The sequence below is a fragment of the Mya arenaria genome, chromosome 3 (genome assembly GCF_026914265.1).
Source record: "Mya arenaria isolate MELC-2E11 chromosome 3, ASM2691426v1".
NCBI lineage: Eukaryota > Metazoa > Mollusca > Bivalvia > Myida > Myidae > Mya > Mya arenaria.
In genome coordinates, this window is record NC_069124.1 from 62,107,477 (window position 1) to 62,179,565 (window position 72,089).

Genomic DNA, 72,089 nt, shown 5'->3' on the forward strand with positions numbered 1-72,089 from the left:
GTAATCAAAAATGCCATTGTATGAGGATTGACCTGCAATGCATGGAAATCATCTAACACAACTGCAACGCCTACCTTGGAAAAATGAGTGCAAGATGGAAACAAAGCGTTCAGTGGAACATCTTGTCATCTCAAATATTTGATGACTTACATACTGATGTGAAGTTGAAGATAAAAGTCATCTGTTGGTCCGTGATTATTAAATAAATCCGAACATATATTTTAAAAGGGTAATATGGTAAAGGATATATCTACGCTTAAAGTGGTTTTCCTATATTATGGAGGGAAGATAACTACAAAAACAGAAACAGATGGCATCGGCAGACCAAATAAAGGAGAACTATTTTGTTCAGTTCAATTTTTATGCCCCCTTTTGAAAAAAGTGGGGTATATTGTTTTGCACATGTCGGTCGGTCTGTCTGTCTGTCTGTCTGTCTGTCTGTCGGTCGGTCGGAATACCAAATGGTTTCCGATCAATAACTTGAGAACGCTTTGACCGAGGGACCTCATACTTGGTATGTGTATTGGTCATCACCAGCAGATGAACCCTATTGATTTTGAGGTCAGTGGGTCAAAGGTCAAGGTCAGTGTGACCTTTACATGAAAAACGGTTTCCGATCAATAACTTGAGAACGCTTTGACCCAGGGACCTCATACTTGGTAGGTGTATTGGTCATGACCAGCAGATGAACCCTATTGATTTTGAGGTCAGTGGGTCAAAGGTCAAGGTCAGTGTGACCTTAACATGAAAAACGGTTTCCGATCAATAACTTGAGAACGCTTTGACCCAGGGACCTCATACTAGGTAGGCTTATTGGTCATGACCAGCAGATGAACCCTATTGATTTTGAGGTCAGTGGGTCAAAGGTCAAGGTCAGTGTGACCTTTACATGAAAAACGGTTTCCGATCAATAACTTGAGAACGCTTTGACCCAGGGACCTCATACTTGGTAGGTGTATTGGTCATGACCAGCAGATGAACCCTATTGATTTTGAGGTCAGTGGGTCAAAGGTCAAGGTCAGTGTGACCTTAACATGAAAAACGGTTTCCGATCAATAACTTGAGAACGCTTTGACCCAGGGACCTCATACTAGGTAGGCTTATTGGTCATGACCAGCAGATGAACCCTATTGATTTTGAGGTCAGTGGGTCAAAGGTCAAGGTCAGTGTGACTGTAAGCTGAAAAAAGGTTTTCTGATTGTCCATATTTTTTTAATGCATGCACAGATGATTGGGATTGATGTATAAATGTTTGTATAGAAATGATTTTCTTTTATGTTACTATTTTAGTTGGGCATTTATTTGCCTTCTTAAGTTATCATAAGTAAAGTGCATCTTATGCAATTTTGGAGAAAATTTGCCTCAAGCTCCTCTATCCACTAAGTGCCATGTTTGTTTCAAACTAAGATAGATGATCATCAAGGATATATTTTCTTCAGTAAAGTTTTAAAGTAAGAGTATTGTTCTGATATTTGTCTTATATAGTAGACAGTAGAAATTTATATGTCACTAAATGCATGAGTTGAAGTATCAGTTTTCAGTGAACATCTAGTTTAATTATGCCCCCCTTCGAAGCAGAGGGGTTATATAATTGCTTTGCACATGTCGGTCGGTCTGTTGGAAGACCAAAGCTTGTCCGAGTGATAACTCAACAATTCCCGGACCTATGGTCATCAAACTTGACATGAAGATTAGGTATGACCAGTAGATGACCTGCCTCATATGCATCCAATGACAAATCAGCTGTCATTTCAGTCCATGCATATTTCATTCAATTGTCCAAATATTTCTGGCAACTTGGCGCTCAGGGGGCATAATGTTTGACAAACATCTCTTGTTAAGACTTCAGAAAATCTGTTAATAGGGCACATCCTTGCAAATGCCATATTGTAAACTGGGCTCTTTTAAAAGTGAAAAGGTGAAAGTGGTCTAGAGGATAAGCCTCAAATTCAAGGTTGTGAGTTCAAGACCTCCAAGATGCTTTCTCTTGACCTCAGGAAAAGGATGTCCATACTTGTTTCTACTTAGGCAACAGACTTAAGAGTGATTTTGTAAGCTTCCAGCTTGCATAGCAATCTGATAAGGCATAAAATAAGATACTAGCTGACTTGCAAACAGTTTTTCCATTTGTGTTGATTTATTTTTCAGTCTGTTGGAATGTTTATTAGAAGTGATGCGCATTGCTTACTGCAACCACAATTTATTTTCTTTATTAAGTTAAATTTAACGAACACATAACATGACTTGTGATTTTACAGATGCATGTTTATTTCGTTGATTGTATGAGTTTATTTTCTCAAATGATGTAATAAAAGTTATTCTGAATGACTGTCCTTTTTTGTTTGAAGAAAATGTGTTGAGGTTTTGGCATAGCATAGTGTCATCATCATCATCATCATTGTTGTGTACAAATAAAACATTCAAAACAATGTAATTAAAACCAAACTGTCAAGCCAAGTACTCAAAGAGGCACAAGGATATTGCTAAAGAGACCGGTAATACATTTAGACAAATAAAATGCAAAGAAAGATCTATAATTCTGACACATGGTAATGCTTTAAATAGTCCTCTCATGGTGTGTTTATGGTTAAAGTGGAGACATACAGTATTTTTATAATGAAGACTTAAATTTGTATGGCAACTTAAAGCCATATATGGGGATTAAACGCCAGAAATATTGTGAAGTCTCCCAAAAGACTCAATGCACTTAAAAGGGCTTGGCACAGAAATGAAAGTAAAAATGGGAGCAAAACCTAATTTATCATTAATTTTACATTGGATTGCATACAGATGGCTCTGTTATTACTTGACTAATATTAAAAATAAAATTACGAGACATGTTGATCCAAACTGTAAATATTCTTGTTTGCATTCTATGGAGTTGGACATAAAAGAGTCATTTGGTGAAGAGTGATCTAAAGGCTAATTATTCAAAATAGATTAAGTATTATTGAAAAAAAGTCTGGTATACATTGCTGAAAAGCTTAGTAACCTGGCAAAATATTTTTTTAAGGCTTTTATTTACAAAAAAATAAATCAGTTGAGTATCTTATCAGTTACTCTTTTGGTGTTGTTGTTTTTAATAAAAAATGACAATTTACTCAAAGATATTGAGACTAATAATTATAGATTAAGACAAATATAATGTGTAAGGAAACTTCTAATGAGTGGGTTTATCCACAGCTTAGGAGGTAAAGTGAAGCATGATCTGCCTTGAACAAATACAATTTTAAGACAAGTTCTGTCAACTTAGTGCACCAGTCAATTGTACCCCCCCCCCCCACCCCAGGTCCGGGGGAATACTGGGGTTAACCCGGGGAAATGGGCCGTGTTTTTACCTATCAGGTGGCCCTGCAGTGCTGGGTGAATGCGGTGGTTTTATCTTCGCTTAAAATATAGAGGGGAATGGACCTTACCTAGAGTCCCTGGGGTGTGGGGGCATTTGGCAGGGATTTTGCCATTGGATCGTCCGCGCAGGGTGGGGATTTTAGCCGGGGTTGGCTGTATTGAAAGTCAAAGTCCCCACTATTACCCAGACCTGGGGGGGCCGTGGTTACAATTGTCTGGTGCATATCCACATGAACGTTGTACTGGTACTCTAACAATTGAGCTTACTGCGTGGATAGTCACCGCCCCACCCCAACCCCACAGAACTGTTTACACAAAAAAAATCTGCAGCCCAAACCCAACAATGCTGAAGTAAAGGCATGCATAGATTTCAGCTGGTAAAGCTGACTGGGTGCCAAGCTCACACCCATCCTACCACAACCCACAAAACTCTGCACAAGGCAATCAATGATTTTACAGAATAGTAATGTTGTTTTAATGACAAGGCATGGTGGGAAAAATAACACGGCAAAGTATGACTTAAAACTTACATTTCATAGGGTATTCCTATAACTGTTGAGAAAATGTTGACATTTAGTCCATGCATGCATTTAATCCGATGTAATGATTCATGCATGCCATGAACCGTATCGTATGATCATTTCAATGACTGTCAAGTACATTTTCTGTGTGCTCACGATTTTTCTAGAGGAAATAGAGTGCTTCAACTATAAGGAAACATCTAAATATTCATAAAACGAACATTCTTTGAGGTTACAATAAATATTTTCTCTTAAACAAGCACATTTAATTTAACACAATCCATTTCCTTGTTGTTACAATGGGCCTTCTTTACGCGGATTGGAAACGGTGTTAATCGCCGGCAGCCGCATCGCACTTTCGTATATCCTTACTACTATTTACGAGGTCTATCTCGAAGCTTGCCGGAGATGGCCGAGTTGTTACGATTGGTATCTTCAAGTCTTGCAAGAGAAGTTTTGCCATAATATTTGCAAACGTGCAACTTTGTCTCGCCGTGATTGTTGCACCTATAAAAAGACATGTACTGTCACAAGTTCGCGAGAATTGCTGGCAATGTCAGTACTTGAATATAATTTATAAAAAAACACTATATTACTGCCACGCAATGAGTGTTTGATCGTGTAATCAGCATCATAAAACTAAACGACCCTGTCCACTGAAACACGGACCACATTATTATGTGAAAAACGCAACCCATAAAAAACGTTGAAAACACAGTCAGACGACGGCAAATCTTAACCTCTACACGAGGGGAGTCATAATAAAAGTATAACTGTTAGTATATTCTCATTTCTCTGCGAAAAAATAAAGCTAAAAACTAACCTGTGTCTGTGTAAACACTTCCCCGCAAAAACGATGGCAATTGACCAGAATGCCTTCTATCGTGGTCTACTAGATGTTGTTTTTTTATTTTGAAATGCTATTCCGCATTCTTTGCATAAAGTCGGAGTCTTCATATTCTGAAATAAAACAAATGTCACAAAACCATAAGTCTATCAAATCAGCTAGCAATCGAAAACATTAAAAGTACAAGAACACTTTTCTTTCTCAAAATTGACAAAATGAAGGGTTATTAAGCAGAAATGTGTTACTGTTTACCATGTATAATGAATACAAACACGTTTTACATATACGTTACGAAAAAGAAGTGGAACACCCTTTACAAAAACTTCAAGCCCTTTATATGCCAATTGCGAATATATTGTTAAAATACGGGACTGAATTTTAGTGTGATAACACATGTTTCCATGATTCATGAAAATGAGCCCATCATTTAGGCGACTCCGTCGGTCTAACTGTTAAAACGCGTTCATTTTTCCATTGCCACTCCATTACAATGGGTCTTTTCAAACATGGAGCAATGTTCAATAATGAATTTGAAGAATATAAATAATAAATAAATGTATAATAACTCGTTTTAGCACCCGTCAGTGAAATAATGAGTATATACACTGAAGGTTGTAAACGACCGTGTACTTTATCAAACCTAAAATGTCCGTGTACTTTATCGATTTGGTTTTAGTTCATTTCGCCTTTGAAATAGCTATAAGAAGTTCAACAATACACGCTGAAAACTTTAAAATACATAAAATTTGCTTAAAATAAGAATTGTGTATGAATTATTTACGGCTAACATGAAGTAAAGCGATAGATTTGTCAAAAGCCGTGTACTTTGCCTTAGATTTCAACTCTGAGAAACCAGTTGGTCAAGATTTTCAGGAAAACTTTAGAATATTAGAGAAAGTTCTTTATTACCGTGAATAGAGCTCTTAATGCACCTATCAATATTTTGCCCCAGGGGGGGGGGGCGGCGGGCATACACGGGACTTTAGACAGAAGACAATTCCCGACAGGCGGGAATTTGACACGCCGAATAATTCCGGGTCCCGGGTTTTAGACATAAGACGGATTTTACATCTCGGTACCCGGAGTTGTATAGACAACCGTATTTCGTATCCCGGTACCCGGAGTTTAGACAAAAGTATTGGCTCCAGGGTGGGGAATTAGACACCCAAAAGGAAAACTTGTCTAATTCCCCTGGGTCTGCCCGCCGCCCCCCCCCTGGGGCAAAATATTGATAGGTGCATAAATGCGGGGTTTATGGTCTTTATTTCACAAAAATTCTCCAAATATTAAGAAAGTTATGTTTAAAAACCTTACCTTGATCGAGACTTGTTGACATTTGTTGCCGTGCACTTTACCAAATAAGTCACGTGGGTTCTCCACCGTGATGGGCAGTCCAGTATTTTTTGCTTACATGATACATTGGCGGATCCTGGATTTAAAGTTAGAGGGGGTGTAGCTTCGGGGCGTAACCTTTTTACTTGCGCCCCTCCCTCCAGACCGTTATTCATGTGGTTTAAAGTGTTTGCAGGGGATGCTCCTCTCCGAAATTTTTAACAATTTTAGTCCGAAATTGTGCATTTTTGGTGTATTTTATTACTTTTCCCTCCTTTTTTAAATTAAAAGTAAACATGGACGATTTTAGGGAAGGGGTGGGGCTGGTGCACCCCCTGTATCCGCTAGTGTAATAAATTCTCAAACAAGACATACCAGTTGTGTCATAACAAGTAGACAGATAATCACAACGTTATCTTGATATTCGATATTAGTTAGTATAACATAGCACGAAAAAGTGCTACTCTGAGAAATATCATGAAGAACACATTTACAGAATTGGTCATTGTTTCAAAGCTGCACTCTCACAGATTGACCGTTTTAACAACTCTCTTTGATTTTTTGTTGTCTTGGAATGAGCTGATTTTTGCGTTGATGTCTTTAAACAAGTGATATAAGACTGCTGATAAAAGATCATATCGCAGATTTAGATGTTTACGCTCGAAAATTGATGTTACATGGCGTAAAACGTTACTAACGCTTTAACAATAATGAGTTTATCGGCAGTTTTCCAAACAATTTAGATCTGTTCTTTTGTGTATTGTCTAATAATATGCCTGAAGTGAAGGCACTGATGACAAAATCAGCTGAATCTAGGATAAAAATAAAAATAACAGTCAAAACTGTCAGTCTGTGAGAGGGCAGCTTTAATTGTAATGTATCCAATTTGCTTGAATAGAAGATCACAAGGTATTTTTTTAAAGATTTATATATATGTTCGTTTACAGTAGTGTCTTAATTTAATGTGTCACTTTCTCTTAATAAAAATATCATTATTAATATCATTATTATTATTATTATTATTATTATTATTATTATTATTATTATTATTATTATTATTATTATTATTATTATTGTCACGGACCTATAAACTGGTTTATAGGTCCGTGACATTATTATTATTAACTAACGATAGACCGGTACTGTAGAGGCCGCATTTTATTATCATTCGTATCGCATAGTGATACGCTTGTTTTGGTAAGCGTTGAGTGACCCAGATTGCTTCAAAATGGCTGACAAGGACCCAGATCATCAAAAACCTCAGGAAAATAGCCCTCATGGAATGGAACCATATGATCTTGGTGGAAATGGTGATCTTGGAGCGTTGAGCAAAGAGCAACAAGAAAAACTTAATAAGTATAAGGTAATTTGAAACAATACTGTTGAAAATAATTGAAAAAAGATATGGCTAAAACATATCGATATAATTATATGCCACATTTTCATCATAACAAAATTAATATATGTTAAGTCGGGAAAGTTATATATTTACACAACATATCAGTAAAATTAAGAACCACTCGTTGAAGGACTTGGCAGTTGTGTACTATTTCTCAAATAGTGACAGTAATAGTGTTAATTTTGACTCATACATAAACAAAACTGTAAACAAAATGAATAGCCTTATAGGTCTTGTCAGGAGGAAATTGGACGAAAACACTTTCTGATGTACATTTTACATCATATTGACTATGGTGATCTGCAGTGAGTTTGGGAACCAGAGCGTTTACAAAACGCTAGCAAATGTTTTTGTTTTGTATCCCTGTTGCAACGCAGGGCATACACTACAAGGGGGAACCAAACTGCAAATGTTGGACGCAAACATGTTTACTCAATGCATGGCTGATATATGACCCTTGGCTTAAGAAACATAACCGAATATTGAAAACTGTCAAAGACGATCAACAAAATTAGTTCTGGGAAATTTCATCTTCCATATGAGCAGTATTTTACTGAGCTGAACTTGCCATATCTAGAATACAGAAGGTGCGAGCTGATCTCATACATGTATTCAAAACGATATATTACTTGATGATGTTAGACTTAACTACCTTGTTTACCTTATAAACCTACACATCAATCCGTGGACATAAAGATACAGAAATCAAGAACATACTTCTATACTAGTTCGACTACACAAGGCCTAACCAGTCTGCTTGTTCTCACCCATACACATTAGTTTACACAGTATTGCTATGAGCTAACCAGACTGCTGGTTCTTACCCATACACACTAGTCTATGCTATGAGCTAACCAAGCTGTTGGTTCTGATGCATACACAATAGTCTAGCTCTGAGCTAACCAGACTGCTGGTTCTTACCCATACACATTAGTCTATGCTGTGAGCTTACCAAGCTGCTGGTCCTTACCCATACACAATAGTCTTTGCTATGAGCTTAACAAGCTGCTGGTTCTTGCCCATACACAATAGTCTAGCTCTGAGCTAACCAGGCTGTTGGTTCTTACCCACACACAATAGTCTACTCTCTGAGCTGACCAGGCTGCTGGTTCTTGCCCATACACTATAGTCTATGCTCTGAGCTTACCGGACTGCTGGTTCCTACCCAAACACATTAGTCTACGCTATGAGCTTACCAACCTGCTGGTTCTTGCCCATACACAATAGTCTACGCTCTGAGCTAACTAGGCTGCTGGTCCTTACCCATATCCAATAGTCTACGCTATGAGCTAACTGGACTGCTGGTTCTTGCCCATACACAAAAGTCTAAGCGATGAGCTAACCCGACTGCTGGTTCTTACCTATACACAATAGTCTACGCTATGAGCTAACCAGGCTACTGGTTCTTACCCATACCCACTAATCTTATATTCATTTTGGCATATTTATGCCCCCGAAGGTGGGCATATTAAAATCGCACCGTCCGTCCGTCCGTCCGGCTCTATAACTTTCCCTTGTATGGACAGATTTAAAAATAACTTGCCACATGTGTTCCACATACCAAGACGACGTGTGGCGTGCAAGACTCGTGTCGCTACCTCAAAGGTCAAGGTCACACTTAGTGTTTATTCACAATGGAGTGCTACATATAAGGACATAGAGTACAGGTTGTCGTGTCCGGGCTGTAACTTTCTTTTGTATGGACAGATTTTAAAATAACTTGCCACATGTGTTCCACATACCAAGACGACGTGTCGCGTGCAAGACTCGTGTCCTTACCTCAAAGGTCAAGGTCACACTTAGTGTTTATTTACAATGGAGTGCTGCATATAAGGACATAGAGTATAGGTTGTCGTGTCCGGGCTGTAACTTTCCCTTGTATGGACAGATTTTAAAATAACTTGCCACATGTGTTCCACATACCAAGACGACGTGTCGCGTGCAAGACCCATGTCCCTACCTCAAAGGTCAAGGTCACACTTAGTGTTTATTCACAATGGAGTGCTGCATATAAAGACATAGAGTATAGGTTGTCGTGTCCGGGCTGTAACTTTCTCTTGTATGGACAGATTTTAAAATAACTTGCCACATGTGTTCCACATACCAAGACGACGTGTCGCGTGCAAGACCCGTATCCCTACTTCAAAGGTCAAGGTCACACTTAGTGTTTATTCACAATTGAGTGCTGCATATAAGGACATAGAGTATAGGTTGTCGTGTCCTGGCTGTAACTTTCCCTTGTATGGACAGATTTTAAAATAACTTGCCAAATGTGTTCCACATACCAAGACGACGTGTCGCGTGCAAGACCTGTGTCCCTACCTCAAAGGTCAAGGTCACACTTAGTGTTTATTCACAATGGAGTGCTGCATATAAGGACATAGAGTATAGGTTGTCGTGTCCGGGCTGTAACTTTCTCTTGTATGGACAGATTTTAGAATAACTTGCCACATGTGTTCCACATACCAAGACGATGTGTCGCGTGCAAGACCCGTGTCCCTACCTCAAAGGTCAAGGTCACACTTAGTGTTTATTCACAATGGAGTGCTGCATATAAGGACATAGAGTATAGGTTGTCGTGTCCGGGCTGTAACTTTCTCTTGTATGGACAGATTTTAAAATAACTTGCCACATGTGTTCCACATACCAAGACAACGTGTCGCGTGCAAGACCTGTGTCCCTGCCTAAAAGGTCAAGGTCACACATAGTGTTTATTCACAATGGAGTGCTGCATATAAGGACATAGAGTATAGGTTGCCGTGTCCGGGCTGTAACTTTCCCTTGTATGGACAGATTTTAAAATAACTTGCCACATGTGTTCCACATACCAAGACGACGTGTCACGTGCAAGACCCGTGTCCCTACCTCAAAGGTCAAGGTCACACTTAGTGTTTATTCACAATGGAGTGCTGCATATAAGGACATAGAGTTTAGGTTGTCGTGTCAGGGCTGTTACTTTCCCTTGTATGGACAGATTTTAAAATCACTTGCTACACGTGTTCCACATACAAAGACGACGTGTCATGTGCAAGACCCATGTCCCTACCTCTTAGGTGAAAGATACACTAAGTGTTTATTCACAAGGGAATTCTGAATATAAGGACTTAACAGTGTAGGTTGTCAAGTATGGGTGGTATTTTTTATGTTCAGAGGCAATTTAAAATAACTTGCCATATGTATTTGACACGTAAAGGCAAGATCAACTTTTCATGTACTGACCTTGTTCGTAGGTCGATGTCACATTCGGGGGCATTCGTCACATACTGTGACAGCTCTTGTTTAATTATTAGATTTATATGGTTTATATGTCTGAGGCTTTAGTAATTAAATTATTTGGTTGCACATTAAGCTTTTATCGTTGGTTTGTTGCCATCACAAAATATATGTATGAAAATTACATATGTTTATTTGCTAAAATTTAGTGTATGGATGGTTAATTCAATTATTAATATAAAAAAATAGCAGTTAACTTTGTAATGTATGTGTTTCTATATTTGTTGCTTTGCTTCTGAATGCAATTGTTCACAGTATCATTTTGTGACAAATTTTTGTATATTTTTAGATAAAAACCAGAATAGAAAATGAGAAGTACCTCCGTGAGCACCCTGAAGTGGAATGTCTTGTCTCAGGATTTCTCCAGTATGTGAATAGTTATATTTATCATCATTTAAAATGCCCAATACAACTTTATCACACAATTTGGACATTCAAATAAAATGCATTTCTAGTCCGAGAGCAAAATCTGAACCAACTGAATTTTCCAAATTGAAAGCTGCAACACAATTATCTCACATAGAGACCCACCACTTAAAGAATTAGTCAGACAACTTTACAGAACAAAGGTGTAATAGCATGGGTTTGTTCCTAGTTGGAGTTGGTGCCACCTAAATATTCTGACTTGCAAAACATGTGCCATTGCAATGCACATATAATGTTATTTTTTATGTATTTTTTAAATACATTGTAATTGAAATACTGTTTACACTGTAAACAAGTTTGTAGTGATTGAAATGAAATAAAGGACCAAGGCAACTACATCATTATATAACTTTTATTTGCCTTACATGTTCATCCAATCATTTATTTTTTTTTCATTTGTGCTCTGTTAAACAAGATTTAGACATATAAAGTGTTTGGTTATCTGCAGGTCCGTTCTGACACAGAGGCCAGAAAACATCAGAGAATTTGCTGCAGGTAAGCCAAAGGATTTTAAACTTCAGGGGCATGAAAGTTTTTAGCCGATTTGGGACTTTTGGTCATTTTATGGCAGTTATACTTATTTAATACTTGACATTAGTGTTCAAGACCATGAGACAATTAAGTTTTACAACTCTAAGTGAACTTCATTACAAGTTATGGCCCTTGGTTGACTTAAATACCTTGTTTAAAGTTTTTCAGTTTTTTAGTCATATATCTCAACAGACAGCTTCACCTTAGTGAGGCCATAAGACAATTAAGTTAGTTAATTCTAAATGATCCTCAATAGAAGTTATTGCCCTTGTTATTGACAAGCAAAATATATTTACTCACTCATACATGGTAATTAGATATAAACATATAGCATAGACAAGGCAGCTAAAGTCAACCACACTGTTGCGGACAGTTTGTAAATTGCTGCAAAATTATTTTGGTTTCTTTTTTCAAGATTGTTTAATTAGCTTCCCTCACTCCTCTCATAGCATCTGGAAAGCTACAGTTCATATCTATCATGTGTTTGTGATTCAAATACCATTCAACCATTTCAGAGCACTTTACTGACCCAGATCTGCCCACAGATGTAGAGAGGAAGCTGGAGGCTCGGCAACAGAAGATCCGCCAAAACAGATTCCTCCAGAAAGTCTAATTTGTCCAATGTGATCAAACATCCATAGATAATAATTATGAGCTCATTATTTTCATCCATTTTTGGAGTTTTGTGTCAATTAACCTAGAATCCCATTTAAGTTACATATTGTCCTTGCTGGTGAAAGTTTTGTTAATGAAATGTTTATCTTCATTATAACAGTTCTTTGTTGAATTACAAAACAAAAACTTTTGTTTGTGTTTTCTCCACAAAACATGAATTACATGTGTACTGAATTTGAGGAACAGCATAATCGTTAACTTGTGTAAGGCCAAAAAAAGTTATTTGTTTCCACTAACATCTCCAAAAAAATTGAGAACTGGGATTCTGTACTCAACCAACCTACAACAGGGTATATCACGATTGTAGAAAATTTAAAATGGTCAATTAGGTTAGTGGAAGCAATTTTATTGAACGCCTAAGTAAGAAAGTAAAAAAGTAGTAAAAAAACATGTATTTATTATTAATATTTGTTGTTCCCTTCTAAATATTTTGTCTCTGTACACCTTATGTTTATACATACATAAATTAATAAACTGTGATAACTTTGCCCTCTTATAAATATTTTCATGTGTTATTGTTCATTTTAATGCCCCGAAAAGCAGCATATAAGAATCAGACTGACTGCCATCCGTTCCTATGGATTGTAATAAATAACTGAAGAACTCTAGGGCACAAAAATCTCAAACTTTGTAGGCAGTAAGCAGATGACCCCTAGTAATTTTAAGAGTTAAAAAAATCAAACTTATGTTGACCAATGAGCTGAAAAAGTTTATTGGAACCAGGTTTTTTTACCACATGTTTCTTAATATTTTATATTGCACCATTCTCGGCTGGAAATTACGATTATTTTTGTTTTCTTTATTAGTTCTACTCTTAAGAATCTTAGATTGCTTTGAAAATGATGCTTTTCCTTTGCATAGTTTTAAACCAGAAGGAAGTGGCAAATGATGGCAAATGAATAGCACATTCAAGTCTTTGTTTAGGTTTGACAGTTTGAAAAATATCTCTTTCTGGTTTGAATAACATATTTTTTACAATTTTCAAACAATTATTCAGGTTTCAATGTATATATTTGAATTTTTTAACAGAATTATTGGTTTTTCCCTTTATTAAATATTAACTAAAGGTGTGTAGTGCATGACATTTGTGTTCTTATTTTAAAGCTCTAGTTCACATTTTGTGGTCAATGTTGAACAAACCATTGTATCTAAGCCATTACCTGATAATTGGAATTTAACCATTTTTCATAGAATGTTTTGAAGGCATTTGTAAATTTAGGGAGATTAAATCCAACTTTCATTCAACATAAACGTTGTATTCTAAATGGCCATTTAATTAACAAGGCCAAATTGGGGTCATTTGTCAGATTTTGTGACATTTCTTGTTATATGCTTATAAATGAAAAATAAGGGACCACCTGTTTTGATCTGGTCTGATCTTATCAGGATTAACAAATCTTCACCTAAACACCAAACTGGATATATCACATTTATGGTTTATCCAGTATATTAATTTTTGTGGCCTTTATTGCTTATACTCAGCGTACTTGATGCACCCTACCTCGTCCATGTAGCTCCATTTGGGTTCAATTTTGGTTGTCCGGTTAGCGCACTAGCTTCTCACCTACGTGACCTGGGATGGGCGCATGTGAGTTTGGTTTGTCGTCACCAAGCCGGACAAGTGGATTTCCTCCTGGTATTCCAGTTTCCCCCACAACACAAAACCACATTCCTGCGTAACATGGTGCCAACGAGAGTGATTAATATGTTGTAATAACTTGTTTCCCAAATCGTATAAATAAGTTTAAATTAACATTTCTTGCACAAGTATCTGTGTTTGCTGGGTATAAAATTTCAAACCCATACCCAATACGTAAGGGCCGTAACTTGTTTCAAACTTTCCAATCGGGGCAACTGTATTGTGGTAGATGGCCATTTTGGTTGCAATGCATAAAAGTAAACAATTTTAAGCTGTTCCTTAACAATACACAGCATGTTTTAATGCACACATGCATTTGATGCAAAGGATGAGGTGTAAGTCAATATATTGAAATTTTATTTTCCAAATTCCACATCATATCACTCATGATTAACAGGTCTATAATTGACAAATATATCAAACGAAAATGCATATCAAAAATGTTGTAGAAATAAAATGATGCATTTTTTGTAACATCATGTGATAACAAACAACAGCCATTTTAAGATTTAAAGCACTATAAATGAGCAAAGGGGATAGGTGTTATCCTTTCCAAAAAAATAAATAAACCAAAATTATAAGCAAGTCAAATTCAGTTATTTTGAACCAATAAATAAGTGATTCTGTTTGAATCATTCAGCTAGGGGTATCAATTTATAAATGTATAATGCTTAAAATAGGAACATCCAGTCAAATACATTGTTTCTATGCCACTTGCACACTATGAACATTAAACATACAGTAATACTAGTTCCCGTAAGACCTTGGTACAACATTCAATTTAGATATAGATTTTGTGCTATTATATAGACTAGGAAATTGGTAAAAAAACTGCAGTGCTGAGACATTTCAAAGTATCCAACCCACAAATATTCTAGCCCTCTCATAGCTCCATAACCTTAATGTTCAATTTTGATGCTAAGTGACCCATTCAAATATTGGTATCTTTTGATAGATACTTGATTGCTGATATAAACGAATATGTTTTCTTGTTATAAGTGTATTATTTCTGCACACAACGCCTGTTCAAATGATACAAAAATAGAATGGGGTCACCAGGCACCCAAAATTTACATATTTATGGGTCAGATTATTAAATGATAATATTAACCGACAGAAAACATAGAAATTCTTTGTACAACAGCCTTGTTGCCATGTGTTCAACACAAGTGACCTGCATTTCACACACAATCTTATAAGCTTAATATTTCCCACACAAACTATAGTAAGATACTGAAGTATAGTTTGAGGTCAGGCATGAGATTCACTAATACATTTCAAAAATACACAAAATCAATATTACTATTTATAACTCTCCTTTCACTTATTTCTATTAACTTCAACTGAAGTTCAGGACAACAAAGGTTAAACAAATTTGTGTTAATGTTTTTCAAGACAAGCAAAGCTGATTTGTTAGTCGCTTCAATTACAATATCACTCAATCTAATTTTAAGCAACCTTGTTCATTTTGTGTATAAAAAACAACAAAAAATCCCAACTGAAACATACAATCATAATAAAAATCAATAGCACCCTGGCCTCAGAAGTATAGAATCTAACAATATAAGTGATAGAAAGTTTAATAAAAAAAGTCTCATCACAGATGGTTTTACTGGCCCCGGGCTGGAAGGCAGCTCACTCGAACTTGATTCCCTGAGCCAGAGGCAGCTCCTTACTGTAGTTGATTGTTCTGAAAGAAAAGAAAACTCTATCAAATTATTCATCAAATTAGTATTTACACTAGCCAGATTGAGACCAGAAAGTAATTTTAAGCACCAAGTAAAATATTACAGGAGATATGCACATTGAAAACATTTTGAGATTAATAGCACACAATACATGCAAAATTGAGGCACGTAATACATACATGGTGGATCGTCGCATGTACTGTTTCCACGCATCACTGCCAGACTCTCTTCCGCCACCTGTGTGCTTCTCTCCACCTGAAAATAAACATGGTACACTCATTCATTAAATTGATGGTAACGTTCAGGTTGAATCACATAATGGTACTTTCATGACAAAGTTACACACACCGAAGATGGAAAACCAGATGAAGGAAAGATTTACAGGACATAAAAAATCACCAAGCCCTGCTATACAAATGAGGCTTGTGCTAATTTCCAGTTTTTGCTGTATGTTGAATTATTTTAAGCTTGAAAACTGCTTTCTGAATGGGTTTATCACACCAGATGTTAATTTAAAATCACATGCAGCTTGTCAACTACACCTATATATGGGTATAACCTGAAACTCATTGTTGTTCCATCTATTTAATTCATTAAAATAGGTTTAAGTCTTAACTCTACTGGAAAGGTTATCGGTGTCTTAAACCATACAGCAGCACACCCTTAATGTAGCATTGAGGCTACACATATATGCATAGTAAACATGTTTACCAAGTTCGAATCATATCAATATTTGTAATGGCTCTTTAATGTTGGCAATTATTGAAGTTTTAGCACGACACAACGCCCACAACTATTTATACATCAACACCAAACAAACATAAACTAAAACAAGAGAGGAAAACACAAAAGGCAGACAGGTGCAGCAATGTATCTCAAAGTGGTTCATTTGATATTGTATGGTAATCTCTTGTTAGTTCCTTATTGAAGCACATTTGCAACAATGTGACTTATTGTGTGGCCGATAGTCTCTAAAGCCCAAGGCGCACCTATATCGGTAACAGAATCTTTATGACAACAAATATAACATTTACGACCTAAACAAAGAAGCTAAACGGCTTACATCATAGAAGCATGGCATCAGGTGGAATATTGCTTTGCTTATAGATCGAGCTAAAAGACTTAACTGACAAGACGCTATAAACATGGTGTTATATTACCTCATTACAACATTCATAGCAATCTTAAGAAATATATAGATATTTTTCAGGATTTTTTAACGGTGCAGACATCCTTAAAGTGAACAAAGCAGCTGAATCTGTTTTTCTTACAATTTCAAAAGTATTTGTGTGTGTATGAAAGGAAACACATGACACTGCAACTTACCAAAAGCCCCTCCTATTTCTGCTCCATTTGTAGGAATATTCACATTGATGATACCGCAGTCTGAACCCTTTGGTCTGAAAATATATAGTAAACATTTTGTTACTTAAATAACCTTTACCTAGGATCTTACATTTCGATTTAATACAAACATTTATCAAACTTGTTACATTGTTTGGCAAGTTATACAGCAAGTCTTTGGCAAGTTATAAAGCATGTCTTTGGCAAGTTATAAATAATGTCTTTGGCAAGTTATAAAGCAAGTCTTTGGCAAGTTATAAAGCATGTCTTTGGCAATTTATAAAGCATGTCTTTGGCAAGTTATAAAGGATGTATTTGGCAATTTATAAAGCATGTCTTTGGCAAGTAACACAGCAAGTCTTTGGCAAGTTATAAAGCATGTCTTTGGCAAGTTATAAATAATGTCTTTGGCAAGTTATAAAGCAAGTCTTTGGCAAGTTGTAAAGCATTTTTTGGCAAGTTATAAAGCATGTCTTTGGCAAGTTACACAGCAAGTCTTTGGCAAGTTATAAAGCAAGTCTTTGGCAAGTTATAAAGCATGTTTTTTGGCAAGTTATAAAGCAAGTCTTTAGCAAGTTATGCAGCAAGTCTTTGGCAAGTTATAAACAAAGTCTTTGGCTAGCTTGAAAACTTTCCAGAAACAAGTTTCATAAGCTTTGGCATTAAATTGATTCGAATGTAACAGTCTTTTTGTCACATGACATATTCATGCTATATATGCTAACGCTAAAGAAGTACAGCAAAATGATGTCAATTCAAGGTATAGAACACAAGTGTCATACAATAATATACGCAATAAGAAAGGTCATGTGATTAATGTTATGACATTACAAGATAGTACCTAGTATTAAAGACTATTGAATCAGTGATGCATCATATGGTATTGCTCCTATTACTGTAGTGAAATAGTCAATGAAGCAGCATTAAATAATATATCTATGGAGTTTTCCTCGAAAAGCAAGACAGCATAAGTCTGAAACAAACTAGTCTTAACTGTGCATGTATCTATGTAAAATTAAAGCTTAATTAGATTGTATCAGTAAAATGCTGACCAGAAAATAATAATAACCAATATGCAACACTGAGATTTTTTTTGTCCCAAAACTGCTCACTCTTAATAAAATTAAAACAACAGACTAATCAAGTGAATACAATGTCAAACAGACAGTTATCTGACACCATATTGCTTCATGTATAGGTCCCCTTCATGATCGACTGGACTATATTATCTTCAACACTTTACCTCAGCTTATCCTTCACAATTTCAAGAGCTGTCAAAGTGCTAGATATGACATGATAGTGCTTGGCTAAGTTTAAATTCAGGAAAGTTTTGGTGAAACATGCATGGATCACTGTGAAATTATATTACATGCGAAACCAGTCAATTAATAAAGGGGTAACATTTGCATTATATGCAAGATAGAGTTCTCATACTTGATAGTATAAAGTTTCCCATGCAATACATCAAGTAGTTGCTAAGTGTAACTTTACAGGGCTTCTGGGTACAAAGTTAGAAGCTTCAAGTTGGAAAAAAATCTCACTATATAAAGTTGATTATGTTATGTCAACATTAAACTCGATGTTGTCAAATACTGACTTCTAACTATCCTCTATTCATGACAGAATTTCTCTTTAACCAATCCAGCAGTATATATTTCAATTTTTATTGGTTTGCAATATGACAAAATGCCTGTTTTCCATGCAATAGAATGTCCATATAAGTGTTTGTCGTACCCGATCCATTGGAAGATATTGCCAAGATCTTTGGTAAAAATGCTGCTAGAGAGGCCCTGTTTGACCTCGTTGTTCCACCGTATAGCCTCGTCCAGCACCTGAAATACCATGTATACAGTTTTTGACTTTGTCTTTGTTGACTTAAAGGCCACATTTGTTTAAATTGTCAAATTTCAATCTTTTAAAATCTAGCCAATGCAACAAAACAGCCTCATTAGTCTTACAGAACAAACTTTCACAGTATAGCATTCTTAAAAACCAATGGCATAAAGTCATGACATTAGAATATTTACAGACATCCTTGACTTTACATCAAATAAATCATTTAGGTACTTCAACAACTGTTCTTGTGACATCAGCATGTTTTCCATGCCTTTAAACTCCAGCATCTAAATTGTAAGACAAGCTGCTAATATGCACTATTTACACTCCTAATACCCTGCCTAAGATGAACACTTATTCTTTCAATTGCATTCATATCATGAACGCAACCTTTTCAGAAAAGTACGAAAAAGGTGATAAGTGAAATAATGATTTACTGCAGTGTAATGTTTTTGACATCGATTAAACATGTGCCGTCAATGAAATTAATACTACATTAAATTTCATAAGAGACGGTATTTTCAGCATAGAATATTTTCAGCATTCATAGAATTGTAGTTTGAATATTGCTTTGGAAATGAAATATACATAAAACATTGAATATTTTAGAATTGAAGATTTTCTGTTTATGAAACATATGGTCACAGTGCATGGATTATAAGTATCTATCATGTGTTTCCGGTACGGATAGAAAAATCCGACCCGAGGGCATGCGCGTAAGCCGGTAACGAGGCTTGGCGAGTTACCGATCACGCAGCGTGCCCGAGGGTCTGATTTTTCAATTCGGACCGGAACAAACATGATTGATATTTTTTCTTGCATACCTAAAATAATGAATTTGTGGAAAAATTGACGTAGAAAACACAATTTTGTACATTTCACAAAAAAACGCGTGCCACGTTGTGTACTGAAGTCATAAAGCGCAGTAATTTTAAATCACTTGGACTTTACTAATCATGCACTGACCAAATGTTTTCATACACAGATGAACCGTAATACTAAAACAAACAATCTTAAATTAAACACTTCCCCTTTTTTCATAATAACAATTATTTGCAAAAAAATTAAAAAAATATAAAAATGACACACCTCAAACTTGAGAATGTAGACAATGGGTACAAATGTTTCCGTTTGGACTATCTTGGCATCATGGGAAAGCCCTGATATAATTGTGGGCTCCACAAAATTTCCAGGTCGGTCTATCACCTAGAAAATAAAGAAATTCAAATTTTATATTTTTATTTTTTATTTTTATAAGTAAATTTAAATATCAAGTCCATTTACTACAAAACACGAGTGTTTCTTTAGGGAATATAGAACATTAATGTGAACCTTTTCATTCTTTTTTTTGTAACAATCTGTAATGTTTCCTGAGACATCACTTATTTTTGCTTTTATTGGTTTGGCAATCCACAAATTCAAGATCCCAATGAAATATTTGATCTTTAATTCTCATATTGAACTGGAAAGTTATGGACATAAACTTTTTGTTTTGTTAAAAACAATGGTCTTTATTGGGGCTTCTAAATTTTTTAAATCTTTACTTTGCACTATAAACCATGCGAAAAATAAGTTAATCTAAAATTTTTAAATCTTTACATTGCACTATAAATCATGCGAAAAAAAAGTTAAGTTGTTGAATGCAAATAAAGTTTAAAATAATGTATTTTGATGTGTTTTATCAGATGAATTTAAGATTTATTGCGTTGTTCTGCAGCTGAGCCATAAAAAAGGCATTCTTCAGGTGCTTATTATGTTATCTTTCAGACTGTCTATAAACCGTAATGGAAATTAAATACAATTTAAATTTATCAGTTATTTATTTTTTGAAGAAAGAAAATCAGTGAATTTATGTACTCATGAAAATGACCATTTTCAGAAAACAATGAAATTTCATGTCATCAAAAATATATGATTGCACAGAATCTGTTTAGTAATAAGCTAAATACTTTATACTGATTAATAGTTATCATATTATTTTTTTAACCACATATGGTTACATAATTGAAACCTCTAATGGCCAACTGACAGAAAAATATCAAGATTTATAGAATAGATATATAGAATATGATTCTTATATTGTTGAAACAACATGAAATTGATGTTTCATCATACATGTTTCCATTAACCCTAGAAGATGGCCAGACAGTTTAAGTCCTTACCTTCCCCCCACACTCAACCTTGCCGCCCTGTTTGATGGCCTCCTCTATAGCATTCTTATAGGCCTCCACGGCAGCTGTGCTGTGTAGTGGCCCGTACAGGGTATCAGCTGGAACACACATGTGTAGACAAATGGTGAACATGCCGGAGATTCGTCATAAGGCAACTGTTTATCATTTTTTCATATTTTATAAGCTTCTATCCATTAATAGTTCTAAAACTTTTTTTTATTAAAAGGGAGGCATTTTGATAAAAATTTGAGAACAATTACGAGTTTTCATTATGATATATTGATGCTTTAAGTCTCATTTAATTTTCTAACACTTACAAGTTGTGATGTCAAGTGGAGTCATTTAAGTTATTAAGGGAAAAAATATGTGGACACACAGATAGACAGACAGGGTGATTACATTTGGGCTCCAGCAAGTTTGCAGAGGCCATAGATAGAGACAAAATTCATGAACTTACTCAATAACACTTTGGTCCGATAATTGACAATTTACACCAGAATTCTTCAGATCTAAGACATTACACTAACAGAAAAGGACTAAATTTGTAAAAAATATCTCAGACTTCATATCAAACATAAATTCCTTCCATAGCATTAATAAAAAAAAGAAATAATAATGTTGATATTTCAGATTTGCTGTCACCAAGAGAAAGGTAATATTAGATTTACAAAACTACCATCTAATCTGATATCTCATAAATGTCATTAATTAGTGATACAAATCCTCAGACAAAAAGTAATAAAACCTGAATAAAGATATTTACCTTCACAAGGGTCACCTATCCTCAACTGTCCGTAGGCTTTCACAAGTCGTGACACAACCTCATCATATACAGACTTGTGAAGAATCTGTAAAACGCCACATGTCAACAGCTTACAAATTTTATACAAAAAACTGTTTTGAAATGGCTAATTGTAGCAATCAGTATATATTAAATAATTATAGAAAGTTTTGAAAGGTGCAAGGTATATAAGATGGACCCTGAAAAACTGTACACATATACAAGACCTAGGGTACCTATTTACGTGAATTACATTCTGTGTAAGGATTTTTTATAAGCGTAATAATCTTAGCTAAAGAAACCAAACTAGAACAAAATGTAAATGCTTTAAAACATTATCATAAAATATTATGCCACAAAAAGTTTAATAGGTACGAGTCTGCGTGTGGTTGTGCATCGTTGGCCTGCCGTCCCTGCACATGCGAACACAGATGCACGAACAACCATGTCGAGGTCTGCATCCTCGTTCACTGAAATCAATCATACCCAGAGTGTTACCAATTAAGAATATGATTTTGAATTGATTGTGAATATCTTCGGCATTGAAGCTCTTTATTTGCCAGGCCAAAATCATTGAGATGCTCAGTTTTTATAATTGAAGAACGTTCAACAGGGAGATATGAAACTGTAAAAATACTATAGGAGTGGTCATTCAATATGGAATTCATTACACAACAAGGCAGTCAAAAGGAATGCTATATCCCCGCCATTGTTTTTAGTATATTTTGCTTTCTCGCAACCCGACTGATATGTTGAATCTGACCAAAATTGTACACAACCACTGGTCAAGAGTTGGAATATAGGAAATACAAGTTGTTTGATATTCTTGGATATATGAACATATTATTAAAGGATTTTTGTTATTCATACTGTGTGTAGTGTAGGTAAGATCAATGTCAAGGTTATTTTGGCTAAATAAAAGAAGGAAAATGAGTCCTTAATTTATAACATCGATGAAATAGCAAGCCTTCAATGCATAAGTAAGTCATAGCGCTGACACGAGCATGTATACTCTGACCTTTAAATGTCTCGTGTGACCTTGACCTTTGAGTTATGGAATCGGGTCAAGGTCACTGCATATCGTCTCAATGAGGACAACATTTGTACCAAGTAATGTGGTAATCCAGCAATGCAAGTTATAGCCCGGACACAAAATGTTCCAGACAGACAGACGGACAAACTGACGAACCGACGGACTGACAGACGGACGAAGTGCATTCCTATTATCCCTTCCCCACTCCATAGGATTAAATGACCAGAAATGTCATATTTTATAAATTCTGCATTGAAAGACCAGGAATGTGATATTCTATAAATTCCTAACTAAATGACCAGAAATGTGATATTCTTTAAATTCCGTATTGAATGATTAGGAATTAGATATCCTATAAATTCCAGATTGAATGACCAGGAATGTGATATCCTATAAATTCCAGATTGAATGACCAGGAATGTGATATTCTATTTATATAATAAATACTTATTTGATGATTTACAATGTGAAATGCTTAAAACATTACAATTTATCGTGCATGTTTTCAACGCTTTTTATTCATGATGATACTTGAAAGTTATTACAATGGTTAGATCTCAAAAATATATAATGCTACTTCATGAAGGCAACGTCATTTATGATATAAATGGTACTGCAACTATGTTACTTATAGTGACTCAGTTTCTGACAATGCAAGTTGTAACGAAGTATTTACGAAGCAAAGTTTTGTTACCTATGATGGCGTTGTTTCCACCGAGCTCTAGCAGAAACTTGCCGAACCTCTCTTGAACCATCATAGACACTTTGTGACCGACCTACAAACAAACAGAAATAAGTATGATATTGATGATGCGGTGAAATATTCTTATATTAAAAGTAAACAGTGTTACAAGTATGTCCATTGTTTAGTATTGGCTAGGAGCTTAAAACTGCAATTTCTTAACATTAACAAGTACAAGTTGTTACAGAGACAGCGTGCTCGAATGTTTCACAGCTTTAAAGTTTAAGGATTGCAAAGTTTTGGGTGAAACACACAAAAGCTTAACCAGTAAAAAATTAATAAAACAAGAGCTGTCACAGTATGTGACGAATGCCCCCGAATGTGACATTGACCTACGAACAAGGTCAGTACATGAAAAGTTGATCTTGCCTTTATGTGTCAAATACATATGGCAAGTTATTTCAAATTTCCTCTGAACATAAAAAAATACCACCCATACTTGACAACCTACACTGTTATGTCCTTATATTCAGAATTCCCTTGTGAATAAACACTTAGTGTATCTTTCACCTTAGAGGTAGGGACATGGGTCTTGCACAGGACACGTCGTCTTCGTATGTGGAACACATGTAGCAAGTTATTTTAAAATCTGTCCTTACAAGGGAAAGTTACAGCCCGGACACGACAACCTATACCCTATGTCCTTGTATGCAGCACTCCATTGTGAATAAACACTAAGTGTGACCTTGACCTTTGAGGTAGGGACATGGGTCTTGCACACGACACGTCGTCTTGGTATGTGGAACACATGTGGCAAGTTATTTTAAAATCTGTCCATACAAGGGAAAGTTACAGCACGGACACGACAACCTATACTCTATGTCCTTATATGCAGCACTCCATTGTGAATAAACACTAAGTGTGACCTTGACCTTTGAGGTAGGGGCACGGGTCTTGCACGCGACACGTCGTCTTGGTATGTGGAACACATGTGGCAAGTTATTTTAAAATCTGTCCATACACGAGAAAGTTACAGCCCGGACACGACAACCTATACTCTATGTCCTTATATGCAGCACTCCATTGTGAATAAACACTAAGTGTGACCTTGACCTTTGAGGTAGGGACACGGGTCTTGCACGCGACACGTCGTCTTGGTATGTGGAACACATGTGGCAAGTTATTTTAAAATCTGTACGTACAAGGGAAAGTTACAGCCCGGACACGACAACCTATACTCTATGTCCTTATATGCAGCACTCCATTGTGAATAAACACTATGTGTGACCTTGACCTTTGAGGTAGGGACACGGGTCTTGCACGCGACACGTCGTCTTGGTATGTGGTACACATGTGGCAAGTTATTTTAAAATCTGTCCATACAAAAGAAAGTTACAGCCCGGACACGACAACCTATACTCTATGTCCTTATATGCAGCACTCCATTGTGAATAAACACTAAGTGTGACCTTGACCTTTGAGGTAGGGACACGGGTCTTGCACGCGACACGTCGTCTTGGTATGTGGTACACATGTGGCAAGTTATTTTAAAATCTGTCCATACAAGGGAAAGTTACAGAGCCGGACGGACGGACGGTGCGATTTTAATATGCCCACCTTCGGGGGCATAAAAACAACAATATTGTGCCATCATTAATTAGTGTATGACGTTGATGTCACTTCCTGTCTATGATTGTTTATTTATTTACTGATGAAGGCATGACGTTGACACAATCAGATTTTAAAATCCTTTGTGCGATTTTTTAAAATTAATTATTAACATTAAAATGAGCATAGCAAACACATGTCAATGCCTGTCGGTTATATATTTTAAACAAAAAGGTGCATTACTCTACAATTATTAAAGCAATAGTTATGGGCCTTACTGAAGACATGCTTTTGTCATTTCCAACATACATATCAAGTTTCATGTGAATATCTTGGAACTGTTTTTATTAATGGCCAGTGTTAAAAATTTGTGCATGCTAACGCCGACGAATACACCTAGGCTGTGACAACACTTTGACTTTTTATTCATCCAAAGAAGATATAAGTAAAGGTTATTGCTATACAAAACCTTTTTTCCAGGGAGATTTACAGGCGATGCAAAATACTCCACAAGATCATGTTATAAAGTAGAAGCTCTGCAATGGGTGACATTTGCATGTCAAAGCAAAGCATCTCTTAATGTTGTACATGAAACTTATGTAACACTTATTAATGTCATGCTATTTGCTGTCTTACAATATTTATGAGGAACAAATCTTTTTTTCATATAAAAATAAAGCCCAATACCAGTACTTATGGGAATCAGATTTTATCATGTAAGCCTGATTTCCACCTGGTATCTTGAGACGGTCCTTGTCAGACTGACATTTACTGTACATTATAAAATAGAACATTAACCTGAAAGCAGACATAACGCATTGTTATATTGTGGTATATTGCATCAGTATGGCTTTGGAGTTGAAAAAACAAAACCTCAGAGAATACTTGAAGGTGAAGGCAACTTTAAAGACAAGTCCGGTAACATGTGTTCTCTCTATAGTTGTGTAAAAATATGGCGAATGTACAGTTACCTAACAGACAGATGAGCATATCTGAATACAGGCTTGACATTGCTTCAGTGGATTTATAAAGTTGATTTGATATGCATGATTTGTACCAAAGAGTGCTGTTAAGTGCAGTCTAGACCAAGAACAAATGCTTACTGCTGGTAAACCCATTTACTATAATTAACCCCCTATAATTAAAAAATATCAAAAAGGTTTAAAACACTTAATGTATATTTACTGTGGGAATTTAAGCTGCAAAATGAAGCAAAAAGTACTTTCATCTATTTTTGTAATGAAGCAATAACTTTTAATAAACCCTGACCAACATCCATCATTTGATTGTAAATTAACTTAAGTCATTATGTTGTCATTGCTCGATTAAGGTTGCTTTTTTTCCAAGTTTTTGAAAACTTTGCTTTGCAAACTAAGCAAATGTTTGCAGCTCTATATAAATAAGGCTCAGATGTACCAAAGAGCGCAATAAAGTGCAGTCAGAAACAAATGTTTACTGCTGACAATGCCCACCAAACCTGCTAGCAGGCCAGGACTAAACATGCGTTTTTGGTTAAGCACATTTATCCTTGACAAAGGCACATTACATACCTGAGTACTGCCAGTGAAAGAGACCAGAGGTAGACGCTCATCCTTTGCCATTAATGTCCTTAAATTAACAATATCATACTGAAAACATCTTACATGGCTTGGGAAGAGATTCTATTTAATTAGTTAATTGTAAACTTTGTAAAAGCATGGAAAAGAAGTGCCAAATATTCAAGCAATAATAAGACCTTTTAATAAAAACATTCAACCGAGAAATTTTTAAGCAGTTCATAAACATAAAAAAGACATAAATTACTGCAAAAACTTTAAGCCAACAGAACATGTAAAACAGCTACAAACTTGGACCCTGGAAACTCTCCTTCAACAGTACAATGAGGGTTGTGAGTACATACCCAATGTCAGATCCTCCACACACAAGGGAGCAGATGGCTCCTGGAAGGCTGTTCTTCTCCAACACTGATGAGATCACTCTACAACACAACAGTTAATGTACTGCAGCAAATTGTATACCACTGCTTTATATTTTTGATTGAGCAAAGTCATCAAAAATGACTTTGTTTTGTCAATCTTTATCCGTTAACTGCTATTTACCAGTCAAAAGACTGAAATTATTGCTAACTCTTCTAAGGATAATCAATGGACAACTTATTAACCTCGTTATACAAATGGCTGAAGGTTACTTGAACTGTAATGTTTCAGACGTCATCACATGGAAATGTACAAAAATTAAAGAGGCTGCTACTTGCAGATGACTATTATATTACTGTATCTTGTAATTATTATGTCTGTAACACTTTTTTTGTAGCTGCTACTTGCAGACGTCTATTATATCTTACAATTATTATTTCTGTAACACTTTTTATGTATATATTTTTAAAGAATTAGGAACAAATTTATTATATTTAAGTATCTGAAACATCAACTACTTCAATTTTTACTGTAGTGTAATTTTGTGCAGCCGGATTTCATTTCGAGATCTTACCGTGTGGTCATTTTCGAAACGTCCGACATCGGCCGAATATATACATGAAGGAAAACATTAATTAAAATTGACTCAAATGCGCGGTACTTTCATTTGAGTTGATAATAGTCCAATTAAATTTGATTAAAATCACAGTTATTAATTATTAAGTAATAAATCTATAACAAACAAGGCATTATTAGCAGATCGCCGTTAATCATCGATCAGAGATTCGGCGGAATTTTCTGATATTTGCCGAGCGCGCGTTAAGGATTGTGGGTAAATTATTATTTCTTATCGTTTTACCGATATGAGGCAGTTGCCAGTCCATGGTTTATAGGTCCGTGGTTTTGGTAAGTAAAAGATGAATATGATCTCATTCAAGGCCAGCAGTAAATATCATTTCCCTGACCCTGACAAGGTCACAGAAGAGCTTTAATTCCAAGATCAACATAGGTTTCTGTTTGATATACCAGTAATATTGTGTTTTCAGTTACATTAATCTTTTTCTCCTTTATTTTTGACATGAGAGGCAATAACAATTTGTTAGAAATGGTGATTGAATATAATCGAATATTCACTGATGGGCCCCTAAAATTGGGGATTATCAAGTATGATCATCCATTATTAAGATCTTGTATTGAGTCCTACCATCATAATAAATTATATCCAATGGATCCAGTAATTATTTTGACATTCAATATGAAAATTCGAAATTTTGAATTATATTAGGAACAGAAGTTCTGGAAATAATCAACTGTCAATTAAATGTGAAATTTAGCAAGAAGTGCACTTTCCATTATTTGCAATTTGATGATCAATTATGGTTGTGCCTTTAAATAATGAAATTTGTCTGGTTATCTAGTAATAGTTAGCATCTAATTTTGTTTGCTGGCAAGGAGCTTTTATTGCAGAAGGAAACAGCTTGGACAGCAGTGATGAATTAACTTGTAATTTGATAAATTTTACAACTGTAGAAGAAGTATAGGTAGACTTACTTGGTTATAGCGACACTGGTGAGGGGTGTGGAAGGCGCTCCCTTCCTAAAATGGATGACATTTAGATAGCATCAAGACCACACCTCTAAATCAATACATATCATGTGCTTCCTTTCCACAATACTTTTTACTCTGCATACAATATTTTGGGTAAAAAAACCCAACTTTCTGTGTTAATACAAGAAATATTTCATTGTTATAAGAAGATCTGTCTTAGGACAGCGCGCTTGACTCTACGTGGCTTTGTCTTAGAAATGAATACAATAATGATGTAACATGTTCCTGTTAAAAACAAGAAAAAAAAATAAATTAAATAAATAAACAAGACATGCTGCAATATGTCCTAAATCTTTAACAAAATTTTAAGACAACCAGGGGCCATAATTTGTATATGAGATCATATGGATTTATGCAACCTCATTGTTCGATGATCCTGGACAACTTTGTGAAGCCAACCCTGGTAAGAGTAGAAAAGCCTCCTAATTCTTCAAATTGTCAAGCTAAAAATGCATTTGCCACTATTTTACTCTAAACATTGTGTAAGATTTGCAAAATACAATTAAATCTAAATGAAAATGAATGTTTAATTTTATGACCTTTTGTAAACAAGATATCAAGATCATGAAAATGCATCTTCTTTGCAATTATAAGGCAAAGTTCTGTCTTGAGAACATGTATTTTTCTTCCAATTTCTTAATATTGCTGCTGTCAATACCAAGAAATTAAGCCACTGTATGCTTCTCTTTTTATAAATGAAACTAAGTGGTTTTTAAAAAGTATTAAAATCAATATGGCATCTAACTGCATTTTTAATTAAAAATACCTTTATTGCTGTAAACTCAAATTTCTAAAGAAGACATGTCACAAGGTGTCGAAAACCAGGAGTTCAATCTGTGTGACCTTGACCAACAGACATTGGTCTTGCACAAAACACTCTGGCATTTAATGCTAAAAAAAGTGTGCCAAGTAATTATCAAAATAATCCAATGAATGGCCAAACTTGGGTCTTGTATGCGAGGAACCAGTTGCTCAAGGTTAACATATGTGTGAAATATTTTCAAAAACCTCTATTGCATGGCCAAGTAACAGCTGGACAAGCCAAAATCCAAGAATTTGGACCTATTACCCTTATGTGTGCTATCAACATTTGCCCTTCTGATATTGGTCATGTAATAGAATTCTTATGGTGAACATTTTGTACCAATTCATTTTATGATCCCTGACTGCATGGCCCAGCAACAAGCAATTTTGAAAAATGAACTTTAAGTGTGACCTTAAATTTTGACCTACAGACATGGGTCATGCTAAAGACAAATACTGTCTTGTTAAACCCACTGTGCATGGCCCATTATAGCCCAATCAAGCCAAATTACAGAAATTGGTCAAGCACATGACAGTCAGGCTTTTCATGGTGAACAATTGTGCCAAGTTATTGTAAAAAAAACCCAATGCATGGCCAAACTTTATCCTGGACAAGCCAACATACAAGGATCTTGACCAATAACCCTGAAGTGTGATCCCAACCTTTAGACATGGGTCTAACAAGCGGCACACCATCTTGTCATTGTGAACATTTGTGCCAAGTTATTTTAAAATCCCCCTATGCATGGCAAAGTTAAGACCTGGACACAAATTTTGTTGAAGCAATCCTGCCCAGCTGGCCACACTCCTGCCAATCAACATACTATACTCTTAAAGCCTATGAGCAAAATTAATGATATGACAGGTTTATTGAAGTGTAATGGAACCAACATCAACATCTGCATACAGAGTCTCACATCAAAATCAAGACACAGTTCATCAACATTTTTGACATTAGCTAGTATAGGGGACGTTGTAAAAACATCCAACGAACTAGTGTGTATGCATGTGTATATGTGCGTGTATGTATACATACGCGTTTGTGTATGAGTATGTGTTTATTTGTGAGCATTATTGTTTTTGTAAACATGTTTATCCTAACAAAATGCATAGAATTGTTGTATAGGTTGAGAATTTAGAACTGTGTGCTGATATATACTCTAAGTGAAAAATAAATGAATATACTCTATGTGAAAAATAAATGAGAAAAAAAGATACATTTTTATGTTAAAAAACTTACTACCTGAAGTTGAATTACCTGTTGATTCTACATGTTCTACATTTGCTTGTCGCCTATTAGTTTTAAAATAGATTATCTTTATTCATTCATATGATTTTGGCATGCATTTATATACAAGTAATATAATTATGTTTATAAGTTATGTTTGGCATTAAATGCTTTGATTATTCCTAAAAAGCAACAACAACAAATCTTTTTTGACATATATCACAGGAACCACTTCTTCATACATAGTAAGGCCACACCTACCACAGCATGCAATTTCCGCAGACCATGGCAATGGCAGAGTTCCAGCCGTACACTGCGACAGGGAAGTTGAATGCTGTGATCACACCAACTACACCAAGAGGGTTCCACTGCTCCAGAAGGGCGTGACCCTTACCTGTAACACAACCGGGTACTGGATGTATTACAGTATACTTGGTTGTAGTAAGGCATATACAAAAGAAATGCATATGGATTAACAGTGATTTTTTCCTTGAAATTCTCTACAATTTACAGACTGTTTCCCCTTGCAGAAAAGTATCCATTAAGTTTAACTTGGCAGAATTTTACCAGTCCAAAATCTTGGACTTACTAGGCTTATTTTAAAAAGGTGGTTTCAAAAAATGGCAAGAAAAGTGGTTAAATAAATCAATTAGAAACAGTTCAGTTTGTCCCATATTTTACCGTCCCAAATATTGACGTGCCTCTCATTAATTAACATTGGGACTTAGCTTTCTCATAAGGTGTCTTTATTGTAGCAAATTCATTTCGCTGGTACTAAACTGAGATTACTGGAAAATGGTTTATTGGCATTAACTGCATACAGTTCATTTTTGTTTTTTTGTCTTTCTTACAACACATGAAATTCTAAGCCTTGCTAAGTCCATTAATGTTTCAAATGTCATCACGCATCTTTATGCCAGCTTTGTGAAGTCCCTATGGTCTATAACCTTTAAATAGCACCTTTATAAGGATTACTCTGGGAATAACACATCAGGAAAAAGGACAAATATACTTAAAACAAAACAAACAAGAGCTGTCACAGAGACAGCGCGCTCGACTTTTCAGCCGCTTTTCAGTGTAAGGATTGAAAAGTTTTGGAGAAACATGCATGGATCACTGTTAGATTAGATTTCAACGCAATACATGAAGTGCTGAGATATTAACATAAATGTGGTTACATTAAAAATTTTAACCAGAACTTTTAAGTCTTACAATAAAGGGCCATTTTTTGCAAAATACAGTTATCTAACTTGGTTAATTAAGTAGTTTGGATGGTTGAGTACCATTGTATAAAGTCTCAATGCAATACCTCAAGTAGTTGCTGAGATATTAACCTATGTGTGCCAAGGTGTGACGCTGACACCGAGGCTTGGGTGAGTAGTATAGCTCTCCTTATTCTTCGAATAGTCGAGCTAAAAAATAAAAAAATATGTCCCGACTTCACAACAAGGTTGAAAAAGTTATATCATGGTAACATTTTTTACAACAAATCCAAACACAACAACAAAAGACTATTCTAGACCCCTATAGTTAAGAAAAATTAACTACATTTAAAAAGTTGGAAATATTATTGTAGATAAGTGTGAATTTGAAGCTGCAAAAGGAAGCAAAAAGAACTTTGAGCCATATTATGGCACTAAAACTTATAAAAACCCTGACCAACAAGCATCATTTGATTATAAGTTTTTATGTTTCTATTACTCATTGGGTAATTAACTAAATCTTTGCAAAGTAAGCAAATGTTTGCAGCTCTCAACAATTAGTGTTTTTTTTCCAATTCTTAACATGGATATTAATCTCCACAGACATGTGATAGCCAAATGGGTAAAAGATTTTAAGGCAATTTCACACGGCCATAATACAAAACTTACGCTCAGATGGGAAGACATGACCAGCAAACATGCGTGAAAGGCCAACAGCGTAGTCGCACACATCGATATACTCCTGGACCTCCCCAACTCCCTCCCCCAGGATCTTTCCAACCTCTAGTGACTCCTGATAGCATTAAAGATGCAACAACTTATTAAGTTATATTAATTGACATAATATAAGCCATGGACAGCCAACAAATTCTAAAATCACTAAATAAGAGGACATTTATAATGTTATCAGTTATGTATAGGTCATTGTTGAAGTAATACATCTCTTTTTTATTCCTTTAAGTATACTGTAAAAACCCTATATGCAACCACCCCATTTTCACGACCCACTAATGAGACCAATTTTTTTATGACCTGATCGTTTTCTTCTTTAATACAAAGGTTGTATATCAAAAGAAAAACAGGCAACCCGTTATTCACATACCTAATCAGCACAAACTCAGTATTGAGATCACCCTGATATTAAGTCCAATAGGTGGTCTGAATAGAGGGTTTTCAATGTACAAAGAACAGTATTTCAAATCCTTGTGACAACTTTTTATGGTAGGATATCATTTAAAAAAGGTACGAATAGGTAATGATATGAGAAATAAACATAACCACTTGACTAATAAATAAAAGTTATAAACAAAGATGCTGATTAGCGAAGGGACTCCTAGACTTCTAAAAGATAAGTAATTGATTAAATATGATAATAAGTTGTGTTAGTACCATTCTTCCCAGTAAGTCTATTTTGTCCCTCAAGGCCTGACCAATCTGCCTCACAATTTCTCCCCGCTGTGGAGCAGGTACCTGTCAACAAAGAAAACATGGTAACATGGTCATACAACAGTGCGTTTTTCTCAACAATTGAGGAATATGACACGGGTCTTTCAGAATGCCAAAATGTGTCATTTTCACTTATATTGAGAATAACAAATTTTCCTAGAAATGAATGCAAATGCTTTAACACAATGGACAGAAAAGATATAAGAAGGTGATTAAGTTTGATTATTTAAGAATCTACCAACTCTTTGATAGTTTAAGGGTCATCTAGGAAAAAATATGATTTCAAATTTCAGCCAATTGTTCAGGAAAAAAACCCACAGGGCACAAATAAGAGCAGTCAGCAAACCGAATCAATTGTCTTTTGTTGTTGTTTTCAGCTGAACAAGGAACGGAACAGGACAAATGGTAAAGCCCGAGTTACAAGCCTAGTTATACATGAGTAGATCTTGCATTTGAATCAATTAAATGAGTAATGGCTAATACAGTGTGCGACATTAACGGTAGCCAGATCACCGTGGAGACAAAAAATTGACCCGGGTTACGAAAAAATCCCTTAAGATAGCCCGACTGGCATTACAATCATTGCGCTTACAAATGCCGGCACTAATAACATTCCAACTCCCAGACAGTTGTCATATTATTCCTTTCTTTAAACCATATAAGGTACTCAAGATGCGTTTTTTTTGTTAACCTGTGGGCTATGGAAATCTGGCTCGGGCTACAGAAATCTCAAAGTCTGTAGCCCCATTGGCTACCAGGTCAAAAAGGTTAATTTCGCACACTGCAAATACAAAGTTCAGGTTTTGGCATTATGACAACAATGATGCGAATAACGCTAACAACAAGGCTATCAATACCCAGACCTTTTTCATTAAAAAAACCCACAACAAACTCTGTGGAGACAAAAAAATAAAATAATAATCGCAATTGAAGGAAAATAATGAACTATACGCCTTATATGAGATTCAAGAATGTCTAATATTCTCTAAAGATTTTACTTTAGTGTTATCTAGTAATTATGCTGACATATTTCATGAAGAAAGGCATTTTGACCCGTTAACATTGCAATGCTTGCTGGGCTTAACTTTTGGGTTGGTAGTTCCTAACAAAATATATATACATGCACCAGCAGTATACTGAACCAGGGGCAAAACAATGCATCAATTTCTTTCATTATTGATAATGATTCAAAATGTGATTAACTTAATTCAAACAGAAATTTATAATAGGCTGTACCTAAATATTAAGAGATAAAGGAATAAAGAAACATAATTTACTATGACCAAATTACATAAAGAGTTTCGTTGTGTTGTATTTTGGTTTTCCAATGGGCAATCAATTTCATTTTAGACACCAAAAAGCTCAATTATATTGAAAAAGCATGCAGTTTGGAGACAAGAGACCCCAATTTATTTTTCCAAAAAACACCACTCCATCATCTTTTCCTAATATAATATTTTCAAATATATCTTCCTATTCCAAGAACACTATTCCTGGAGGCACTCTGTAACAGAACATTGGATGCATTTAATCATTTCACTTGATGCATTGCTTTTGTTAATGGCAGATCTGATGGATTAACTAAATGTTTCCCTAGATCAACTTAAAACTGGAAAAATATTACAGATAGTACAGGCGCTGTTAATAACCCAAGTTTTGAGCAAAGCTTGTTTTAACCTTCTTATTTTCATTTAAGCTTTTACCAAACCTATTATAAATCTAGTTTTGACCACTGCTGGCACCCACACTATCATGTTCTTTCAGCTTAGTTTCAACCACAGCTAGTACCAACCCTATCATGTGTCTAGTTTTCACCACAGCTAATACCAACCCTATCATGTGTCTAGTTTTCACCACAGCTAATACCAACCCAACCATGTGTCTAGTTTTCACCACAGCTAATACCAACCCCATCATGTGTTTAGTTTTCACCACAGCTAATACCAACCAATCATGTGTCTGGTTTTCACCACAGCTAATACCAACCCTATCATGTGTCTAGTTTTCACCACAGCTAATACCAACCCTATTATGTGTCTAGTTTTCACCACAGCTAATACCAACCCTATAATGTGTCTAGTTTTCACCACAGCTAGTACCAACCCTATTATGTGTCTAGTTTTCACCACAGCTAATACCAACCCTATCATGTGTCTAGTTTTCACCACAGCTAGTTTGCACCACAGCTAGTACCAACCCTATCATGTGTCTAGTTTTCACCACAGCTAATACTTTTCACCAGAGCTAATACTAACCCTATCATGTGTCTAGTTTTCACCACAGCTAATACCAACCCTATCATGTGTCTAGTTTTCACCACAGCTAATACTTTCACCACAGCTAATACTTTTCACCACAGCTAATACCAACCCCATCATGTGTCTAGTTTTCACCACAGCTAATACTTTTCACCACAGCTAATACCAACCCTATCATGTGTCTAGTTTTCACCACAGCTAATACCAACCCTATCATGTGTCTAGTTTTCACCACAGCTAATACCAACCCTATTATGTATTTAGTTTTCACCACACCTTGTACCCACACTATCATGTGTTTAGATTTCACCACACCTAATACCCACCCTAATTATTATGTGTCTAGTTTTCACCACAGCTAGTACCAACCCTATTATGTGTCTAGTTTTCACCACAGCTAATACCAACCCTATTATGTGTCTAGTTTTCACCACAGCTAATACCAACCCTATGATGTGTCTAGTTTTCACCACAGCTAATACCAACCCCATCATGTGTTTAGTTTTCACCACAGCTAATACCAACCAATCATGTGTCTGGTTTTCACCACAGCTAATACCAACCCTATCATGTGTCTAGTTTTCACCACAGCTAATACCAACCCAATTATGTGTCTAGTTTTCACCACAGCTAATACCAACCCTATTATGTGTCTAGTTTTCACCACAGCTAGTACCAACCCCATTATGTGTTTAGTTTTCACCACAGCTAGTACCAACCCTATTATGTGTCTAGTTTTCACCACAGCTAATACCAACCCCATTATGTGTTTAGTTTTCACCACAGCTAGTACCAACCCTATTATGTGTCTAGTTTTCACCACAGCTAATACCAACCCTATTATGTGTCTAGTTTTCACCACAGCTAGTACCAACCCTATTATGTGTCTAGTTTTCACCACAGCTAATACCAACCCAATTATGTGTCTAGTTTTCACCACAGCTAATACCAACCCTATTATGTGTCTAGTTTTCACCACAGCTAGTACCAACCCTATCATGTGTCTAGTTTTCACCACAGCTAGTACCCACCCTATAATGTGTCTAGTTTTCACCACAGCTAATACCAACCCTATCATGTGTCTAGTTTTCACCACAGCTAATACCAACCCTATCATGTGTCTAGTTTTCACCACAGCTAATACCAACCCTATAATGTGTCTAGTTTTCACCACAGCTAATACCAACCCTACTATGTGTCTAGTTTTCACCACAGCTAATACCAACCCTATTATGTGTCTAGTTTTCACCACAGCTAATACCAACCCTATAATGTGTCTAGTTTTCACCACAGCTAGTACCAACCCTATCATGTGTCTAGTTTTCACCACAGCTAATACCAACCCTATCATGTGTCTAGTTTTCACCACAGCTAATACCAACCCTATCATGTGTCTAGTTTTCACCACAGCTAATACCAACCCTATCATGTGTTTAGTTTTCACCACAGCTAATACCAACCCTATGATGTGTCTAGTTTTCATCACAGCTAATACCAACCCTATTATGTATTTAGTTTTCACCACAGCTAATACCAACCCCATTATGTGTTTAGTTTTCACCACACCTTGTACCCACACTATCATGTGTTTAGTTTTCACCACAGCTAATACCAACCCTATTATGTGTCTAGTTTTCACCACAGCTAATACCAACCCTATTATGTGTCTAGTTTTCACCACAGCTAATACCAACCCCATCATGTGTTTAGTTTTCACCACAGCTAATACCAACCCCATTATGTGTTTAGTTTTCACCACACCTTGTACCCACACTATCATGTGTTTAGTTTTCACCACACCTAATACCCACCCTAATTATTATGTGTCTAGTTTTCACCACACCTAGTACCCACCCTAATTATTATGTGTCTAGTTTTCACCACACCTAATACCCACCCTAATTATTATGTGTCTAGTTTTCACCACACCTAATAACCACCCTAATTATTATGTGTCTAGTTTTCACCACACCTAATACCCACCCTAATTATTATGTGTCTAGTTTTCACCACACCTTGTACCCACACTATCATGTGTCTAGTTTTCACCACACCTAATACCCACCTTAATTATTATGTGTCTAGTTTTCACCACACCTAGTACCTACCCTATTAATAATGTGTCTAGTTTTCACATCACCTGATACCAACCCTATCATGTGTCTAGTTTTAATTAGAGCTACAGTGAAACTGCATTCCCTCGAGAACCGGCGTTCCCTCGAGGTCTGAGCTTGGTCCCGAACTTTTTTCCTTCTATTTTCTTATAAAATATACCCACGCTGCATCGAAACCCAATTATGTCGAGCAGTCGAGCAATATCCTCGGTCCCAAGTACACAAATCGTTCACAAAACCATATGGCTCCCTCGAGGTCATAATTTCACACTTTTTCCCGAACGCGTGTTCAAAAATAAACAAACAATTGCTAGGTGTTGAAATTTCAGCAAGTTGTAAAAATTGCAATGACAGTTGAAAGGCAATTTGATAAAGTGTCAAAAAACGTTTATCACTGTTAATGCATGACCGATATTAGTTGATATGAGCATTTGAGATCATAATTATGAGAAGATAATGACAAGAAGTTAACTGTGAGAACTTTACGAAACCGACAAGATGCGCAAATCAACAACCCTTGATTTTGCGAAACTTAATTCTGACTAATGCCACAATATGTACTGTCATTCAAATTTTGCTTGTTACGAAAATGTGTTTTTTTTTGTTAAAATAAACATTTCTATTTATTGTTTTATCTCTTGCGTTTTACATTTAGTTTACGACAGCCTTTGAACATATTAGCGATTTCCACAACGCAACATATAATTGGTGTCTTTGTAAACAGTCTGTTGACGACTTCAAACTTAAAATACACTGAAAGATATTTCATATCAACCTGGAAAATTGAAAATCGAGTCGTTCGAAACATCGGTTACCTCGAGGTTTTGGCTCGGTCCCTGGCGACCTCGAGCGATCGCAGTTTTACTGTAGTACCCTACCCATTATGTGTCTATTTTCAACCAGAGCTAGTACCCACCCTATTATGAGTCTAGTTTTCACAACAGCTAGTACCCACTCTACTATGTGTATAGTTTTCACCACAGCTAGTACCAAACCAATCATGTGTTTAGTTTTCAAAACAGGAAGTACCCACCCTAGTATGTGTATAGTTTTCACCACAGCTAGTACCAAACCAATCATGTGTTTAGTTTTCAAAACAGGTAGTACCCACCCTAGTATGAGTCTAGTTTTCACCACAGCTAGTACCCACCCTACTATGTGTATAGTTTTCACCACAGCTAGTACCCACCCTAGTATGAGTCTAGTTTTCACCACAGCTAGTACCCACCCTACTATGTGTATAGTTTTCACCACAGCTAGTACCAAACCAATCATGTGTTTAGTTTTCAAAACAGGTAGTACCCACCCTAGTATGTGTCTAGTTTTCACCACAGCTAGTACCCACCCTGCTAGTACCCACCCTATTATGTGTTTATTTTAACCAGAGCTAGTACCCACCCTAGTATGTGTCTACATTTTACCACAGCTAGTACCCACCCTATTATGTGTCTATTTTTAACCAGAGCTAGTACCAACCCTATTATGTGTTTATTTTAACCAGAGCTAGTACCCACCCTAGTATGTGTCTACATTTTACCACAGCTAGTACCCACCCTATTATATGTCTATTTTTCACCACAGCTTGTACCCATCCTATTATGTGTCTAGTTTTCACCACAGCTAGTACCCACCCTTTCATGTGTCTAGTTTTCACCACAGCTAGTACCCACCCTTTCATGTGTCTAGTTTTCCCCAAAAGGTCTAGTTTTCCCCAAAAGCTGGTACCCACCCTATAATGTGTCTAGTTTTCACCACAGCCCAAACCCACCATATTATGTGCCTACTTTTCAACTCTGCTAGGACCCATCCATTCATGTGTCTATTTTTTTTATCAAAGCTTGTTCAAACCCTGTCATGTGTCTAGTTTTCCCCAAAAGCTGGTACCCTCCCTATAATGTGTCTAGTTTTCACCACAGCTGGTACCCACCCTATTATGTGTCCAGTTTTCACCAAAGCTTGTACAAACCCTGTCATGTGTCTAGTTTTCACCACAGCATGTTCCCACTCATTCATGCGTCAAGTTATCACCAAAGCTTGTACAAACCCTGTTGTGGGTCTAGTTTTCTACAAAGCTTGTGTCCAACCTATCATGTGTCTAGTTTTCACCACAGCTAGTACCCACCCAATCACGTGTTTAGTTTTCACCACAGCTAGTACCCACCCAATCATGTGTTTAGTTTTCACCACAGCTAGTACCCACCCAATCATGTGTTTAGTTTCACTGCAGCTAGTACCCACCCAATCATGTGTTTAGTTTTCAACACAGCCAGTACCCACCCAATCATGTGTTTAGTTTTCACTGCAGCTAGTACCCACCCAATCATGTGTTTAGTTTTCAACACAGCTAGTACCCACCCAATCATGTGTTTAGTTTTCAACACAGCTAGTACCCACCCTATTATGTGTCTAGATTTTACCACAGCTAGTACCCACCCCGTCATGTGTTTATTTTTTACCAAAGTTAGTACCCACCCTTTAGTGCCTTGTTAAATACATAAATTTTGCCCCACAGTTTTTAACACCCTTTGGATGACCTAGTTTTGACCACATCCTGTTTCCATTTTATTGTTGATCGTGTCTTGACCACAGCACTGCTATATTAGTGACCTAGGTTTGACTGCAGCTAGTTCCCTCTCAAGCATTGTTTTTGTTTTCACTAGTAAGTGTCCTACCTTTACTGGACTTAGTTATGATAACAGCTACTTATCACTGTTTAATTATTATCATTCTGTAAACGAATAAGAAGAGCTGCAGTGTTTTTTCACCGCACAGATCTAGTTATGTCAACAGCTAGTACTTGCCCTGTCACAGACCTAGTTACGACCATAGCTAGTTCTTGGCTTTTCAATAACATACCTATGGCCACAGCTAGTACTTTATATCCTGTCACTGACCTAGTTATGACCACATCTAGTACTTGCCCTGTTAATGACCTAGTTATGACCACAGCTAGTACTTGTCCTGTTAATGACCTAGTAATGACCACAGCTAGTATTTGCCCTATTAATGACCTATTTATGACCACAGCTAGTATTTGCCCTGCCACTGACCTAGTTATGACCACAGCTAGTATTTGCCCTGTTAATGACCTAGTACTGACTGCAGCTAGTATTTGCCTTGTTCATGACCTAGTAATGACCACAGCCAGTATTTGCCTTGTTCATTACCTAGTAATGACCACAGCCAGTATTTGCCCTGTTAATGACCTAGTACTGACTGCAGCTAGTATTTGCCTTGTTAATGACCTAGTAATGACCACAGCCAGTATTTGCCCTGTTAATGACCTAGTACTGACTGCAGCCAGTATTTGCCTTGTTAATGACCTAGTAATGACCACAGCCAGTATTTGCCTTGTTCATTACCTAGTAATGACCACAGCCAGTATTTGCCCTGTTAATGACCTAGTACTGACTGCAGCCAGTATTTGCCTTGTTCATTACCTAGTAATGACCACAGCCAGTATTTGCCCTGTTAATGACCTAGTACTGACTGCAGCCAGTATTTGCCTTGTTAATGACCTAGTAATGACCACAGCCAGTATTTGCCTTGTTCATTACCTAGTAATGACCACAGCCAGTATTTGCCCTGTTAATGACCTAGTACTGACTGCAGCTAGTATTTGCCTTGTTCATGACCTAGTAATGACCACAGCCAGTATTTGCCTTGTTCATTACCTAGTAATGACCACAGCTAGTATTTGCCCTGTTAATGACCTAGTACTGACTGCAGCTAGTATTTGCCTTGTTAATGACCTAGTAATGACCACAGCCAGTATTTGCCCTGTTAATGACCTAGTAATGACCACAGCCAGTATTTGCCCTGTTAATGACCTAGTAATGACCACAGCCAGTATTTGCCCTGTTAATGACCTAGTAATGACCACAGCTTGTATTTGCCCTGCCACTGACCAAGTTATGACCACAGCTTGTACATGCCCTGTTAATGACCTAGTTATGACTGCAGCTAGGACTTGCCCTGTAAATGACCTAGTCATACCCAGAGCTAGATTTTTCGTTTTCACTGACATTGTTATGAACAGAAATAGAACTTGCACTGTCACTGACCTAGTAATGACCACACCTAGTATTTATCCTGTCATTGACCTACTTATGACCACAGCTAGTACTTGCACTGTCCCTTACCTAGTAATGACCTCAGCTTATACTTGCCCTGTCCCTAACCTAGGAATGAGCACAGCTAGAACTTGCACCATCACTGACCTAGTAATTACCACAGCTAAAATTTATCCCATCACTGACTTAGTTATGACCACAGCTAGCACTTGCCCTGTCGCCAACCTATTTATAACCACAGCTAGTATTTATCCCGTCAGTGACCAACTTTTGACCTTAGCTAATACCCACCTCTGCCCAGATCTGCCACGCCTCCCTGGCTGCCTTCACAGCTTTCTCATAGTCTTTAGAGTTACCCTGGAAACAAAATTCAATATATCATCATACTTTTGCAATTCACTCAAGTCCAGTTCTAGATCCTGGGTTTGATTCACATTTTAAGTTTTATAATTAAACTGTGTTATTTTACATTAATACAATTACATTCCATACAACACTTGAGCGACTAGATAAATCTAAAATATGTATAAAACTTAAATTGACAAGGCAATTAATAAGGAATCATAATTAATGTTACAGACAATGATATTTTTACACTGATGAAGCATAACCATTTGTAACTCAATAACTGCACTATAAAATGTCAGTATACACACCTGAGTGACCTTGGCAATAGGCTGGTTTGTAGTTGGAGAATAAGAAGTCACAACCTGAAACAACAACAATAACTTAACTGTAAAACATGCAGATACATGTATTCATAACATAAATTTGGCTTGATTATTTGTTGAAATAATTGCATCTCCAAATACGGAGAGTCAGAAAGTTTTTATTTAAACTCTATTAGAGAGACCTAATTTAATATCAGTTAAAACCTTAAACCCTTTAACAACATGAAATGTCTCCACTCAGCTGTAAGCTGATATTAATCTCTATTGAGACTTTTTCCTGCTTTCAAACCAGCACTTGCATCCTTTCCCTTTTAGGAGGTCAATACAGTGTGACTCTGGTGGGGCTAAGACCATTATCTCTTCCATAAGAGGAAGACAAATATTAATGTAAACACTAAAGCTTTGGTGTGTGCATTGTGCCATCTGGATAATACATTTTGAGATTGAGATGTGTCCGACTGGCTCAACAAATAATAAAACAGTAAAATTGAAAACAATATGTTCATGCAAAAAACCCCAGCTTTGATGGGTGTATTGGGACCGGACGAACACACAGGTATTTTCGAGAAATGTACTTTTTTTAGGATACTCCCATGCAATTTTAGTACCTGGTACCCAGTGGTTGAAATTAGCACAAGCCCGCCACTGGTAAAATGTCTTTCAGGCTTGCTCAAATTCAGAATTTTATATAGCAGGGCTTGTTCAAAAATTTGATGCCAAGTAATAGTATAAGCATTCGGGCTTGTTCATCCAAAAGTCTAATTTCGATGACTGGGTACCCACAAATGCAGCAACACCATCTAATTTTTTGGTGCTTTAGAGTGTTTTACATCAGCCTTATCCCCTATTGCTAGTTGAAAACAAATAAAAGGTTTCTTTGCAATGCGCAATTGTTTTTTATAGATGACATTCCCCTTACTTAATGATTGAGCTCACATGAACAGAGACATTTTTTCATTTGACCAAAAAAAAAGATATTCAAAACTGTACTTGATTCATATGACATGGTTACTTTTATATGTCATGCTTATTTTAACATTGTCATAATTGTGAAATAAAATATTGCAGGCGGCAGAATTGATGTTTTGCGTTCACGGCTTGTCTTAAATAATAGACGTGTTCTACGGGATTCTTCCAATTCCTAACGTCTAAACAGGTTTGTGCAAAAACAAGGGGGTTTTGAAAAATATTGATATTGTATTGAACAAAGAATTTTATGTTTGAAATAGATAAAGGTTTATATTTATAATTTCCATGTAAGTGCAAAGATATTTTGCACAAAACAAGCATTAAATGCATTAAAACACTGGGTATTTCCTTTACAATAAAACGAAACTTGACTGACACAGACAATTATGCCAAGCATAACAACTCAACCATATCAGGCAAGCTTCAAGATAGACCTCTTAAATACCATCATAACCATTCGCCCATGGCTGAAGTGTTCCAATTGTTGTAAAACTGTGAACAGCAGCCTTGCAGGTGCCCTTCTAGTTCTGGCTTCCATAACTTTAATGTTGATATTATTTTTTTATGTTTTCTACACATTAAAGTTATGGCGTAACCCCCATACCAAAGTCAAACAGAATCAACTAAGTATGATGATGCAATTGAATGACTGCAATCACATGACCATGATGACATCAATGGATTCTATTTACAGCATCGGATTACATTGTTCATTTAGTTGAAAACAATTGCAATAAGGTTGAAAATACCTTTTGATGAGTAAAAACAATTAATTTATTCCAAATTTGTTATTAGTTATTTACTAATTATTTGAAATAGAAAAATAACAGCAAAATAAACACTTCATTTGTGAGATCAAATGGGTATTTTCTGAAAATCTTGTTATCACGTGATTAAATTTGAACACAACTATGACCTACATGTAGTAAAAGCTGCACTCTCACAGATTAACCGTTTTTACAACTTTTTATTTGTTGTCTTGGAAAAAGCAAATTTTTGCGTAAATATCTGCAAACCAATGATAAAAGATTGCTGACCAAAGATCAGATCGCAAATTTGCATATTCCGTTCGAAAATCAATGTTTTATGGCTTAAACCGAACGGTTTAAGAAAAATGCTTTAAACATTAATTTTAACCTTAAATATAACGATCTGTGATCTAATTTTTTGTCAGCAGTCTTTTATCACTGGTTTTCATGGATTTTCGCAAAAATTGGCTAGTTCCAAGACAAAAAATAAAAAAGTTGTCAAAACGTTCAATCTGTGAGAGTGCAGCTTTAACCCTTAGGCTGCTGATGGCGATTTTAAAGGCTTTGCAAACAGCTTGGAACCAGACCAAACACTGAGTAACTCGGCGCCTGGTCAGGTTCCAAGCTGTTTGCCACTCGGTCAATATATCCCCACAGTTTTAAGTAAATTGAAAGAAATTTACATGTAGAATTAACCAGACAACTTTTTTGAGCAGACGACAATTTACCCAGCATGCAAAGGGTTAAGGAATGCTTATAATCGGATTTATTGAAATGATAAATCAACAATCTATAAAGAGTTTTTTTGGTTTTGAAAATCTGTTTGTGAACTACATTTTATTTCATTTACCTGAGGATATAGTTATTTCGTCTGTACAATGCATACAAGTGAAATAACAGCGTGACATAAAAATGTCACGAATTCTGGTAGGGTTTGGATACGGTGTTCTCTTCAGCGAACACGTCCCAAAAGGTAATATATAACGTGTTCGCTGAAGTTCTTCAGCTAGTGCCCTTCATGTATATACATAATTATGTTTTGACAGTATGAAATGAAGAAAAACACATCAAACTAATAATAATTTGTTGGATATGTATTTTTTGTGTATGGAACTACATGTAATATAAAAGAATTTGCCATATCAAAAATCGTAAATAAAATCTGGCAATAAGGTTAAAAAACAAAACTTATATATTCCTCAGCATTCTGCAAATTAATAAATGTTAGTGGGAATTAGCCGGACACACCTTCCATGTTGACCTTGACCCTGTTATCAAAACAAAAAAAAATGACATTTTAAGAGTGACATGCAAAAACATAATTTGATTTAAAACCATCCAATTTTAATTAGTGTTTGATATTCATTTCAGGTGTTATTTCTTCTCAGAAAACAAACTTATATTTTTTTTATAAAAGCTGGTTGGGTTTTACATGTAGTTGAACCGCCAGTTGAACCAAATCCAAAATTTACCTCTCCGTTTCCGAGCCATTCTCCGCAAAAGACACCTTTGTTGTCCACATCAAGCCCAAGGTCTTTCAACCAGGAGTATTTCGGGTCTTGAATCAAGTAAGAAGACATCCTGACACTCGCTGCAAATACGTGTTTTTGGGTAAAATTGTTGCTAAACCGTGCAGCAAATTTCAGCAAAGTAGCCATACCGGTGATGGGTAGAATAAAATTGTTTGTGGAAAACTAACTGTTTGAGGCTATAGCCTACTAACTTTTGTATGTAGACCTATTCGAAACTACTCGGACATTTTCCATCGAAAACAACATCGGATTATATATTTAACCGCGCTGCAAGTACATGTAGATCGCGTAGTAATTTCAATTTAGAAGTTAAACTAAATGACTTTTCTCTTGGGAATCTTAATTATTTATGCAATAATACATGTCCTTTGCAATCAATTTAAATTTGGTAATATAAACTAGACTTTAAATCACTACAAATAATTAATACTATTATTTAAAATTTTACGAATTACCTCTACTGATGTACCGGCATATATCAATCTCAATATCAATATCAAAAAAAATTACCATATAAAAGCATAATAGCTAATAGTATAATTTAAAATCTGATTGCATGTGGGGTTTTTTAATACTTTTTGAAAACGTATTTTCTCAAAGAATTTGCAGATTTTTTTGTCTATATTTCAAAGAAAATTAATTATAGAGCAGAAAATATATTTGAGTTATTGTTAAACAAACAATGAAATGTACTCAAATATTTTTTTGTCTGTATAATAAATTATTATCATCGGAGTCATTGGAATCTTGACCAAAGGAGTCAATCAACATATTTTATGATATACTGCAGTTTTAAAAGGTATCAAATCATATGCTATTTTTAATAACGTTTGATGTTTTGTAGTAAAATGATTTGAGACTGATTTTGATATTTGACGAAAATATTTTCGTAATATTTCGGCCCTGAGTTGCTTTCGATGGCAAATGGCCGAGGAGTTCCGTATGATATAGGGCAATAGGTTTTCTAAATTTGAAAACTTGAAATGGGTTAATTAATATTAAACTCCAGACAAGTCTGCAATGAAGCCTGTCAAAGGTCCCCTAATAAAATTATCCTGATTATAGTCAAGTACAAATTACCTAAAGCCAACACCCATGGCCCAAGAGACCCCACTACTTCGGAATAGGTCAAAATGCCCCGATTTGATCACTAAAAAACCCTACAAGTGCTACTATTATGGTAAAAAGCACCATTTTGATAAAAAAAAAAATCCGCTTTATGAATATTTTAACACCTACCAATTCATTACAGGTTTTAAAATCTCAAACATCTTTTATGATCGTTTCTTGTTATTTACTACAAAAGTAACTCATATAATTATATATTATGAATAATTCATTGACATTGATTGATCAATCTGATTTTGATGAATTTACAAAATGCACATGTTGCACTTGCCTGGTGCAATTGACATCGAAATGCAATAGATAGAGATGTTACACAAATAAGGAAATGATAATTATTGGCGTCAACCTATAGCTGACCTCTCTAATCTGTCGATGCCGATAATAAGACAACTGTTTGATGTTGCTCTTGTTACTGTACAATCCAACCATTTTGACAAACGTTGCTTGCAGGCTTCTAGGCTTGTCAGCTGATCGAGTTACCAAGTGCTTAATTGTTAATATGTCTAGGAGCACACACACGCACGCGCCCGCACGCATGCACACACGCAACGCACGCACGTACCCACGCACGCACACGCACACACACACACACACACGCACACGCACACGCACAAGCACGGACGGACGGGCGGGCGCGCGCGCACACACGCACGCACGCACACACATACTTAACAAACAGGCGAATCCTATGTATATGTACCTTAAATTTGTTCGGGTTATACAATATCATTCGAAATCTAGTAATTTCATCGCAGTCGGTATAATTTTGTCTTTAAACAAATATAATCAAACTAGTACCTGCTAACAGCAAAAAACCACACACTCGTTCAAGGTCCTTATGCACAAACACGTATCCCGTTATCTCGTTATCATCAATTTGTGAATCCTCATTCGATGATGAGTTTATCTAAATATAGACACAGAGCGGTATCTTATACACATACAACTATATGGGACAATCATTAATGTTTAGCGTCGCGAAGACCATATGGGCAACATACAAATATGACACTAACTATAACGAAACAAAGTAGCACACTATAAAACATGTCTAGCAGAAAAAAACTCAAGTATGCAAATTGCGGTTACCGCTAGGGGTGAGGGGAGGGGGGGGGGGTCATTAACATTGTTGTAATTGTTTTTTTAGCTTATAGTAATCATACAGTGAATTCTAACAGAGTAATTGACTCGGTTTGTAGACACTGGGGGTTAAATAGGTATTACCGGTTTCAGACAGCGTAAATCACTGCTAACATTCATGTGTAATACTCACATGTTAAATACACCATGAAATCATGATTGGCGTATCTGTCTTGGCATAGGAAATAAAAACACATGGGAAATCATTGGGAAAGAGTAGTCCATAAAAGATGAATAGCACGGTAGGAAGGACTGCAATATTGTCTTATGTAATATAAGCCAAATTTAAAACTACGTGGATACGTCTAGCATACGGGTTTTACTTGAGAGCAACAAAGTAACCCAATGCACCATTTTTGATGGATTAAAGCGAAACTGTTCTAATTGACATACCATACAACGGCATCCTTCCTTTGGTACGCCGTATTCCGGCCCATTTTTCAGATGCCGAGGTTAGGTACGCCGAATTTCATTAATATAGCAAACTGGTTTGGGATTCCATTGACGTATATGACAGTTACAAATATTTCTTCATTTAACAAATAATTCTTCAATCTGGCACTGTTTTCTAAAAACATGTTCGTACCTTGGACTTCAATATGTAGACCAATATTTATATCTTGAGTCCCCTCGATCTTTGATCGAATCTCAAACGTCAAATTCAGGAAAAGGTGCTGGTTACGTAGATTCACCATTAAAGCTGCACTCTCACAGGTTTAACGTTTTGACAACTTTTTTATTTTTTGTCTTGGAACGAGCCATTTTTGCGAAAATCAATGGAAACCAGTTTTATAAGACTGCTGACAAAAAATTAGATCGCAGATTTTTATATTTAGGTTCAAAAATTTATTGTTTTATGGATTTTTCTGAACCGTTAGTAACGGTTAAAGCCATAAAACATTAATTTTCGAACGGAGATATGAAAATCTACGATCTGATTTTTGTCAGCAATCTTAAATACCACTGGTTTGCAGATATTTACGCACAAATTTGCTCGTTCCAAGACAAAAAATAAAAAAAGTGCAAAAATGGTATATCTGTGAGAGTGCAGCTTTAAAGGGAAATCTAATAATTTGGGAAAAGCGAAAATATCTCAAAATAACACGGCATATCAGCTTATTTTAATATGCACGTACTCAAAAATAAATAGAGGATGTGTGTCAATTTCAGTGAAAGCCAAGAATGAAAATACAGTTTTTCTATGATCACGAGTGAAATTAAATACGATCTTACACTATAGTCAACAAATTGTCTGTTTCTTTTATGCTTATTTCTGGAGTTTTATTGGTATTTTAATTCATTTTTCTAAATACCCCCTTTTTGAAAAGAGTGTTTGATACGCCGCTACCTGTGGATCACCCCTCACTTTTAATCGATGACGGCGTAGCTGTCATTTTTATTTCTGGCTCGTGGAGAAATAGTTCTCGAAAAATCATTTTTAGAGATTATCATGTACTCGTTTTTTTAGTCCAACATTTTATGAACATCCATCAATGTACCTTTATCAATGCATCTATGCTCCAAATGATAACAGTTAATGCACGAAAGTACTCCTAAATTGAACAGGACATGGATACATGACCATGACGCTTTTCGCTATTTACTGAATGGAAATAGGAAAGGACGAACGTGTTAGGAAAATAAAATGTGAATATTCAACACCCTCACTGTTAGAAATCAGTTTGATTCGCTTGAATACGAGACGTGTTCAAGATAAATCGTTAAATCCACGCTTGAAATTCTAAGGCATATGTTGGGTAAAAATATCAGTTTTTTTGGGAAGTTTGTACTGTCAAGTCATTCAGTTTAAAATTATATTTGATAGATGATATAATATCGAATTTATGTTCGAGCAATTGTTTTCGTCTGTAATGTGTTTAGTACAAATGCAAATGTTCGAACAGTGAGCTTCAAGTCCAAGAAACCGTTTGAAAATCAAAATTACCATTTTTCTAATAAACAGTAGGCTATGTTTATTTCCAAAAATGTTATTTAAACATATGCATGCAACCTTATTTAAAAATCAAATGATCATGTTTCACTAGTTCAAAAGTTGATGTGTTTGGTTTTGATCAAGGGGAAGTCATTAAATTTGATTGTAAAAGTAGTTCTAAAAGTTTATATTTTCACTCCTAAGTTTGCAGTGTTCAAATATAAAATTGATATTTTCACTGTTGTTGGTTCTCTGATAGAACTCCATATGTTATGGAAAAGCATGAACAAAAAGAAAGTGTATGAATTCCACGCGACCAATAACTGATATTATTTCATGGCCCCTTAAAAATGTCTACCGTACCTTTTTGCCAATTTCTGGCACTTGGTCGTTGGTGCTTTTAGGATATATAATAAAAATTTAACTAAAATTTTAATAACTATTTTCACAAAAATGCAATTTTGCTAATTCTATTCCAATTTATAAAAAAATAAGTCATGTTTTTTTTTATTTTTTTCATTTTAGTTCTTTAGACATTAAAAAAAGAGAAATAAGTAGAAGCCACGGCTGTGAACTATTAATTACGAAAACAATAAAGATCTATAGCAACAGACATAGTAAGCGATTCTAAGATCTGGTGTGGTGAACCAAATTGATTCTATACGTTGAATTATTAGGACATTGTTTACCCTGCATGATGTTGTACCTTCTTTCTTAAGATTTTTACAATTGGAACAAAAAACAGACCCCATCATTTACATACTGTATAAGGAGTAAAAGGAACCAGTTCTAATTTAATCATAGCATTTTTGTCACATCACCATCCAGTACATTCCTTGCTATTTCTGCCCATAAGATAATCGAGAAGTCTTATATTAATTTAGGCTAAAACGTATCACGCTTCTTTCAGATTCAACTTCAAGGTAAGAAAGCCAATGCATCTGATAGGAAACCTCTAAAGCCTTCCAGGCCCACGGAGCGTCAGTTTTAGTCCGTATAATATACTAGTACCAAACCCAATTAATTGCACAGCAAAGCATACTGTGGTTTCATTTTAACTTATGCAATACCTTTTTAACAGTGTATGGATTCTATACAAACTTCAGTGCTCAAATAATCACAAGGGGCTTTTCTTAAGCCAACAGGGTGCCAAACATATATCTTTATATCTACAAGACAAAGCCTATTTGATTACAAATACATATATACAACGCTAATGTGTTCTATTCGAGCCTTACCATACCAAACAGTGACCTCTTTATTCCATTACTGACCAATTAAGCCCATGCAGTGCCGTATAAACCCTGGAAGAGCTCTTTGCAAGCAGATCAATTGACAAATCTCTAATCTCTAATCTTTATAGGCATATGTCGGAAAATAGCTCATCTCTACTATTACACACATTTTATGACAGGTATGCTGGCCGATTTAAAATGCATACTTGTCATTAACTTTTCCTGTATAAACTTGTATTCGTAAACTATTAAAATACAGTGTGAACCTGTAAACTAGACTGACAAGCCTGGAAGCCAAGCTTTGATTGTGGCTTTGTTTAGGGGCAAAGTTCAAAGCGAAACACACACTCAACGAGTGACACACACCACCAGAAGACGACATATCCAGGTTATGGACAATGAAGTAAACTCTTCTTAATCAAGTGAGACATATGGAGTGGCTTTGGCAACTGTCGTAAATTACAGGGAGGCGGTTGCCCTTCATCCAACAGGTCATCGCATTCCTTTATATATTCACAATTCAACATTTCAGCAGTTTATTGTGAAGCTTTAATGTTTACAAGTCAAAAAATAAATTTCCTTACAGACTTTGCTTCGAATTAGCGTCTGGGAAAAATAAAAAGTATTGCCTTAAAAGAATCATTGTTTACGATAATAGTACCGGTAACAGACATATAGCCTCGTCGTGTTATTCATATTTGATCTTATCTGGAAATATTGGGTCTCATCCAGCATTCCATTGAAACATAAAACATCAACGAGAATTTGAAAGTGTGAAATTGTATAAATCTTATCTTTGCCAATGCTATTAAAGACAATATCGGGCTTCGAGTAGACATTCCGGCGTCGGCAAAAAAGCCAGGTCAATAGTTGGCCGTTTCCATCAACAAGGAGAATATATCGACATGTTTCAAGCGAGCCGTGTCTTCGTAGTCAATGCTTTGCAGCACATTGTGATTATTCAATATGATAATACTATTTTATATAACGATACAACTAGACTAAATATTTCAGCCCCGCATTTTACTTATTGTAATGTCATAAACTCCTAAAAAGTAATCCAAGTCACAAGAAGGCCACCTCCAGCCTAGTATTATATGCAATTTATGGCCAGTGCAAGGAAATGACTCTTTATTGGCATTTCCAATGGCAACAAAATGTGTGTTTGCGCCAATTATCAAGATATTTGACTTTTCTTTCAACTATAAAGTAATTTTCATGAAAAACTTTAAAATTTACTTGAGTCGCAGAGTGGTTTACCAAAGTGCAAATATTATATGTAATACAGGGCATTCGAAGGAATTAAATCTTAATGGCATGGTCAATGTCATAGAAAAATGTTTCTTGTACTACTTCTCACTTTGCTTGTCACGTATATAACATAAAATAAAAACTGTAGAAGTAGTGACCGTCACATAATTTATGTTTCAATATATGGACGGTCGGACAGACGGATAGATCGCCATACTTTGTATAGCAGTGGTAAAACAAGCATTTAAAACATTTTTGCATAGGAAGCCTCATGTTGTTGAAAAACCAATTCGATTAATTGTGCAATGTTTTATATTTGCATGTTTATGGAAATGAGTTGGCGTACTAAACCTTTGTTTATAGGTACTCTCCACATGTGGTTTAAGTCTTAGTCTCATTGTCTATACAATTGGTACAATTTCTAATTTCCTAGAAACTGACAATCAGATATGGCATCGCGAGCATAGGCCATTAAGGAAAATTTATCCCGTTCTCGTCAAAAGGCTGCATAATTTGTAGGGTTGCCTCATAAAGTAGACAATGATCATAAGAATATTTATGACTAGATTAATAGTCATAGCGGGAACGGAATGGCGTCCGCAACTATAAAAAATGTTCTATTGCCTTGAATTATTTCCATTTGTTCTTGGCTCCAGCTTGATGTTTACCATATGTGAAGAATCGCTCCACAGGTTTTGTACCTCAATAGATACATTGTGACTCTACGAGGATAAAACAGTCATATTACCAATTCTTTTCCATTCTCAAATTTGGCAACACAATTACCAACTATTTGTTGACGTCTTAATGCACATGCGCCATAATATTTTGCAAAAAGTGATTTAGAAACCTCATAAACACTGGACAATATGTGGAATGTGTAATTTAGAAATTTAAAATTGATTATATTAAACATTTATTAACAATGCCATTACAATTACAATTATGAACGCAATTGGGCTGGTCAAAGTACGCGTGGAGTCCGGATATGAACGCAATTGGGCTGGTCAAAGTACGCGTGGAGTCGGACTCCTTTTCCTTTTTTTCGTTTTCTCTATTTCTGAACTGTTAAGATTATCATATGCTAAGCTGTGTATCTTACTCTTGCTGTCCTTTTGATATGCTAATGATACAGATATTTCTGCAAACAATGAACTCGATTTTATGCTACAAAAGCATGATTACTTTATAGATAAGTGAAGGTATGAGTATTTGGAAATATACCAAGATGGGATGAAAATATTGTTGTATTAGGTCAAATATTTAGATAGATTCGTATTACTTTTTCAAAGAATAAAAACTCTAAATGCAAATGGAATGCTATTATTCAAGCAAATGAGGCGTTATTTATTTTGTTTTTTAAAATAAGAAACTTAGATGTACCATTCAATTATCAACTGATTTTTTTTATTATACTTTTGACCCAATACTGCTATATGTCTGTGAAGAATGGGTTTTTTAATGACCTAAACTGAATAGAAATAAGAACATACTGATTGTATGAAACATATTTTACAAGTACCCTATGTTATCCTATATTGTTTAGGTAGATTTTTATTTAGCATTGTTATAGAAATGCAAGAAAAATGGGTTACAGGATTCTTGTATAATTCAATTTACCATAATTACAACTTATCTTCGATATTATACAATGTACTTCGTAATGAGTCCATTCGAACAAATAAGCGATTCTCATGGCAAAACAATGTTGAGCACGTTTGTGTCGACTTTATATGGCAAAACCAAGACTATGACGGTGCAATGGAATCTTTGTTAAATCCTGTTGAGATATCACTAATATATCAATGCAAATATACATGAAATAGCATTGTAAACGAGTCTCCAAAATCTACTATTTTAGGATTTACAAAACTGATCATAAGTTTGGGGAGTTATATATTTCAATTTCAGATTTTTTAAAACAGCCTCTCAACAGTTGAGAGTATGTTAAACCCATTTGTCTGTTGAAAAAATTCGCTAGCAATGTATTGAAAGAAATGACAGAAAATGTACTTATGTACCCAAACATCATTGGCGATGAATTCCAATATATTTTGAAATGTACCTACTTTAAAAACGAGAAAATTACCAGCTTAACATAGAAACAATAAAATCATTTCATGTTTATAAACTAATATTTGTACGCATGTTTGTCAACAGCTAATTAGGATATGCAAACACATCTTGGTTGTACTTATAACTTAACAACAACCTTACAACACGTAGCAACGTACCCCACAACTTCCAACCACCCGACCATTGTTTTGTAAAGTAGAAAAAACAAATTTCTGCAAAGTCGAAATGTGCTGGTATTTTTTATGTTCTTCATATTTAATCAATCTTCTGTGTCAATGTTAACGGCCATATATTAGGGCTCTCTTCCCTTTACATGTGTATATTCCTTTTCTTGGCGTATACCCAGAGGATTAATCATTGCTTTGTTGAAACTTTTCAATCGAGATCATATGCCGTAGATTTATGCGATAAAATTGGCGAACCGATGAATATTTAATCTAATATTTTCATATTCTATCCTAGGGCAGTTTATACAATACTGATTCAAAATACATGTCGCTATGATATTAAAAAATGTACCGAAACGATTGTATTCACTTAAGTAGAAATATCAGAAGAAACAAATACTCATTTAAGAATTTAAGTAGACGAACAAAAAGAAGTGGATAAAGTAGGCTTACCCTGAATGTTTCTGTACACAGAAACTGTTAACTGTTAAAAAGAATGATTAAATAACTGAAAATGAATATGCTGAACTATAGTATTGAATGGCTTACAGATAAAATGTCGAACTCACTAGCGGATCCAAGGATCCCCCTTTAAATTCGTCCAAGTTTACTTTTTATTTCAACATAAAAAACACAAGTAATACAATACGCCCTAAATGCACGATTTAGGACTAACAATTGTTAAAAATATTCTTAGGGGAGTACCCCCAAACTCCCCTCCCAACACTTTAAACCAAAATAATTTGGTCTTGAGGGAGGTGCGCAAGTAAAAAGGGTACGCCTCTAAGTTACGCCTCCTCTAACGTCGAATCCTGGATTCGCCCCTGTAAATATTGGAGGGAGTTGGAAATGATTTCGTCGACTTGTCATGAAATAAAATTACATTTATTTGACAGATTATGCCCACAATAGTAATTGAAATAATTCTTAACTAGAGCTAAGCAATTAGCAATGAACCAAGGAGTATACAAAATTTTAATTGACACTCTGATTGTCTTATATCTCTCCTCTGCCTGTTATATGTTCAACGTTCGAACTTTATTAACATGTGGATTGTTTATTACACCAGAACTACCCTTTTACAGTGAAGTTTTTAGTCTCCCCAGATCCGTAAGTACATTGATATTTTAATGTATTGCAAAATTTAATTAAAATATATATACATTTTGTTAGTAAGAATTTCTAAGACATTCTTATATTGATATAAATGATTTGACTTAATTTGACTAAATTTGTAGTCCAGGAAGTTTGTCTACAGCTCTTCCAAGTCGAAAGTGTATGACGTTGAAGATTCAGTAGCGTTTCCTAAATGCGTGTTTTTATAACATGCAGAGAGAGACTTCTCTCAGAGTCACCTCGAATACACAAACAAGGCAAGTACACACCTCAGAGCCTATTACTGATGTCTGATAGAACAATGAGAGAGTGCATTCCTGTAAAGGAAGTAGTGATACCAAATTAGATGTGTGTAAAATAGAATTGATACGAAAATGCAAGTGATCGTAGAAACAAAAACAACATCTTCTTTTCAAACTTATAATGTATTCTTATTTTAATCATTTTTACTTCGCCATTATTACAAATTATTGTAATATTATATGCGGTTCGTAATAGTTATCACGCTATGAAGTTACATCAAGAGTTACGTGTTCCTCCATCTCTTACAGAGACCATCATTTTGACTTGCAATAGTGAAAAATATATGCAGGACATCGAAGTGTAAACATGTGTTAAAATAAGTATAGAGATACCGTTATGAAAGGTACATAGGAAGAGAGATAGGGAAAAGCAGATGCAACTATTCAAGGATATTGCAAACTATACATTTGGAAGTGATGTGGGCAATAAACCATACTAATTTGAGACAATCGATATTAGTTTGTTTGTAGTTTCATTTAAGAGTTTTAACTAGTAAAGTGTAAAACTCTTATTTTTGACTATTTATGTTGGCTTAATGCCAGGTTAAAAATCACCGCAATCCTTATTTGTTATTTTTATCACCTGATTTTATTTCAAAGTCGCAATTGTTCTCACTATTTCAAATATAAATGTTTGATATGCAATACGTAAATGGCTTTATCAGAATGAAATCTGTAGAACAAACGTTCAAATTGAATGAAGAAATAGTGAAACGTAACATGTCTTGCTTTAAGGTTATGCATATCTGCATTTAAGTTATTTTATTTACTGTTCGGAAAAGTTTTTGCCACTGATTCTACATGGGTTTTTTCATGCCAGTCTTGCATTTGTCTGTATCGAAAAATGTAGTTTTTGCCACTGATTTTACTTTTATTTTCAAGCTAATATTGCATTATCGGCGTAATTCCGTGCGAATGCGCATGCTTGGATTCGGATACATTGAATACGTCAAACGATATGTAACATATGTTTTTACGTATGCGGACAGCGGACGCGGAATACCGCGGTATTGGCATAGAATACCGGCCTATAGGTGGCAGGAAACAGTTATTTTCGTTTTGACAAATTTAGAACTCAACAGGAAACGCCACTTGGATCTGAAAGTCACATTTTCAAGTTTCAACGGGCTGTGGTTTTACAAAAATGCTGAAATAAATTAATTGCATTGCTGGGCTGGAGGTTACGAAACAGAACTTAGGGTAAACGTTACATTACAAATGTTCCATATGTAACAGCCCTGTTAACCAAACTATTTTGAATGATGTTAACAAACGCATGCCTGGTTTGTGTTCAGTGTACACTGACAATTTTGAAAATGTAATGCATAGGGTATGGTTCTCCATCGAAAATTTGGTAATGTTTTCAATTTTGAAACCTACCAGCGGCAGACAACATTCTTTCATTCTTGAAGGCATGTCCAACGCAGTTTAAAATAAAACCAGCCAGGAATTGCCAAAATTAAAGGGAAGAGAAGCCTTTCAACTGAACAAAAATAGCATTATAATGGTTTTAGAGACATGAAATGCCCAGAATGGCCTCAAGTGTCTTCTTAATATTTATTATTCCCATTTCGAAACTACCGCATATTAACTGTAGCCTCCTACCACAGATGCCATGCATTTCAATTTTTAGACAAAGGAAATGGATTTGTACGGCAGGAGTTCACTCTCTTGTTTATTTGGATAAACACAGGTATTTTGTTTGTCATATTTTAAAGCTGCACTATCACAGAATGAACGTTTTGACAACTGTTTTATTTTTTGTCTTGGAACGAGCCATTTTTGCAAAATTCCATGGAAACCAGTTATATAAGACTGCTGACAAAGATAGATCGCAGATTTTTATATTTAAGTTTAAAAATTGATGTTTTATGCATTTTTCTTAAACCGTTAGTAACGGTTTAAGCCATAATATCTTTATTTTCGAACGGAAATATGAAAATTGCCATGTGATCTTTTGTCAGCAATCTTTCATTATTGGCTTGCAGATATTTGCGCAGAAGCTTGCACTTTCCAAGATAAAAAATAAAAAAAAGTAGTAAAAATGGTATATCTGTGAAAGTGCAGCTTTAAGAAAGACCTTGAAATTTATATTTGAATACTAAGTCTTTTTATTTTTGAAATATTGAAAGAGCAGCATTATTTTGACAGTTACATGTGGTCAGCATATCTTGGTCAGGGACCACTCATCAGTCGCTTTAGAGTGTCCTTCATTTGCTGAGCTTAAATAAACTATATGTACATTGTACATCGAGCAGCTTTTTTGTGAGCAGATTATCAGCTATGGCCCTTGAATTACTTAAATTACACACTCTTTTAAAGTAAATCATAATTTTGACGGTCGTATCTTGTACTTTATATCACAACTACCAAGAGGACATCAAGAGTTAGTTAACATGCTGAGGAACCAAAATATAATTTTATAAATAAAAATTCTAAAACAATGATTATAACAATCATTTTCAAATAGGATGGAAAATCCACCTTTCATCTAATCAGTATAATTCAGCCCTTATTACGCAACATTCATTTGTAGATTTAACATGTTTTAATATAATGACACCCTGTTATACAATACGTGTTTATTTGTGCGTCTCATGAATACATATATGGCCTTATACGCAATTTATTTTCAGCTGACGAATTTTGATTAGTCTGCGGTTTCAATTAAATAGCATTAAATAGCATTAAGTTAAAGGTAAATGATTTTGCTCAGGAGAATCGTTTTATTGCTTAAATCAATTTGATTTTAACTGATTTTTTAAGGAAATGTATGGTTGCCATGCACGTCAAACGCTAGAGATGGCATTTTTTTCAGTATGAAATATATAAGGAAACTTATTAGTAGTCTGTAACCATTTAGACGCTTTTTGACTGAATCAATATGCATATTCTGTAAATGGTTATGCGTTTCTAGTTCTGATTTATGTATTAGGGTATATAGATATAATGTTTGGTGTTCGCAAGTATACCATTAATACCCTCACCTCACCTCACCCCATACATCACAAATAAAAACAGTTTATGTAGTCTGCTTATCTGAGTAAGGAAACCATTTCGGAAGACAACTGGGATGCAGAATGATTACATTTATACTATAAGCATTCATCTTTAGCCCAAATATTAATATTAATAGTCTTATGGCAATTTGTACCGCACTTTCTTGTCAAAATTATAGTTCAAACCGCAGGGAATACTCGCGATTTCAGTATTCGTGTCATTCTTAAAAAGAAGTATGGAAGTGAGGTAGTGTCTGATTTTCGTTGCTTGTATTTGATACTTCTTATAAAAATACTCTGGATGAAAACTCTAAGTAACATTAAGAATGTCCGTTAAGCTGCCTCATTTTTAGGAGGGTCCTATAATATATTTTTATATTTTGGATTTAAAAATGATTTTTAAAAGCAGTTTGTCAGAACACGTATTACCACGCTTCATTAAGAGGCAACATTCTTTTTTCGAGCAAAGCCTCAGGAAGGAACGTTAGGCAGACAACTTGAGCGAAACATGTGCATTTGCTCAATTTATGGACATCTTCAGCCCTAATATAACTGACCATTTTATAAAAAAGTATAGCACATTTCTTTCACAAATCATTCCGAAAAGCAATGAGAGTCCATCCAAATTAAATTTTAAAATCATTTATCTTAAGAAGCTATTTGAATTCCTCACATGTTTTGTCATTTTCCGCTTCCCGTTGTTGATCTGCAGAAAATCAACTAAATATCATTATTTTTCGCTAGGAAGTTGTAAACACCATCGTTTTTATTTTTTTCAAAAGGTATAAAAAAACTTTGGGAAAGTGAAATTAAACTCCGCGTAAGGTTATTGCACAGGTTATTCCGTGCAGTCCTTCTCAAGAATAGAGCAGTTACTGCAGTCCCCGTCAATGGCAGATAAGTTACTACAGTCCTTGCAAAGAATAGTTACTGCAGTACCTGCCAAAACAGTTACTGCAGTCCCTGCCAAGAACAGTTACTGTAGTCCCTGCCAAGAATAGTTACTGCAGTCTCTGCTAAGAACAGTTACTGCAGTGGTAAAGCAGTCCCTGCAAAAACTTTACACTCGCACTAGTTAAATGTACGCTGTAAAAGAAGATTGATATGATATCTGAACAATTATAAAGGTTATTTCAAACATCGGATGAGCTCGGATAAGCGAGTAAAGCGACAGGGAAGGTCACTACGTGGGAGTTTGACTGTCGGGATTCAATTTAACCATTTTATTATTCAAACAATCCAGCAGTGATGCGTTTTGTCTAAACTAATTATATTGTTTTCAAATGTCACAAATAAACTCCAATGTACAATTCTTATGATTTTCGTTTGTTCCGGAAAATGTCACCTGCCCCCATCCCCGTTTGGTTCGCCGGATTCCGGTGCATTTCTGGTGGTATTCCGGATAACTATACGGTACGCCGGGTTCCAAATATAGAGCAAAGCGTTTAAGATTCCATTAGAAAATAAGCGTTCATTGATGTTAGTGATGAGATGACAATTATTTGCATATAAATAGTTAATCTGTCAACAGATTTTTTTAATATATAAATAACTTTTTAGGAGGCAGAGGCTCTCAAACACCACAGTTAAACCTATATTATTGTTTGGCTCACGGCATGTTCAGAGTTCTCTGAAATCTGACCATACTTGATTAGCTAAATTAATTAAAAGTTGTATGTTATTTTGAACACGGTTCTTGTATAATTTTGACTGAGTGTACTCTTCCGTAAAATCTAACGTAAAACTCATGTGCGTGGTATAACTGATATTGCTTCCATTTACCGCCCCATTGATGTTCATACAAAGGAATAGGCTGACCTGGAGTGTATACAACTCATCAAAATGCAATAATACCTAAACCCGTTTTTCTTTCTTTTCTTGGTAAATGTATTTTTATATTATAAACAAAGGTTATTGCTTGCGACAGATAAAGTTCAATGAATGCAATCAAGACAAGAAAATATGTTTCTTTGTGTCATAACAATGCTAAAAGATGATGAAAGAGGCGCTTACGTGCATCTTCAATTCGTAATAAATGCTCTACCCTCCAATGCCGTTACAATACAATGTATGTTTAGCCATGTTTGTGTTATAACAGATTAATTTAAGAAATGAGAATAAAAGTAAAGTTTTAGAAAATATATAAGAAAATCAAGCAGTACTGGGACCTTTAAGTCATATGGATACTAAATGGTTGAAAATTAAGCGGTATTCCGGATACCAGTTATAAAAAAGCGCTATTCCGGATTCCAGTTATAAAAAAGCAGTATTCCGGATTCCAGTTATAAAAAAGCAGTATTCCGGATTCCAGTTATAAAAAAGCAGTATTCCGGATTCCAGTTATAAAAAAGCGCTATTCCGGATTCCAGCTATAAAAAAGCAGTATTCCGGATTCCAGTTATAAAAAAGCGGTATTCCGGATACCAGTTATAAATAGCGCTATTCTAGATTCCGGTTATTAAAAAGCGGTATTCCGATTTTTTCCATAACAATGATCAAACATTAAGCGGACAACTTAGTATTCTGCATGAGCGCGAAAGATATCTTCAGTCCGGATATTACTGGCCTTATAATGACATATTGTGTTGCGCTGTCTTGTCATAAACACAAAATAAAAGTTCAGGAAATCATTCCAGTCAATGGATTGAATTATCGCTTGTTTTTCAGTGTCTTCTTTTCGGTTTCAATGTTTTAGATCTTTGAAATGTTAATTGGATTCATGGATTACACAAAAGTGTTACTCCAAAGAATATTGAGTTACTTGTCAATTTATATAAACGAACACATTGGAGAAGTCATATATATGATTTATTTCTCTAATTATCTTGAAAAATGTGATAGTCTTGACAACACTCCTCGTTATTTTGCAAATTTTTATTTTTTGCGATGCTAAAATGCCAATGGCATTTTAATGAGTGCGTTTATAATATGCTATGAAAAGTTCGTAATGTGGTAAAATTAGACTCTAATTACCTGTATCATGTGAAACACAACCCTCAAATTATAACAGGTTAATGAAAAGTACTCGAACAGGTAATTAAACGCAAATTATATTATCGTTAAGCTGCCAATGTTGATGAAATGTGTTTTTAAGTTTTAAATCCAGATGTATAGTTAATGGGGGCGAAATGCGTATTTTTGGTTTTAAATACAGTGAAAGGTTAGTCAAGAGTATATCATGCAGTGCATGGAAAACAAAACTTCCTTTTTTATGATTACCCAAAAAGAGTATTGGACTTTTCTATACCCAATATTAGTAACTCTTTAACTTTACGATACAAGATGGATTTGCAAACCGAAACTGGTATGCATGCTTCAATATTTTTACTGTCTTTGTGTCTACACTGGTATGTTTGTTATACTACTTGTCCGGTCTTGTTGTTAACACTGATAGGTTTTTTACGCTACTCGTCCTATCTTGGTGTATAAACCGGCAGGTTTGTTCCGCTACTCGTCCTATCATGATGTCTACACTGGTAGGTTCGTGTCGTAACTCGTCCTATCTTAGTGTCTGCATTGATGGGCTTGTTTCGCTACTCTTCTTGTCTTGTTGTGGTTGTCAACACTAGTAGGTTTGTTTCGCTACTCGTCCTGGCTGGATGTCTGCTCTGGTTGGTATGTTTCGCTACTCGACATGTGTTAGTGTCAAGGCTGGTAGGATTGGTTCGGTACTTGTCCTGTCCTGGTGTCTATACTGGTATGTTTGTTTCGTTACTTGTCCTGACTTGGTGTGAGCACTAGTATGTGTGTTACGCTACTCGTCCTGACTTAGTGTGAACACTAGTATGTTTGTTACGCTACTCGCCCTGACTTGGTGTGAACACTAGTATGTTTGTTACGTTACTCGTCCTGACTTGGTGTGAACACTAGTATGTTTGTTACGTTACTCGTCCTGACTTGGTGTGAACACTAGTATGTTTGTTACGCTACTCGTCCTGACTTGGTGTGAACATTAGTATGTTTGTTACGCTACTCGTCCTGACTTGGTGTGAACACTAGTATGTTTGTTACGCTACTCGTCCTGACTTGGTGTGAACACTAGTATGTTTGTTACGTTACTCGTCCTGACTTGGTGTGAACACTAGTATGTTTGTTACGCTACTCGTCCTGACTTGATGTGAACACTAGTATGTTTGTTACGCTACTCGTCCTGACTTGGTGTGAACACTAGTATGTTTGTTACGTTACTCGTCCTGACTTGGCGTGAACACTAGTATGTTTGTTACGCTACTCGTCCTGACTTGGCGTGAACACTAGTATGTGTGTTACGTTACTCGTCCTGACTTAGTGTGAACACTAGTATGTTTGTTACGCTACTCGTCCTGACTTGGCGTGAACACTAGTATGTGTGTTACGTTACTCGTCCTGACTTAGTGTGAACACTAGTATGTTTGTTACGCTACTCGTCCTGACTTGGCGTGAACACTAGTATGTTTGTTACGCTACTCGTCCTGACTTGGTGTGAACACTAGTATGTTTGTTACGCTACTCGTCCTGATTGATGTCAATTTGGTTTGAATGGTGTTTCATCCCTTGTCATTGTAGTTATCACGTCCAGGTTATTGACTTTAGCTGTGTACTGTACATCTAATGTTTTAGATGTAAAATAAGTAAACAATTCCCGTTGCGTATCACTTTTCCTAGCACCAATATTTATGTATTGCTCAGACTCATTTTACCGAAAATGGGATCGCCGAACAGTTTCACATTTAATAATTAAGCAGACCTCTGACAACCAAAACTCTTAAGTAGATTACAAAATCGCGTAGGATTTCGCACTTACCACTAAGAACTAAAGAATGTTACTGGCTGACCTAATGGCGGAGGCATAAAGCTGAATACTAATTATAAATGTCATGTAAACTTGCATATTGATTCTGAACATTTGTGAAATTTTGACAGGTTCAGTGCATTTCTCAAAAGAGGGCAGGATTTAAGATTTGTTTTTGCGTTTTAATTCCAATTTCGTTTGGAATGTTACAGGAAAATAGCAAAAATATTGAACATCAACATTATTATTTATTCTGTAATGGCACGTCCCCAGCCGCCGCGGTTATCACTGGAAACGTGTTTTCTTCAGACAAATTGATTCCCAACTAAAGGAACTTAATGACCTCCCTAGAGTTATTTGTACGGAAAATAACTTTTTTTTCTGCTCATTTATTTCAATAGATATTAGATACTCCCAAAACGGATTTCCCGTGGTTAATTTGCTTTGTTTTGTATGTGGTCGAAATTGGTATAATTATGATTACGGTTCACAAGTGCAAGCTGTTAATATTAATCATAATGTTGCCCCTTTTTTATAAAAAAAATCAAGTAAGGGATTTTCTACCTTAATATTGGGTATTTTTTACAATGAATGTAAACAAAGTGAATAAAGAATAACATTCATAAAAGCTATTTAGGAAATCCAATATCACCACCACGGGGATTAGCTTCGGGAGCGCCATTGTGTCGCAACAGCCAAACAGTGAACACGGTTTTGTTTTATAACAGCACAACTAGCTTCGGAGCGCCATTTGACTGCAACAGCCAAACAGTGAACACGGAAATTATTGCGTGTGAGCTGTGACATGGAGTAATACTTAACTTCAAAAGTAAATTAAATTTGTATAAATCTTGGTAAGTATATTGTTTACTGTAATAAATCGCATTATCAAACCGACATTCAACAAGATGTATCTATGGAACAGTCAAATGCAATGAAATATCTGTCAAAATGATTCCGGTCATAAAATTGTTTAATGTTTCAAGGTTTTCCAATGTTTCCTAGCGATATAATTATGTAAAGACTTAAGGCAATTTTTCATAAATACCTGTTGTTGCGTTACATCTGTGTTGTACCTGGTGCTGCTATTATGTGCATTCATAATCAACAGCAAGTGGTAAAATGTATACTATTAAAGGTACATATGTTTACCTTGATATATAATTAATATAGGGAAAATGATTCATAATTCACATTTGCTATACTGTATGTCAGTTCATTATAAATAATATATTATTGACAAAGTATCAAATCCAAAATGTGGATGATTTTGAATATCAATACCCAATGAATCAATTAACAAACGAATGAACGAACGAATTAATACAAAAGTTTTTACCTTATAGAGGGTTTCTCTTTCTATGGTAATACTATTTTTTAAGTTGTTGTTTTTGTATTGATTATTGTTAGGTAAATAGTTATCTTTAATACAAATGAACATTATTTGTTTTCCTCAATACTATTGCTTATTTAGAAACATGTTGATGTTTTTAGGTATTCTGGTGAAGGTAATAATCATGTTATATTTAATAAATTATCTTGCCTCGAGCAATTTAGGGGAAAGTGACCAGTCTCTTATAAAGTTTTATTAAACCTACACAAAGTTGGAAAAAGGAATAAGATAAAATAATTTTTCTTTATATTCATTTATTGTCTAAATTTAGCTTAACAAATTGGCATTTTATCGTTTAGATCACTTTTAACTCACTATCTTTTTTCCGAACTGTTGCGTAAAATTAGCAGAGCAACGTTTTAAAGATTATTTAAAAGTTTTGAAAATCCAGATATCAAAATCTTGTTTTACATTCAGAAATGTGAAATAGCAATAACAACATTCACACCTACTCTTTATTTGGACTGAGATATGGACAAGCATACCTGCACCGTGTTCGTGCAATAAACGAGGTGTCAACCCCTTCCCCCTTGGGTACAACTGTTTTAGGACCATTTTAGGATATATTCTGGATTTCGAGGTTGGATACGCCGAATTCAACTAAAATGAAAACAAAAACTGGATTCGAATTCCATAAGAAAACAAGCAACATAAATAACTGTTATATTATTACTTCGAATAACAAAACAAAATCGTCAATAAGGCATAATACAGGTATAATATTTCGCGGGAGAGAGCCCTCGAACCACCGTACTACCTTTAAAACCTTTGTATAATGTTTGGCTTATGGGAAGGATAACGTTCCTAGTTCTACGGCCGTTGGACACTCAACGTCAGTTCTAGACACCGCCGCTAGTAACGTATTGTACTAATTATTAAAGTAAAATCTGATACAAATGGAATAACGAATATAACTCAAAATAATATTTATTGTTAACAAGTTATAATTGTGTAAATTGACAGCGTGAACGCATCTTAAATATGCGTATAAATATATGCGGCCAGTAACTGATATTGCTTCCATTTCCCGGCACTTCGTTAAGCTATAGTTGTATGTACCTTTGTTGGGTATGACGGTCCGAGAAACGACTAGGCTGAGTCTGAACTGCATATAAGCAATCCAAATATTTCAGTCACTTTCCGGTTATCTCGCTCGCTCGCCATTTCCTTACTGAATAAATAATATTTATATCATTGCTTGTAAAAGGTTTTATTTTGACGGGTGTTTATTCTTAATCTGCATATGGATAGCAAATATCATCCTCTTGGTTTCCTTCAGGGAGCCGCTCCTACCTTGCTTTACGTTGTGTGTCCTTTTAACTTCGGGGGTTCAGTATGTTCTCGAGCGGCGACTGTGGGAGACTTTGGTTTGCTAATACTAAATATTCTTTCCTTTATACTGAGATAGATGTCCTTTATTTAATTACACAATGCAATGTGGTGGTTTGCCTGTATGATAAGGGTTTATATAACTAAAGCAAATGCAAAAAAAACCTTAGAAGTGAACATGACATCATCTAATTTTTTAACCAAATAAGATCATTAGAAATAATAATAATTGATGATCTTACAGTGAACTTTTACAACAGGGATGATGTACCAAGGTCAATTTAATTTATTTGAGACTGTCGGAGAACATTTAAAACCGTGCATTACTTTGACTGTTTTGTGAAGCAATATCAGCATGGATATCCCCTAGAGCATTAATATTTCATTTTAAGTAAGCATATTGCTAAGTACATTTAAACTAATTATTGAGGGCATGTGAACATGCAATTTTTGAACAATTTTATCTCTATTTCACATATTATTTTGAAACGTTGTTCCACAGCAAAAGTAAGTATCCCTATTAAAGTCCTGATGACATATTCTAATGTTTCGAATACTATCTTCAAAACAATTACTGAGTGTGAGAATGTATATGCTCAGTAATAAAGCGCTATCTAATTGATATGAAAGCAATTCTTATTCCGCAATAATTCCATAATATTTATCGTTGATTATTTGTGTATTTGTTAATGTCATGGGATTCTTGTGAAATCGAGGAATGGCCACTGATTCCTTCGTCATAGTTATAATAGTATTTTTCCGTGGCCGGTATAATAATTGTCATGTTCGTATGCATTCGTCTAATTCGTTCTCCTGGCGGTATTCGTTTGATTGACGATGCTTGTACCATTGTAATCTGGACGTCCACCGTCGACGCTTTGTGAAACTAAGCCAAGAGTCATAGTCTTGGATATTACCTTGGTATGCAGGGATAACAAACTTTGCTCAAAGTTCGTATGATCTTCCCTAAAATACTATGCTTTAACATGCGCCCATGCACAGAAGAATCTGCATAAATGAAATTTACAAAACGAGCTGCGTGAACGCCATTGTATTTGCCTTTAAACGTACAGTTTGACCCTTCGTTCAGATAACTATTTTAGTGTTTTGTCTGTTGGACGGAACGATGTTAAACTCTGCAATCGGGTAAGTTGATATGTTTCAGACATTGGGCTGTAATCACTGGTATTTGTTTACCACCATCGATATCATTTGTTTGCTGAGCGCTTCCCAGTTCGACCGCCTGTTTTCGTATCAGCGCGAGTTCCCTTTATCAAAGTACAATTTTATTTCTGTACCGTGTTCGTATCCACGCCAATTCCCATTTAGACTCTTTCTCAGATTCAGAGATACAATATGACAGACATAAAGGTGCGAACATACGTGTGAAATTTATTTGTCTCGTGGCCACAATTCACCTTCTCGTTCATACGACTTCGTATGTGATGACCACACTAACTATCTCTTTCCCATAAGTTAGTATGTCCTGTCTACGACTTATCATCTCGTTTCCATGACTTAATTATTACCTCTTGGCCAGAGTTTAGTTATGCCGTGCCACGTTTTACTGATTAGTTCAAACACTAAATATTTCGCATGCTCGACTAAGAGATAGGAACAAGTCAGCTAGTCCACCCGTTAAGGGTAAACAAGTCGTATTTCATGATTTTAATCAATGTCAGGTGTCGATGTTCCTGTCGTTATTTAAGTTATGTTCAAAAGACAAATGGGTATTTCGGCTTGTTTTAATTAAGACAACTAAAAACTTATGCACGAAAAGAAATATGAAACGCGATAAAAAGGTTTAAGTTGTTAACTCAAATTACGAAATAACGGTTTATGGGCGTGTACATTACATTGCATGTCGCAACACGCGTTCTACAAATTTATCAGCAACAGTATAAACTTTTGAAAATTTGATTTATTCTCATTGGTCCAAATATAAGAGCATACACTAACATAGAAGTTTGATAGTTTGAAATTCATGGCATATTTTGTTGTTGCGTCTGAACGGCTCTCTGTATTTCAAATGATACGTTTTATAACTTCAATATCTTAGGAAGAAACATTTATGCAGAAAGCGATGTCGGAAAATTGCACACACCATAATAACTTTCAGTGATAAAACAAATTTGTTATATCGCAGACAAACATTAGTGTTCTTCCCAAGTAGTGTCATAAAATGCAGTTGTTGCGTTTACAAACATATTTTAAACTATCATAACTGATTTGATATAGCTTCTGTTTGTAAACTGCACATAAATAAATACTGGCTCCTGCTTATGATGTGCACTTGGGCATCTGATCGATTAATGTACTGTATGTTTACAATCAATTTTATCGTTTTTAACTCGTGATGAACTTCGGTTACGATATCTTCTACAATATCTGCTCGTTTAATGTATGCTAAGAAAGACCGTTTTCATAGGTCTTATTTTGGCCCCAAGTTACGATATCTGCTTTAATATCTGCTCGTCGATACCTTGGTGTAGAACATTATATTCGTTCGAAAACATACACAAGTCCATACTTATACTGGCATATAATTATATTTAAAACTTTTTAACACGATTTTCCAAAGTATTTGAAATGTACAATGATGGTACCGTCTGTTTGTACCGTCACCCTACCCATCGACACTGTCTTGTAGAGATTTTGTTTTCTGACCATTATTAATTTGTTGGTAAATTGAGTATTCAATATTTTCGTTCTATCAAAGCACATGACTTTCGATACCTTGCCTCATCCAAGGCCATTTTTATATTAATTAAACATAACTGTAAAAACATACGGAACATCTCCATAACAATATAGCAATTTCACTATATAGTTATTTGTTCAAATTAAAACAAAATTCATTTTATAAACCAAATTCATTTTAGACGACATAGCTATTAAGCGGTGGTTTCAAAGCGTGTTTTTGCTATTATGTGACGTGTATTCCGTTGGATGAACTGAATATACGTGTACCCGAGTACCCATGGGTAACTGAGAAACAATCAAGCTCTATTGGTTAACACGCATAACTGCTTGAAATAGCATTTTAGTTAAAGGTACATTTTAATGCCGCTCCTAGATCAAAGACCGATTTAATAAATCTTATCACAGGTAAACCGCATTTTGAAGCAAAATGTCTGCATGATTTAAATAACGCTGTAGTTGTGTCAGTTTATCTTGGATATTTTACAACAGAGCTTAAAAGATATATTTGTAAAATATCAAGAACATTGCTGTAATAACTTCCCCGGAGGCCAAAGTCAGTGTACTAAATCTTTCCATTCGAATATGCTCTTCAAAGATAAGAATAAATTAATTAGTGATACAATTAGCTGTAATAAAAACATGTTCCGAATTGTGTTATACTTATTGATAAGCAATAACTTAACATGCATCCGCATTCACCCGCAAACCTAATATTCAGTTTCTAAATCCCTCACAGTTGGAGTATAAGCTCGGAGGGAAGGTTTCAAATATGTGGAATTCTTTAACTCTTTTTGCTGTGTTATTGCCGAATGAAAGGAATTAACTCCAATTGTCTTCGTGTTTAGATTAGATTGTTAAAACGGAAAAGAGCAGACCATAGAAACGGAATAAAGATATATGGGCATGGTCAACTTAGGTGAGGGAGAACAAAATCGTAATTATATTTCAATATTTAAACTTAATCGTCTTAAACAAATATAATTTTATATAGTGAGGTTTAGCCTATATATTCAAGTTTTACCTCAGCGTTGTATCTTTATATAATGAGGTTATACCTTTATATAATGATATATAATATTATATTATAATATGTTATGATTTTTAGCTTCATATAGTTACATTTTGCCTTATTGACATTATACATAGTATGTATTAAGTGCATGTACGCACATTAATCCAATAATCTCACCAAAAACATTGTGTACTCATAAATTATTGGTGATAAAGAAATAAGCGTTTTTAAGTTCAATGCATTTTCACTCGCAATATTCAACTGTATATCAAATACAGCTACACTTGTAGTACAATGTTATTATGAATAATAATAATAATAAATGATACATAACACTTATCCGCGGTTTTTTTCTCACAAACGACTTTTGCGTAAATAAGTGTCTTAATACGCTCAATACGCTGCTTGAAAACCATTTATTTTGTAGATGCATACAAATAACATTTAACCATAACGTATACATTTGCTATTTCCTAAAACGGTCCTTTTACGTAAATTGAACATTCATGAAACACAAGAATTGCATTATAAACTATGCACTGTGATTACTGAGAATGAACAGATATAAGTACACCGCTAAGAATTGGCATAGGTAACAGTGTTGGAGTTTTCCGCCTCCCACACGAGAGGTTGTGGGCTCGATCACCACCAGAGGTACATGAGACTCATGGCCTTTATGATAAACACAGGTACTGATTGATACCCTGGGTACGGACTCAAGCGTGATTCCTTTAGTTGTCCCTTCATCATAATTGAGCATAAGAAACATAGTATTAACTTAATAAAGTCTTAAAGAATCCATTGAAAACACTGAGTGTGATTTTTTATGAACGTAACGGCTGAAATAAAGCAAACGATTTAACGTCAAACTACAATAGTAAACTATGTAACGTATAATACATATTATTAAAAGCTACGGGTATTCCAATATCACCACACCGCTGAAGGGATCTGCTTTATAACAGCATAACTAGCTCCGATAGCGCTATCCGATAAAAACAACCAAACAGTGAACACGGACATTATTGCATATCAGATTTTACATGGAGTAATAGGTAGCTTTCAAAGGTATTTTGTTTTGTTCTTAATTCATTATTGCGTTGAATGATACTTAAATTATTTCAAATATTTCTATTTAATAATTATTTGTTTTTTTCTTCTACTATAAAACTTACATTTCATATTGCTTTCAGTCGTACAATATTAGATTTGTTTTGCAGTACATTCGATAAAGCATTTAAGGCAACATCTCTTGTACTAATTTTTATTTCTATAAATGATAGAAAGGTGCATCCTTTTTATTGCCTTGATGTTAAAATATTCTTTGATATTGCCATTTTTCTAACCAGGGAATTAATTTTACGAAAAAAAACACTAATCTTTGTGCCTAAGATTATTTTTCGCAGCACCTCACGGTATGTACATAATTTATTTTCATTATCAAAGTATTGCGCTTTTTGATTGAAGTGACTGGTGCTTGAGCTTTTTGATTGAACTGACTGGTGCTATTTTAGCACCATCCTAGGATTCTATTCGGCAGTAAGATGGCAGCGAGTTTGAATTTGATTTTGCTAAGGCAATATAAATGAAGAATCTGTACTGTTCTTTATAAATAAAATTGTATCTTAGATTTGATTCACCTCATTTTTTAAAACTTTTATGAAAGATATTACAAGTTACACAAACTATCCGTCTGTGGATACCTGCAAACACCATACTTATTTTTAATGTATTGCTTTTGCTGTCTTATTAACGTATATTTACATTTCTTGATATTCCAGATATTTTAGTTCCCTCCAGGGTGTTTTCCTCTTATAATTATTCATATGT

General features: G+C 35.3%; 3 protein-coding genes and 1 long non-coding RNA gene across 4 annotated transcripts in view; 3 read left to right on the plus strand and 1 right to left on the minus strand.

Moving 5' to 3' along the window:
- Nucleotides 1-2,529, plus strand: part of LOC128226969 (uncharacterized) — a 4,035-nt gene extending 1,506 nt beyond the window's left edge. Inside the window, exon 3 of the long non-coding RNA XR_008259748.1 lies at nt 1-2,529. This exon is cut by the window's left edge and continues 16 nt beyond it. This is a non-coding gene — a long non-coding RNA (uncharacterized LOC128226969).
- Nucleotides 2,530-7,256: 4,727 nt separating this feature from the next.
- LOC128228687 (RIIa domain-containing protein 1-like) lies at nt 7,257-12,838 on the plus strand. The gene is made up of 4 exons (XM_052940138.1): nt 7,257-7,411; nt 11,010-11,086; nt 11,595-11,641; nt 12,193-12,838. Exons 1-4 carry the CDS (start codon nt 7,277-7,279, stop codon nt 12,288-12,290), a joined length of 357 nt encoding a protein of 118 aa, XP_052796098.1. The 5' UTR covers nt 7,257-7,276; the 3' UTR covers nt 12,291-12,838.
- Nucleotides 12,839-14,331: 1,493 nt separating this feature from the next.
- Nucleotides 14,332-45,836, minus strand: LOC128228762 (alpha-aminoadipic semialdehyde dehydrogenase-like). The gene is made up of 18 exons (XM_052940261.1): nt 45,645-45,836; nt 42,440-42,493; nt 42,075-42,140; nt 33,282-33,362; nt 32,562-32,685; nt 30,952-31,084; nt 28,602-28,646; nt 27,035-27,112; nt 26,685-26,742; nt 23,539-23,620; nt 22,187-22,281; nt 21,794-21,878; nt 21,022-21,128; nt 19,949-20,065; nt 18,758-18,855; nt 17,006-17,079; nt 15,859-15,934; nt 14,332-15,681 (listed from the first exon to the last, which is right to left on the minus strand). The coding sequence occupies exons 1-18, from the start codon at nt 45,828-45,830 to the stop codon at nt 15,627-15,629; spliced, it is 1,614 nt and encodes a 537-aa protein (XP_052796221.1). The 5' UTR covers nt 45,831-45,836; the 3' UTR covers nt 14,332-15,626.
- Nucleotides 45,837-71,268: 25,432 nt separating this feature from the next.
- Nucleotides 71,269-72,089, plus strand: part of LOC128229239 (5-hydroxytryptamine receptor 2B-like) — a 9,793-nt gene continuing 8,972 nt past the window's right edge. The window contains exon 1 of the mRNA XM_052941006.1: nt 71,269-71,327. The gene's annotated coding sequence lies outside the window, so the exon portion shown is untranslated. The remainder of the gene's footprint in view (nt 71,328-72,089) is intronic.

Bases quoted from the DNA above. Each gene is read 5' to 3' on its own strand.
- LOC128228687 (XM_052940138.1), top strand. From the start codon at position 7,277: ATGGCTGACAAGGACCCAGATCATCAAAAACCTCAGGAAAATAGCCCT. The intron at 7,412-11,009 runs GTAATTTGAAAC...GTATATTTTTAG, and splicing joins AAAAACTTAATAAGTATAAG to ATAAAAACCAGAATAGAAAA. The intron at 11,087-11,594 runs GTATGTGAATAG...GGTTATCTGCAG, and splicing joins CTTGTCTCAGGATTTCTCCA to GTCCGTTCTGACACAGAGGC.
- LOC128228762 (XM_052940261.1), bottom strand. From the start codon at position 45,830: ATGGCTACTTTGCTGAAATTTGCTGCACGGTTTAGCAACAATTTTACC. The intron at 26,743-27,034 runs GTATGTACTCAC...TGTTAATTTAAG, and splicing joins TGTGGAGGATCTGACATTGG to GACATTAATGGCAAAGGATG. The intron at 18,856-19,948 runs GTGTGTCATTTT...ATGGTATTTCAG, and splicing joins TCTACATTCTCAAGTTTGAG to GTGCTGGACGAGGCTATACG.